The following is a 72,089-nucleotide window of genomic DNA, read 5'->3' on the forward strand; positions in this document are numbered from 1 at the left end:
CAATCCAAGCAGTAGGAAAGCAAAACTGAGGTTTCAGGTCTCAGGTCTGGAAGGATGCGGCATGTGCAGAGATAAACTGAGCCGAGAGAAATGATAGGGAGGAGACAGAAGTGAAATGTGCTCTGCCCATAGGAAATAAATGCCAAAACTGTTATTGCGGAAATGCAAATTTAGACACAGAGAAGGCGTCAAAACAGTTAAGTAAATCAGCCCAGAAGGCACTTGGAATGGAAAAACGATTACAGCACAGAGCCCTCCCAAAGAAAACAGGAAACACGCGCAGAGGGAAGGGGGGGGTGGGGCGGGGCACAAAACCTTCCTCAAACAGACCATCTTCCATGCAAGTAGAAACTTGAAATGAGACATGGAGCCACAAACTCTCACACAAACACTCAGTAACCACATAACAGCTGTCTGATGCAGAGCAGAGTCTGTGAATATGTCTTTGAAATTATCAGTGGCAACAGCTGAATAAGACAGAAGCTGTGAAGGCTTCTTCTCTGTTAAGCGAGGCTTTTAGAAAATATCTAGGAGACCACGGGCTTCATGATTTCAGCAGCAGGGAAAGCGTTTTGAAGCTCCAAGCCACAGCTTGAATGTAGGGATTGCTAAGAAAGTTATGTTTAATTACAAAGAAATCAGCACACATTTTCAGCAGGGAAACTCTCTTGCAAACCTGTGAGGTTAAGCTGCAAAGGAACATGTTAATGGCTGAAGCAGCCTATCCAAATAATTCAAACACCTTTCTGGAAAGCATTTGACACCATTCTTTGCAAAAACCCTAATCTGCCAAAATATATTCTGGCATTTACAAGGCAAGCTATTTTAACCACAATGAGAAAAAGAATCCTCCCCACCCCCCCCCTCACCAATTTTGAGATAGGCTATCGGGTTACAGTCAATATTCTGGCATGGCAGGAAGAACACAGGCTCATTTGAAATACGGTGTGCAGCTCTGATAAGGACATAAATATGGAGAAGGTGGAGCAGAGAGCAACCAAGTGATAAAGAGACTCAAAGGAGACATACTTTACATTAGCACGTATCTTGCAAAATCAGCAACTGCACAGCACTTGGTCAGCAAAGAAGGGGATTTATGAGAGAATTTCATTGAGATGTTGAGGGAAAATCTAAAGGGATTACAAATGATAATGCAACAGGGCTGCTTGATTTTGAATGTAAGACCAGGGTCTGCAAATTTAGGTGAATTTTAAAAATGTAAAAAAAAAAAATCCTGTTTGTTCATTGGTGAGGGCTTGGGTTTTCTGAGGTGGGGAGGGGCCTTGAGCAGTGTTGGGAAAGAGGGCACAATGGAGCTGCTGTCAGAACAGTGGGAAGGATAAACAAAGAAGGAAATGAATCTTATAGCATCTTGGACATGGCAGGGTAAACTCATCCCATCCGAGACCAGAGAAATAGATATTTTCCTTTTTGGGTCCATCTCATGGTTTTATGTATGGATATTTTTCTTCTTGGATCAGCCTCATGGTGGGTTTTGTGTAATCCTACTCCATGAGGCAGAAAGCAGGTTGTTTCACCGTCATAGAGATTCTAGACCACATACATCAGGCTTCTTAATGTTCTCTCTGGCTTTTCTCTTCTCTTATTTCAAGCCCAACACATCTTTCAAGATTCAACCCAAATTCTATCCCCTCTGTGAAGTCTTTGCTGGCTTCTTCGGTTGAAAGTGATTTCTTCCTATTCTGAACCCTTCTGGCATTCTCTTCTTTTCGTGACACCATTTATTGTGCGTTTACCTTGTACCTAGCATAAGTTATATCAAAGAAAAAAATGAAAGACTATGGCATTTTCAGTGGGGAAATAAAGTAGGAACAGATGAAAATTAGAGAACTGGGATCTAATTCTAGTTAAGATTTGAAATGGAAGAAATCAACTTTCTTAGAAAAGACAAAAAGGACTTTAAATGCTAATATAGGATTATGTTTATGCTACATTATTTCATTATGTTTTCATTATGTAAGCATAGTCTATGATATATGAGTGTGTACACACATGTACGTAAACAAAATTTTTTTTTAATTCTGGAGGGACAGATACCTGCTAATAACTGTGACTTCTTCTAGGGAATGGAGTAACTGATAGGCACTCAAAAAAGTCCTAATTTACTTGACCACATCCAATATGGAGTGTGAGAAGGGAGAAAGGATGATTAAGGACTTGCATTTGCCTCTATTAGTGGATTATTTTTATTTTTGTAAATGCATGTTTCCGTGTGTATCTGCCAAGGTCTCAGAAGAAATAAACCACCCTAATTATTTTAACAGTGAGAATTTAACATAAAGAATTTTTAACCAGGTGTAAAAGAATTAAAAAAGCATAAAGAGAACACTGAAGTATCACAGAGGTAATAACTGCACAAAGTACCCACCACCTCCATCTAGGGAATAAAGAGAGGCCAGGATTAGTAGTAGTAGTATTTTTTGGATTATTACATTTTAGACGTTTGGAAGGGAGCTTGGCTGGTGCTGGTGCCTGAGGATCTTAGAGAATGAATTCAGATCTCCGACAAGGGGTGTCAGAGAAGATTGGGAAAACTGCACAACTGAAATCATTGCCTCTGGGTGAGAGTCAGGGGGAAGGGCCATTGCTGGGTAACCCCCACGGGAACAGAAAGAACAGGAAGCAGCTAGTTCTTCCTCCTCCTTGCACCTTTGTCTCCTCTTTGGCGCCCCCTAATGGAGACAAATGGCAGAGCTTCCCTTTCAGTCCCAGGGAATTGTATATAGCTTGTCGATGAACCTTATTCACAGTTTATCGAGTAAGTTGTATTGCAAACTCTACGATCCTTGTGGGTGAAATAAACAATTCAGCTCTATCATAATTCTAGGAGTCAGAAATAGCCTCAAAGAGGTTAGAAACATAACTAGTTTCCTTGGGGAGGAACATTGGTTTCGTAGAGAGTATGCATAGGTAGGAGCCAACAAGTTTTATTCTTTTTCTGGCTCTGCCACTAAGTAGGCAGTCTCATACAAACCATGTAATCTCTTTTAAAATAGCAGTATTAAGAATTAATCCCTGTCTAGTGCTTATTATGTGTTGAGCACTAGGTGTTTTACATATAGTAACTAATTTAATCCTTACAACATTTCTATGAGGAATAAGGACTTGGGGTGCCTGGGTGGCTCTGTCGGTTAAGCATCTGACTTTGGCTCAGGTCATGATCTCACAGTCGGTGAGTTCGAGGTCCGTGACTTCAAGCACCACATTGGGCTCTGTGTTGACAACTCAGAGCCTGGAGCCTGCTTCAGATTCTGTGCCTCCTTCTCTTTTTGCCCCTTCCCTGCTCATGCTCTGTCTCACTCTCTCTCTCAAAAATAAATAAAGATTAAAAAAAATTTTTTTCTTTAAAAGAATAAGGACTTTAGTTAATTCACCCAAGGCCACAAAATAGTAAGGGGAAGACCAGCATATGAACCCAGCAGTCTGATGTAGAGATTTTTCTCTCCACTAACAAGCTTTGCTGCCTCTCAAACATTTATATGAGGCTTATCACATGCCAGGCACCTTTCTAGGCCCTAAAAATATAGGGCCTCATCTACAGATTAGGAAAATGAAGCCTGAAGAGACTGTGACTCTCTGGCCTCCGTTTCCCTGTCTGTCAAATGAGGAGGTTGGACCAGCTGACACTGAAGCCTTTTTCTACAAGACACTAGGATCCTATTACAAAAAAGCTCAAGGGTCCTGACTAAAACATAACTACAAAGAAAGCCTGTCTCACATATTTAGGGACCCCTGATCTCACAGGACTGATAACAGCACAATCTTGTACTTCAGTACAAAAACTGCCAACTTGACATAGGTTATTATTCTCCATCATCTATTCTCCTGCTAGGAGCTAGGTGGGAAACAAAAGGAAGGGGATCAATAGCTTTTTAGGAAAAAATCATTTAGGATAATCTGTTTCTTGCTTTGGGCATGTGGCACTGTGGTCATTTCACATCTGACTGTAGTCCTTAGTATTAAATTGGGGAGAGGATAGCACATGTTTTTTTTATTACTTTTTTTCTCCCATTTTTATATCCTGTTTGACTTTTAAATTTTCAGTCTACCACAGGCCTTTGAGATGGGTTAGTGTTTTCAAAATGGAAAAGCCCAGAGACCACGGATGCTTGAGAACTTGCCTGAGGACACCCACCTGGTAAGAACTGAGCTGGGATTTGAACTTGTGATGAGTTTTACCTATAGTGACAGTACTAGGACTGCCAAGACTAAAACTGATCTTGTCTTAGAAATCCTAGTTTTTAAATAAAAACTCTCCTGTCAGCGTGTAACCTTGTAACTCTTGACAGGCCAGGGATAGGGACATTAATAAATTGCCAGCCCCTCAGTCAAATGACCCGACACCGCTGAGTTCCTGGAAGCATCACCAAAGCAAGTCACAGGCCAGCTGTCCACCATGCTGATGGGGTACCCAGGTGTCCGACATCCCCAGGAACTTCACACCCCACTATAAGGCCTGATAGGTAAAATACGACAAAACCCCTAAGAGCCTCAGGAATTAAATGATTTTATAAGGACAGACACCCATTTTCTTAGAAATGTCCCTGTGAAAAAAAAAAATTGTGCACCTGAGCTAAATCAAGCCTTTTCCACCAACATATGCCACTTTGGGCTTATGAAAAAGTCCCTAATAGCCTTTAGGACCCTACTCTGCTGGGAAATAGAGGGCTCACTGTAATAACAAGAGTCCTGCCTTAGAGGAAGATCTTGATTCTTCATCTGAATATCCATAGAGCCCAGGAAAGAGCATGGATAAGGAAGCAAGTGAAGGGAGAGAACGAGCCTCCCCAAAGAATGGTCCTGGAGTGCATGTTCCACGGTGGCTCTCCAACAACAACTAAGCAGGAGACTGGCACGCGGTTCCTGTTTCTCCTCTCCCCTCCCAGGATGGACTGGAGGTCTTTTAGGAATTCCATACGCTCTTTGCAATGCAGCCACAGCTTGTGCCCAATGTCTCCCTGGAACCTGAAAGTGAATTACTTTAATCCACTATCAAAGTTAACAACTAATTGATCCAATATTGCTGAAGGGAAGTTGGAAGGCACTGGGGGTTTCTTAAATCAGGGCTCAAATTCCAGGTCCTCCACCGGCTGTGCAAATCTATGCAGGTAGGTAGCCTCTTGAGCCTGGTGCCTTCATTTGACAAAGGTGAGTAATAATGCCCCTCTCATTGGCTGGCATGTTAGTTTCCTATGGCTATTGTAACAAAGCACCACAAACTGGGTGGCTTAAAATAACAGGGACTTTTACTTTCATAGTTCTGGAGGCTGGAAGTCCAAAATCAAGGTGTTAGCAGGGAGGGGTATGTTTCTTCTGAAGGCTCTAGGGAAGAATCTTTCCTTGTCCCTTCTGGCTTCTTATGGCTCAGACATATCTTGGTTTATGGCAGCATAACTCCAATCTCTGCCTCATCTTCTCACTGCCTTCTCTCTGCATCTTTATGTCCTCTCCTTTTATTTGAAGGACATCAGTCATTAGATTTAGGCCAACCCTAATTCAGATGATCTCATCTTGATTCTTAACTAATTACATCTGCAAAGACCTTATTTCCAGATAGGGTCAAATTCTGAGGTTGCAAGTGGACATGAATTTGGGGACAGGGTACATGAAAAGTGCCTCACACAATACTTGCATGTTATAGGTCTTTCAGAAAGGAATGGTTCTTGGTTTTGATATTATTGCTGCCCTTGGAACCATATTCTTCCTAGAGAATTTTAAAAAAGGTTTGACCTGGGAATGAAAGGGCAGGCCTGAGGAGTGGTAGGGGAAGGGACAGCATAAAGGCCCGACAGAGAAAGTAGGAGGTTCAGAAAGAGGGAGGAGAAAGTGCTGAGGTGACAATTACTGTGTGGGCTTGCTGGGTTTCTGAGCGCCCCCAAGGCTGAGGCCCAGGACAAGCTATCAACGTTGGTCAGGAAAACTGGACCTCAGCCGAGCACAGCCTGGCCATCTCCCAGTGTGGCTGAACTTTTATGAGGGAAAAGGAACAGAAGAATCTGGGGAAAGAAACTCTCCACATCCCCACTTCTAGTGTACGTATTTCAGAACATTTCTTACAGGAGTGGAAGAAGAAGAGATTCTGGAAGCCACACTCCCATGGGCTGAGGCCTTCTCACTGAAAAGTAAGTGACTCTCTCTCAGAGCTGAGCATGGACAGAAACTCCTACAATTTCAGATGATTCCTCAGGTGATTTCAACCAAGTGTAGTGAAAATGTGAAATCAAAGGCACTGGAAAAGCTAGGTCCCTTCCTCCCCAAGGTCAGGATGACAGGCCCTAAAATTTACTCAACACAATTCTGAATACACTAAAATTTCATTCTGATATAAATTGTACACTGACAAGCACTGTAACTAATACTTTTGATATGTTTGACATATCTTTATGTCACCAGAGGAGATGGAAGAGCAAGAGGTGAGTCACAACTAAAAATTATTAAGTGTAAAGATTCCCTTGAAGACTAACTTCTTTTTCCCAGAGACCAGCCTAGTGGCTTCTCAGCCAAGTGTTCCTAACCTTCTCTCTATACCATGAATACTTTTGACAGTTTGGTAAAGTCCATGGGCCTCTACTCAGAATGTTTTAAACAAAACAAAGTAAAATAAAATGACATAAAATGACATAAAATAAAATAAAATAAAATAAAAACAAAGCAAAGTAAACTAATTTTCTCAATATTAAAATACCAACAACAAAAAACAACAAATTTGCGCTATGGTCCATACGTGCTTCTTTATTAATGTATTAAATAACAAGATCCAGCAGCAGGTCCTCTTGCTACTGGAATTTTGAAGTAATGAGGGATACAACCAATACTTCAAGATCTCTGCCACAACTATGTTGGGATCCACAGATACCTGTGATTTGTTACCTGCATTCATAATTAAAGAAAATGCTAAATTTCAGTTAGAGATTAGTGAAAACAAACATAGTTTTTCCCCCACCCAAGTTCACAGAATTCTATCCATAGAGATTGGTGGCCCCCAAATTTAGAACCCCTGTTCTAAGCAAGCTTTTCAGAGGTACCCAATTTCTGGTGGGTAGCCTGAGCTAGCCTGAGCACCAACTCAGTTATGTTGGCAAAGGAGGCCCCCTGCTGGCCGGAGGGCTCATGCTAGTCCTTGGAAAATTCATTTAATTGGCCGTGTTGGAAAACAATGGGTCAGGCAATTAATTCACTGACTCATATCAAGAAATGGAGCAGGAAAGCTACTTGTCAGCCAGGCTCTGGGGTATCTAATCAGTGCAGATTTAGAAGTTCCATTTGGCTTAATGGGGAAGTGCTGATGGTTTGTAGCTGTTGGTCATTAGTTGAAGAGGACGAGATGCCAGCCTGGCAGGCTGTTTGTAAGGGGGCTGCTTTGACCTGCTCCTGCTCAACAATAACAAAAACCCTGCAGATTGCTTAAAGGTTAGATTTCCCAATGGGCTTGTCTAATCAAGATCTTTAGGACCTGCTTTCAGTACTTGGAGCATGGAGACAAGTGGAAGGGAAGGAGAGCAGAAATGAATTTAGGACTTACTGTGCTGGAAACCAGGGTGTGTACAAATATGCTATCGCAATCAATTCCTAAAGCAACTCTGCACGGAATTTTTAGATTATTTTGTTTGTGTGTTTGATTTTATATACGGATGTGAATGAAGTTTGAAGAGGAAACTTGTCACTTGCCCATGGTCACTGAATGAACTGCCGTGTGGCTGGGGGGATGGGAGCCCATCTGATGCCCAGTCTCCACCACCAGAGGCAGGATAGTGAGATACCCACAGCACTACCCATTCATCGTGGCACAGAGTCCGGGACCCTGTTGTCTGGTTTGAATCCCAAGCTGTACCACCTACTAATGGTGTGAATTTAGACAAGTTAACGAATCATTCTGTGCCTCAGTTTCTTGATCTGTAAACTGAAGATAATAACAGTACCTGTAGTAAGGGATGTTGCATTGATTACATGTAAAACCCACAGAACAGTGCCCAATATCTGTAGCAATCACTAAATGAAAGGTACCATCACTCTCAGACAATACTGCCTCCTGAATACCAACACGGCAACACAGCAGCCAATAGCTTAAAACCGTGTTCCTCAACTGACGGCCGGTTTGTTCCCCTGGGGACACTTGGCAATTGCAAAGACGTGTTTGGTGGTCACAACTCGGGGCCAGAGATATTGTTAAATACCCTCCAGTGAACAAGACGGCTCCTCCCACAACAAAGAAGTGTGTAGCCCAAGTGTCAGTAGGTCTGAGGTTAAGAAACTCTGCCCTGAACCGAACACAAATTAGGTAAAGAGTATTTTGCCAGATATGAGGAGGCACTAAGTTGAAATCAGAAGCCCCCATCCTAGTGGAGGAAGGCCAGACAATACACAAATAAATAAACAAGAAACTACTGGATGACAGTAAATGCTGTGAGAAAAATAAAGCAGGAACAGAGCATGATCGGGTCGGGCTGCTTCAGACTGGACGAGCAGAAAGTCTTCCTAGAAGAGGTGACATTTAAACTGGAACCTTCAGTCATTGAAGATCTGAGCAAAGAGCACGGAGCTGGCAAAGGGACAGGTTTTGCAGAGATACCACGGTAGGGACAACCTGGATGTGCCTCAGGAGCAGAATAGGAAGCTAGTGCTGAGGAAGGAGGTAGAAAGGCAAGTGAAATTCCAATCAGGCCACACAGAATGGCTTCTTTTGGACAATGCTGCCTCGTGGTGTACTCCCTAGGAAAAAATGTTGCCTCAAAGCACCTGATGGTAACTAAAATACATGATTTGTTATGTGGCGTAAATTTTAAGTTGGTCTTTTTCCTCCTTTAGGGAGCAATAAGAGGGAGTCTCTTTCCTAGCAGTAAATTAGTTAACAATAAATTAGCCAATTATTGGAATTGCTGTTTCTGTTTGAGATCAACCGTATTTTGCTCCATCAGAGCTTTTGCCCTGAGTAGGATGCTGTATCGCAATGCACATTCTGAGGAGGGATAAAGCCAGGATAGGGGGCAGGGAGGGGGGCAGACAGGGTGCTCCGCTAAACCCATGCAGCTTTGCCCATATCTCCCCTGCACTCACAGTCAGAGGCTAAGGAAAGTCTCACCAAAGGATCTGATTAGGTACTTTTTCCACCGTTCCTGATGGATTTCTTCACATGAAGGCAAAAATATCACAGGATACTTTAACTACTACTCATACAAAATTGAACCAGAGTTGTAATTTATTAAGCAAGTGTATGAGGCAAATTCTGATAGAATGTCCAATAGACTGATTTGGTTTGTAAAATGGAGGGGAGGACAGTCAAGAGGAGGTTTCTATTTTTGAACATGGGATAAACTATATCCAGAGTCCTCCAGGCAGGAATGTGTGTGGTGTAAACAACAGGAAGTGAGCCCTCAAAGGTCTGGATATATTATCTGGAGCATCCTTAAGCCACTCTGGAATCAAAATTTTCTCTGGGTGCTCTATTACATCAAGGTTTTAAAAACTAGTTGGGCAATGTTTAGGACTACTACCAGACCCCAGCTAGAAAGCATGTGGGGTCTCTAAAAGCTCGTTCTCAGTCAGCAAATCTGGCAAGGCGAACCTGTCAGCCAACTACCAGAGTCCACACTCACGATTCAAGTAACCTAATTAGAGCAAATTGCTAGTTGCGTCTTCCTCTTCCTTTAGTCTTAGAACCCCTAGTTTTATTTAGGGCAATTAAATGTACCCAGCTAAAACACTGTATTTCCCAGACCTAACAAAATTGTGTATGATCGTATGACTAATTCCCAGCTAACGAAATTAAGTGGAAGGGTTTTGTATGATATCTGGGAAAGCATCTTAAAAGACAACTGATGTATATCTTTGCTTATTCTTTCCTTCCCCCCATTCCTTCCCCCCCATGGATTTAGTGGCTGGAGCTCCACTAGCCATTTTGTACTATGAGGACAAGGGTCATACTCTCAGGAAGGCAATGCTGACTGGAAGAAGCGTGGACGCCCAAAGAGCGTCTCTGTGGACACTCCCAACTCTGTGGAGACGCCCAACTCTATGGAGTTGGCATACCAGTCCAAAGAACCCTATATCTGGACTTTGTGTGTAAGAAAAATCAACTACTTCTATATTATTTAAGTCATGATCTTAAAAGTTTATTTCACGCAGTCAGAACTAATCCTAAATGATACATCGATATGTGCATAATCTACTCAAATTGAGATTGAATGACCAAGATTAAGTACTCTCATAAGGTCTTATTTTATCTAAGTTTCTTAAAATTATTATTTTGAAGCAATAAACAACTTATAGGGGTGCCCAGGTGGCTCAGTTGGTTAAGCATCCGACTCTTGATTTCAGCTCAGCTGGTGACCTCAGGATGCGTGAGATGGAGCCCCGCGTTGTATGGCTTTGCAGTCATAGCATGGAGCCTGCTTGGGATTCTCTCTCCACCCCTCCCCTGCTCAAGCTCTCTCTCTTTCAAAATAAATAAATAAACTTGGGGCTTCTGGGTGGCTTATTTGGTTAAGTGTCTGACTTTGGGTCAAGTCACGATTTCGCTGTTGGTGAGTTCGAGCGCTGTATGGGGTTCTGTGCTGACCACTCAGAGCCTGGGTCCTGCTTCCAATTCTGTGTCTTCCTCTCTCTCTGCCCCTTCCCCACTCATGCTGTCTCTCTCTCTCTCTCAAAAATAAATAAACATTAAAAACAAGATAAATAAACTTTAAAAAATAAACAATATATAATAAAGGTTGACACTATATAAAGTCTTAGCCAATCAATTTTGAGTTTGTTTGATGCCCCCATTTATCTAAAAGGTTTTGTTCTTTTTAATTCACTTATTTATTTTTGAGGGAGATTGAGAGCACAAGTGGTGGAGGAGCAAAGAGAGAGAGAGGCAGACACAGAATCCAGAGCAGGCTCCAGGCTCTGATCTGTCAGCACAGAGCCCGTCATGGGGCTTGAGCTCCCAAACCGTGAGTTCATGACCTGAGTCGAAGTCAGATGCTCAACCAACTGAGTCATCCAGATGCCCTGCATCAAAGGGGTGTTTTATTTTTTATTTTTATTTTTTTTCAATATATGAAATTTATTGTCAAATTGGTTTCCATACAACACCCAGTGCTCATCCCAAAAGGTGCCCTCCTCAATACCTATCACCCACCCTCTCCTCCCTCCCACCCCCCATCAACCCTCAGTTTGTTCTCAGTTTTTAAGAATCTCTTATGCTTTGGCTCTCTCTCACTCTAACCTCTTTTTTTTTTTTTTTTCCTTCCCCTCCCCCATGGGTTTCTGTTAAGTTTCTCAGGATCCACAGAAGAGTGAAACCATATGGTATCTGTCTTTCTCTGTATGGCTTATTTCACTTAGCATCACACTCTCCAGTTCCATCCACGTTGCTACAAAGGGCCATATTTCATTCTTTCTCATTGCCACGTAGTACTCCATTGTGTATATAAACCACAATTTCTTTATCCATTCATCAGTTGATGGACATTTAGGCTCTTTCCGTCATTTGGCTATTGTTGAGAGTGCTGCTATAAACATTGGGGTACAAATGCCCCTATGCATCAGTACTCCTGTATCCCTTGGGTAAATTCCTAGGAGTGCTATTTCTGGGTCATAGGGTAGGTCTATTTTTAATTTTCTGAGGAACCTCCACACTGTTTTCCAGAGTGGCTGCACCAATTTGCATTCCCACCAACAGTGCAAGAGGGTTCCCGTTTCTCCACATCCTCTCCAGCATCTATAGTCTCCTGATTTGTTCATTTTGGCCACCCTGACTGGCGTGAGGTGATATCTGAGTGTGGTTTTGATTTGTATTTCCCTGATGAGGAGCGACGTTGAGCATCTTTTCATGTGCCTGTTGGCCATCCGGATGTCTTCTTTAGAGAAGTGTCTATTCGTGTTTTCTGCCCATTTCTTCACTGGGTTATTTGTTTTTCGGGTGTGGAGTTTGGTGAGCTCTTTATAGATTTTGGATACTAGCCCTTAAAGGGGTGTTTTAATGAACTTGGTAGATCTCATCAAATGAAGAAAATGGAATTCAGGTGTTCTATGGCCTTTTTCATTTAACACTGGTTTAAGATCTGCAATCATTGGTATATAGAAATAGAGACCTTCACCTTCAGGCTCCTATAGCAGAGTAGTAAATAATTCTCAACTAATAATAAGTCACCAGAAGATCTGGGAAGTTCCTTTTTCTCCTGAGCTTCCTGATCTTTCTGATGTAATAGTATGAGTTAATTGGCTCTACAATAGCCATTCTTAGAATTAAAACAAGAGAGATAGTTACCTGCAACATGTGCTAACTATTGTTACTGCTTACCCAATGCTTCTCAATCTTCCAGCCACATGATAAAATTGTACTTGGGGGACCTCTGTAGTTGAGAAGGGTCATGTTCTGGCCAATAAACTGTATCACTTCCAGGTTTAGTATTTAATTGCTCATGTGAGATCATTCAGAGGTAGTGTCTCATTTACCATCATATCAGGTAGAGGCTGACCATCAGCTGAGTCCAGGAGGGCAGGTGATACCACTGCGGAGCACAGCCCCCAAGTATCTCTTACTGGACACGTAGTGTGAATAAAAAATATACCTTTTGTTTGTTTGTTTGTTTGAATCCACTGAGATTTAGAGATTGATTGTTACTGCATAATCTATATTATCCTAACTGATATACTACACCATCCAGAAAAAAACCTTCTGAGGATGGGGGTAATCACAGCAGAACTCAATGATAAAATCTGTGGTTCCAGCAATCAGAGAAGAGATGTAGGTAAGTTCCCTCTGATTTGACTGATGCACTTAACCCTTTTAACATCAACAAATTCTGTCTATTAAACTTTTTATTGAGCAGTTTCCTACAACATATCTATCTACGAAAAATCTGCCAGTAAGCAAAGCCATCTTCCCATTGCTCAGTGACTTCAGACCCTATCAAATTTACTGCCCATCCTGGCATTTAGATTCCATACACAATTAGCGCCACCGTGTGGTATTTAGAATAAATGACATTTATTATAGGACTGTAAAAGCAAGTTCACCTATCAAATTATACCATTTACCCATTGAGAAGGGGATTATACATAATAAAAGAAACTACATACACCTTGCTAGGGCATCAAATCAAAAGCAGGAGGGAAAATGTTCCTGTCATGTGAGCATGGAAACTCAGTAGTAGTGAGGCTTGCTCATTGATTTATTCATTCAACTAATATTTCCTGAGGTCTGCCATGTACCAGATATTGTTCTGGGCCCAGGAAATACAGCAATGAACAAGATCGACAAAGTCCTTGCCTTAGTTGGAAAGACAGACAATGGAATAAATCAACAAAGTAATATATACTACAATGGCAGATATGATAAGTCCTATAAACCAAAATAAATCTGGGCCAGGGCATAGAGAGTGAAAGGGAAGGAATTATTTTAAATGTTGACAGAAATAAAAGAAAACAGTCTACATTTAGCTGCCCCAAAGTTACTTTAGACAAATGATCCAAATTTGCAAATATATATAAATATGAGCATTCTCTTGCAGATATTCAATGTTTCAAGATACCCAAAGCTTGGTTTCTAAACATTATCCTGTCTTGGTCCATTCAGGTTGCCGTAATAAAAATACCATAGACTGGGTGGCTTAGACAACAAACATTTATTTCTCACACTTGGAGAGTGGGAGGTCCAAGATCAAAGTGACAGCAGATTCAGTGTCAGTGAGAATCCCCTTCCTGGACTGTAAATGGCCATCTTATCACTATGTCCTCACATGGCAAAGGAGCTAGGGAGCTTTCTGGGGTCTCTTTTTTGAGTGCATTAATCCACTCATGAGGTCTCTTCCCCCATTACTGAATCCCTCCCAAAGGCTTCATCTCCTAATGACATGATATTGAGGGTTGGGATTTTAACATATGAATTTGAGAGGGACACATTCAGTCTATAGCAATCATTCTGAAAAGAAATCATGATTCTTTGAGGTAACATTGATTTTTTTCAAGTCTGAGGCAGGAAATAGATATGAAGATCCTGGGACATTTTGTTATGCTAAAAAATGCAGAAGCATTCAAAAACTAAAAAACAGGGTGATGATAGTCTTTAACCTGTCACAGTAAACAAACTATAGGGGCTCCCATTAGCCAAAATGGGGACTAGTTAAGCATCAAAAGAACAGTAACTATAATTGATATTACATTGGATGATTAAAAATCATGAGTTTGCGGTGATTTATTTTTTTGAAGGGAAGGGGCTCTGTTTTATAGAGTGCCAATAGAAGGTATTATGGAATTAGAGAATCATTATTTTGCAAACTGTAATAGAAATTCATGCAAGGATCATCTTGTATATTAATTCCCTCTTGCCGACATAACAAATTACTACAATCTTAGTGGCTTAAAACAACACAGATTTATTATTTTATAGTTCTGGAGGTCAGAAGTCTAAAATGGGTCAGCATGGCTGTTTTCATTCTGCAGACTCTAGGGCAAATCTCTTTCTTGCCTTTTCTAGTTTCTAGATGCTGTCTACATTCCTTGGCTCTCATGGCCTCGCATCACTCCCACCTCTGCTTCCATTATTGCATCTCCTTCTCTCTGACTCTAACCTATCTACTTCCCTTTTATAAGGACCCCTGTGATAACATCAGGCTCACCCAGAGAATCCAGGATACTCTCCCCATCACAAGATCATTAATGGTGTCTGCAAACTATCATTTTGCCATGTAAGGTAACATATTCACAGATTCCAGGCATTAGGATATAAACATCTCTGGAGACTTATACAGCCTACCACACATATATATGTGTGTATATATGTGTGTAAATATATGTGTATGTGCATATATATGTGTATATACATATACATATATATATACACACAAACATATATATACATACATATATATATGATATGAAGTACACAGATCACTTGTAGGATATTCTTGCCAAAAATGTTTAACTTGAATCTAATCAAACATTTAGCCCTAAGTTCCAGCCAGCTTACAGAAATGACACCATAATAAAATAACAACACATATTCCATATATGGGACATGCTATGTGTTTACTACCCTAGACTCCTCAAAATTACAATGTCATAAAAATGAATGAAGGATATTCTAAAAGTGTTTTTAGTTTGAAAAAAAAATGTTTTTTTAATCTTTATTTATTTTTGAAAGAGAGACAGAGTGTGAGCAGGGGAGGAGCTGAGGGGAGGGAGACACAGAATCAGAAGTAGGCTCCAGGCCCTGAGCTGTCGGCACAGAACCCGACGCAGGGCTCGAACTCACAGACCGTGAGATTATGACCTGAGCCGAAGTCGGACGCTTAACTGACTGAGCCACCCAGGTGCTCCTCTCCTTTAAAAGTTTTAAAAGAACTTAAGAAACATGATAAATATATGCAATGTATAAACCTTGATTGGATCTTGGTTTAAAGTTATTTTAAAGACAATTGGTGGAACTTTAAACTTGGCTTAAATATTAGATGATATTGTGGAATTATTGCTAATGTTCTGATATTTATGTAGGCTAATGTCCTTTTTTTTTGGAAATGCATGTTGAAATATTTAGGAGTGAAATATACACTGCCTGAAACTTACTTTCAAATGATTTAGATAAAAACTGTATATGTAGAGAGGTGGGAGAAAGAGCAAACATTATGGCAAAATGTTAATGTTTTTTGACTCTAAGGAGAGAGTATGTAGTTGTATCTTGTACCTGTGACAGTTATTTTTATGAGTCAATTTTGCTGGGTCATTACACTCAGATATTTGGCCAAACATTATTCTAGACGTTTCTATAAAGGTATCTTTAGATGAGATTAACATTTAAATCAGGAGATTTGAGTAAAGCAGATTTTCTTGCATACTGTGGGTGGGCCTCATTTAATCAGTTGAAGGCTTTCACGGAAGAAGATGGATACCACTCCCCTGCAAGAATGAATTCTGTCAGCACACCACTTTTGACTTGAACTGCAGCATCAACTCTTCCCTAGGTCTTCTGTCTGCTTGCTTATCTTGCAGATTTTGAACTTGCCAGCCTCCACAATCACATGAGCCAATTCCTTAAAATCTCTCCCTCCATCTCTCCCTCTATCTCTAGCACATGTATACCAGGAAATATTTTATTATATATCATATATAGAGCATTATATAATATATATAGCACACACATAATAGGATATATATGTCCTAGTGTGTGTATATATATATATATACACACACAAACACTGTGTATATATATAGTATATATATATATATATACACTGTATATATATATATATATATATATACTGTATATATATTGCGTGTGTGTGTGTGTGTGTGTGTGTGTGTATACATATATATATGTATACATATATATATATGTATACACACAGTAAAACCTTGGTTTGTAAGCATAATTCGTTCCAGAAACATGCTTGAAATCACAAGCACTTATATATCAAAGTGAACTTCTCATAAGAAATGGAAACTCAGATGATTCATTCCAAAAACCCAAAATATTCACATACAGATTATTACAATACTGTAATATAATATAAAATAGTAAAGAAAATACAAAATATAAGAAAAACAAACAAATTAGCTGCACTTACCTTTGAAAACCTTTGTGGCTGGTGTGAGAGAGAAAAGAGAGAGGAGGGTTACTGTGCAGGACGACTTCCACTATTGCTAATGGAATCACTGCTATCTGTTGGCTCGATGGAATCTTTTTCTGCATGGGGCCATTATATTAGCTTGCACAGATGTTGACTACAGTACTTACTAATAAACTCTTGTAATATACTGTATTTAATGTAACTGGAAATAAGACAGCAGAGGAAAGGGTCTATATCTCTAGACAGCCTGACCTAGAATGAAGCAAAGCATTCCTAAGCTTACTCTTGCATGGAAAAAGAAAGGACGCTCCATACGTGCTTTGAAGTGACAAAAATTACACTGGTGCCAGTTGTGGGCACCTTCCAACGTTGTGAAAAATCATTAATTTCTGCCAAACACCATACCCTGAGACTGAGCATCCAAGCATAGGAGACGATCACCCACAATCCCGCAGAGAGAGAGAGAGAGAGAGAGAGAACCATTGGCCCAGTTGTGATCATGTGACATTGGACGTCACATACTGCTTGTAATTCAAGTCATTGCTCATTTATCAAGTTAAAATTTACTATAAATGCTTGTTCATCTTTTTTTTTTAATGTTTATTTATTTTTGAGAGACAGAGCATGAGTGGGGGAGGGGCAGAGAGCGAGGGAGACACAGGCTTGGAGAGGCTCGGAGCTGTCAGTACAGGTCCCGATGCAGGGCTCAAACTCAAGAATGGTGAGATCATGACCTGAGCCAAAGTCAGACGCTTCACCGACTGAGCCACCTAGGTGCCCCAGAAATGTGTGCTCCTCTTGCGGAACACTCGCAGAACAAGTTACTTGCAATCCAAGGTTTTACTATATATGTATCTTCCCTGGCTATCTAATTTATACAGTTAGCTTGCTTAATTTCTAGCCTCTCAAAAAGCAAAAAAATGATTAAAAGCAGCAGGTTGGGGGACAGCAGGAGGAGATTTAAATAACCCAACTGTGCATAAGAAAATGGCTTCGAAAGGGAAAAAAAAATATATATGAATTGCACTACGTAGGGACATGTCATTTTTCTGTTATGGATAATTGAAGGCAGATTCAAAATTGTAAAGGAAGTGATGATAAATTAATAACAGACTTTAAAAATAAACTTCAGGAAACTTTTAAACAGTTAGAGTAGACAGAGTACACCCACCACCTGAAAGAAAGGAACTTTGTTCTCTTAGCATGACTGGGCTCACACCTAAAATAGGGGATTTAATCAGAAAAAGTACAATGAAATGGAAATTTGCCAATTTGGAGAGTTCTAACATGTAGCTGAACATTTTCAAAGAGCTTTAAATGGTTAACTAGCTAGAAATCAAACCAAACTTATGTCCCTTTAGACAAAATAACTGGCTCCCAATTTAATACCTTGGCAAGTGTAAATAATGCTGCAATGAACATGTTTTAACTTTTCTAGAATTTCACAGAAATATAATTATACAGTAAGTCCTCTCTTGTATCTGGCTTCCTTCACTCGATTGTCTATCCGTCAATCTACTGAACATTTGGGGGTCTTTCCAGCTTGGAGTCATTAAGAAAAAAGCTGTTATGAACATTCAACACTTTGTGTAGATGTATGTTTTCACAGCTCTTGGATAAGTACCTAGGAATAAAATTGCTGGATCCTATGGTAAGCACATGTTTAACTTCATAAGAAACTGCCAAAATACCTTCCAAATGGCCGTACCATTTTGATTACTGACAATATTAGAGAGTTCCAGCTGCTTCAGATCTTCATCAATATTTGGTACTGGCAGTTTTTGTTATTGAATCCATTTGGTGGGTTTGTAGTGGTATCTCCATGTGGTTTTCTTTTCCTATGGACTAAGGATGTAGCGCATCCTTCTATGTGTTTATTGGCAATTTTAATGTCTTTCATGGAACATCCATTGACATTTTTTTGTTTTATTATTTTTTTTTTAATTTCCTTAAAGCCTTTATTAGGTGAGATCTCTCTTGCAGTTTACATAACTGGAGAGAGCCTTCCTGGTGATTCCCCATGGTCATACAGCATGTTTGCTTTTAGTGGGTTTCTATCAGAGGCCAGGACAGATTTTAACTGGAGGTTGTTCGAAGAAGGCCTCTTTCTTGCTCCATGAGGATGTTCTGACCCCAGGAATAACCTGGCACATCAGCCCTGAAGGTGGGCCCTTTGCCTTTTGTGCAGCCTTGAAGCCAGCAGGGAGTTCCAGTGGACACCTGGAAGCCTCAGGGGCTTGGAATTAGGCTGGAGCTTTTCCCTGCTCAATATTTAGCTCATTATTGACCTATAAGCATTATGTATATATTCCAAGTATAGGTCTTTTGTCGAATATATTTATCCCAAATATAGCATAAGTTTTAATGTTAATATATTCCAATTATTTTTTTCTTCATAATTCATGCTTTGTGTGTCTTAAGAAATCTTTGTCTATCAAAAGAAAGCGATTTCAAAATTCAATTTCTGTCTAGAATTTCTAGAGTTTTAGCTTTTATTTAAGTCTATGACCCATTTCACAATCTCAATTTTGTACTAAAATTACGTATGGTGTGAGGCAAAAGTTGAGCTTTATTTCCCATTTGAATATGTAATTTTTCCATTTGTTAAAAAGACTACCTTTCAGAGTGCCTGGGTGGCTTAGTCAATTAAGCGTCCCACTCTTGATTTCATCTCAGGTCATGATTTTATGGTTTATGGGATCAAGCCCCACATCAGGGTTCTCGTCCCCTCTTTGGCTCTTCCCCACTCGTATGCACACACATGCACGCTCTTTCCCTCTCAAAAATAAATAAACTTAAAAAAAAAAAAAAGACTGCCTTTTCCTTACTAAATCACTTTCGCACTTTTGTCAAAAACGAAATGTCCAATAGGCATGGATCTATTTCTGAACTCCATTCTGTGCATTGGTCCTTAACATTTCTTATAAACCAGGTGTGCTGGTCTACTGGCAACAAATTTACTCATCTTTTCCCTGTCTGAAAAAGTCTTTTCTCACCTTTTCTGAAGGATATTTTGGCTGAATATATAATTTAGGTTGCCAAGCTTTTTCTTTAAGCACTTTAAAGATGTTATACCAAGGTCTCTAATTTCCACTTTGAGAAAAGACATATACAGTCATTCTCTGTATGGAATGTATCCTTTTTTTTTTTTTTTCTCCAGCCGCTTTACAATTTTCTCTGGTTTGATCATGATATACCTTAGAGAGGTTTTCTTTATGTGTCACCCTTCCTGTTGAATTTCTTGGATCTGTGAGTTTATAGTTTTCATCAATTAGGGAAATTTTCAGACATTATTTCTTACATTGTTTTTGTCTCCCCTACCCCAGCTTCTAGGATTTGAAATACAAGAATGTTAGAAGACCTGATATTATCCCAGAGGTGGCTGAGGCACTGTTGTAATATTTTTCTCTTGGTGCTTGTAGTAAGCTTCAACTTCATTGATCTTTAGTTCTGCAGTGACCGATATAGAATTCCATCTAGTCCTTCTTAACTAGCTAGTGAACAGAGGTAATCAAATAGCAGCAGTGATTTTTAAAAATAAATCTTAGACATACTTGAATTATTGGTATAGATGTATTAACCACAAAATATTTAAGGACTATTAATTTAGAAATGTGTAGTTTTTTCAATACCTTCTTTACTGTCTATAAAATTAGTTTATGTATATACATAATATAGGTAACATTAGAAATGATACTGAAGGGGAACAGCATGGAAGTTTTTTTGTGTGTCTCCCATCCATGAAATACAGCCAGACCAACACTAAACCATCCTGCACACCTAGAAAACTGGAGGATTAACACAACAATCTGCACAACCTGAACCACAGAATTCAGCAGGCACCCGGTGCGGAGAAGTGAACTTCGGGAGCGAGAAGGCACAGGAAGAGAGGTGCTTTTGCAAGCGGAGAGAGGACGGAGACTGGGTGGGGGGGAGAGAATACAAGAAAAGCACCCCTCCCCAAAAGCAGCTGGAGAGAAAGTGGAAAATTGGAAACAGCCACAGGGACCAAACTAAAAAGGGAGAAAAGAGAAAGGAGAGGGTTTAAATTCCATTAAGACTGTAAACAAGGGGATCGCAAAGGCTGCAGTTCCGCAGCTCGATACCTGGTGGTGCTCTGGTGGGAAGGGCGAATCCCCAGGAACAGAGTGGGGTCCGAGAGGTTCTCGGGCCACACAGGAAAAAGCAGTTCCACTGCCGGAAGGACATTTGGTAGAGACTGTTGAAGCCACCTCGTCCAAGCAGACCCCAGAAAACGACCACATTCACTGGTGCTGGAACAAGGTGGTTAAGGGTAAAGCCTGGTGCCAGACATGTGATGTGATTTCCCATAATCCCTGAAAAGCTGCTGCTACACTAACTCGTGAACTTTTTCTGGGGCGGGCTGGCACCTGGCTGCAGTCTCGGGGCACCAGCAGCAGCAGGGTCCAGCAAGCGTTCCTGGGTGCCGCCATTTGGCCATTGCTCATTCGGTCATTGCTCGGTGAGACCCTCCCATAGAGGGGCGGGACGGGTCAAAGCCGCAGTCCTTCAGAAGTAAGGGGTCAGGGAAAACAGCTGCATCTGAGACAAAACTCGGGAGAGAGGTACTGCCTGGGGTCTGGTCACGGAGAGTGAAAAAGTGGGGAGTGGACGAAAGCTGGAGACAGAGGACAGGTGCATGATTGCTGACCCTGGAGAACAGAGTTCCCAAACTAGAGACTGGGTAGCTGGGTGGCACCATTTTCACCGCTCCCGTGCATGTGCATACGCACCTACAAGCGCCACAACACTCCACCCAGTAGGCTAGCAGTGCCATCTAGTGGAGAGCTGAGCTGTTACACTGAGCCCCGCCCAACTGGGCCAACTTCACTCGTCAAGAACACAAATCACAACGGCTGCTTAGTTTATGGACTATAAAGCACTACATAGTCTGACTTCTAGTGGAAAACAAAGTAATTTCAGTCCTACTTCAATCTGTTACCAGCTCCATCTATTCAATTTTCTTTTTTTTTCTCTTCTATGCTTATTTTCTTTTTCTTGAATACAGAAAGAGAAAAAATTCATTTCTATTTTCAATTTTTATTAACTCTTTAATTTTTATTACTATATTTTTTACTTTTGTGTAAATTTTTTCAAATTCTATTTTACTTCCATTTTATTTTAGTCTACTTCAGTGTATTCACCTTTCCAAATTTTCAAATGATTTCCTTTTTTTTCTTTTTTTCTCTTTTTCATTTCTTTTTTTTCTTGAATGCTGAAAGAGAAAAACTTCATTTTTACTTTCAATTTCTATTAAAAATATTTTTCTTTAATTTTGTTAACTATATATTTTGCTTTTATGTAAATTTTTTCAAATTCTATTTTACTTCCATCATTTTATTTTAGTCTACTACAGGGTATTCACTTTTTCAAATTTTCAAACTATTTCTTTTTTAAATCTTTTTTCCCTTTTTCATTTTTTCTTGAATACAGAAAAATAATTCATTTTTATTTTTAATTTTTATTAAAAATATTTTTCTTTAATTTTTTCCTACTATATTCTTTACTTTTGTGTATATTTTTTCAAATTCTATTTTACTCCCATCATTTCATTTTAGTCTACTTCAGTGTACTCAATTTTTCAAATTCTCAATTTCCTTTTTTTTTTCTTTTCTCCTCTCCACCCCCAACCCTTTCAACCACTTTCAACACCCAGACCAAAACACACCTAGGATCTAGCATCATTTATCGATTTGTGTGTGTGTGTTTAATTTTTTAATTTTAATATTTTTTTAATTTTAATTTTTCTACATCATTAATTCCTTTATTCCCTTCAAAATGACAAAAGAAAGGCATTCACCCCAAAAAGAAGAGCATGAAGAGAGGGCAGCCAGGGATTTAACCAACACAGATACAAGCAAGATGTCTGAACCAGAATTTAGAATCACGATAATAAGAATACTAGTTGGAGTAGAAAATAGATTAGAATCCCTTTCTTCAGAATTAAAAGACGTAAAAAATAGAATGAAATTAAAAATGCTATAACTGAGCTCTAATCACAGATGGATGCAGCAGCGGCAAGGATGGATGAGGCAGAACAGAAAATCAGCGATATAGAGGACAAACTTATAGAGAATAATGAAGCAGAAAAAAAGAGGGAGATTAAGGCAAAAAAGCACGATTTAAGAATTAGAGAAATCAGTGACTTATTACAAAGGAACATCAGAATCATAGGGGTCCTAGAAGAGGAAGAGAGAGAAATAGGGTAGAAGGTTATGTGAGCAAATCATAGCAGAAAACTTTCCTAACCTGGGGAAAGACACAGATGTCAAAATCCAGGAAGCACAGAGGACTCCCATTAGATTCAACAAAAACTGAGCATAAACAAGGTATATCATAGTCAAATTCACAAAATACTCAGGCAAGGAGAGAATCATCAAAGCAGCAAGGGCAAAAAAGTCCTCAACCTACAAGGGAAGACAGACCAGGTTTGCAGCAGACCTATCCACAGAAACCTGGCAGGCCAGAAAGGAGTAGCAGGATATATTCAGTGTGCTGAATCAGAAAAATATGCAGCCAAGAATTCTTTATCCAGCAAGGCTGTCATTCAAAATAGAAGGGGAGATAAAAAGTTTCCCAGACAAACAAAAATTAAAGGAGTTTGTGACCACTAAACCAGCCCTGCAAAAATTTTAAGGGGGACTCTCTAAGGGGATAAAAGATGAAAAAAAAATATATATATATACATATATATATATATACACACACACACACACACATACATACCAAAAGCAACAAAGATTAGAAAGGACCAGAGAACACCACCAGAAACTCCAACTCTACAAGCATCATAATAGCAATAAATTCATATCTTCCAGTACTCACTCTAAACGTCAATGGACTCAATGCTCCAATCAAAAGATATAGGGTAACAGAATGGATAAGAAAACAAGATTCATCTATATGCTGTTTACAACTTTAGACCTAAAGACACCTTCAGATTGAAAATAAGGGTATGGAGAACCATCTTTCATGCTAATGGTCAACAAAAGAAAACCGGAGTAGTCATACTTATATCAGACAATCTAGACTTTAAAATAAAGACTGTATCAAGAGATGCAGAAGGGCATTATATCATAATCAAGGGGTCTGTCCACCAAGAAGACCTAACAATTGTAAACATTTATGCGCCAAATGTGGCAGCACCCAAATATATAAATCAATTAATCACAAATATAAAGAAACTCATCGATAGTAATACCATAATAGTAGGGGACTTCAACACCCCACTCACAGCAATGGACAGATCATCTAATCAAAAAATCAACAAGGAAACAATGGCTTTGAATGACACACTGGACCAGATGGACTTAACAGATATATTCAGAACATTTCATCCTAAAGCAGCAGAATATACAGTCTTCTCCAGTGCACATGGAACCTTCTCCAGAATAGACCATATACTGGGACACAAATCAGCCCTAAGTAAGTACAAAAAGATTGAGATCATACCGTGCATATTTTCAGACCACAATGCTATGAAACTCAAAATCAACCAAAGGAAAAAATTTGGAAAGGTAACAAGTACTTGGAGACTGAAGAACATCCTACTAAAGAATGAATGGGCTAACCAAGCAGTTAAAGAGAAAATTAAAAAGTATATGGAAGTCAATGAAAATGATAACACCACAATTCAAAACCTCTGGTACGCAGCAAAGGCAGTCATAAGAGGAAAGTATATAGTAATCCAGGCCTTCCTAAAGAAGGAAGAAAGATCTCAGATACACAACCTAACCTTATACCTTAAGGAGCTGGAAAAAGAACAGCAAATAAAACCCAAAGCCAGCAGAAAACAGGAAATAATAAAGATTAGAGCAGAAATTAATGCTATCAAAACCAAAACAAAAAACAAAAAACAGTAGAACAGATCAACGAAACCAGAAGCTGGTTCTTTGAAAGAATTAACAAAATTGAGAAACCACTAGCCAGTTTGATCAAGAAGAAAAAGGAAAGGACCCAAATAAATAAAATCAAGAATGAAAGAGGAGAGATCACAACCAACACAGCAGAAATAAAAACCATAATAAGAGAATATTATGAGCAATTATATACCAATAAAATGGGCAATCTGGAAGAAATGGACAAATTCCTAGAAACATATATACTACCAAAACTGAAACGGGAAGAAACAGAAAATTTGAACAGACCTATAACCAGTAAGGAAATCGAATTAGTAATAAAAAATCTGCCAAAAAACAAGAGTCCAGGGCCAGATGGCTTACCAGGGGAATTCTACCAAACATTTAAGGAAGAGTTAACACCTATTCTCTTGAAGCTGTTCCAAAAAATAGAAATGGAAGGAAAACTTCCAAACTCTTTCTATGAAGCCAGTATTACCTTAATTCCAAAACCAGACAGAGACACCACTAAAAAGGAGAACTATAGACCAATTTCCCTGATGAACATGGATGCAAAAATCCTCAACAAGATATTAGCCAACTGGCCCCAACAATACATTAAAAAAATTATTCACCACGACCAAGTGGGATTTATACCTGGGATGCAAGTCTGGTTCAATATCCACAAAACAATTAACATGATCCATCACATCAATAAAAGAAAGGACAAGAACCATCTGATCCTCTCAATAGATGTAGAGAAAGCATTTGACAAAATACAGCATCCTTTCTTGATAAAAACCCTCAAGAAAGTAGGGATAGAATGAGCATACCTCAAGATCATAAAAGCCATATACAAGTGACCCAATGCTAATATCATCCTCAATGGGGAAAAACTGACAGCTTTCCCCCTAAGGTCAGGAACAAGATAGGGATGTCCACTCTCACCACTGTTATTCAACACAGTATTGGAAGTCTTAGACTCTGCAATCAGACAACACAAAGAAATAAAAGGCATCTACATCGGCCAGGAGGAGGTCAAACTTTCACTCTTCACAGATGACATGATACTCTATATGGAAAACCCAAAAGACTCCACCAAAAGCTGCTAGAACTGATTCACAAATTCAGCAAAGTTGCAGGATATAAAATCAATGCACAGAAATCGGTTGCATTCCTATTCACCAACAATGTAGCAACAGAAAGAGAAATCAAGGAATAGATCCCATTTACAGTTGCACCAAAACACATAAAATACCTAGGAATAAATCTAACCAAAGAGGTGAAACATCTATACACTGAAAACTATAGAAAGCTTATGAAAGAAATTGAAGAAGACACAAAAAAATGGAAAAAGATTCCATGCTCCTGGATAGGAAGAATAAATACTGTAAAATGTCAATACTACCCAAAGCAATCTTCATATTCAATGCAATCCTTACCAAAATAACATCAGCATTCTTCACAGAGCTAGAACAAATAATCCTAAAATTTGTATGGAACAAGAAAAGACCCCGACTAGCCAAAGCAATCTTGAAAAAGAAAACCAAAGCAGGAGGCATCACAACCCCGGACTTCAAGCTATACTCTACAAAGCTATAATCATCAAGACAGTATGGTACTGGCACAAGAACAGGCACTCAGATCAATGGAACAGAATAGAGAACCCAGAAATGGACCCACAAACATATGACCAACTAATCTTTGACAAAGCAGGAAAGAATATCCAATGGAATAAAACATTCCCTTCAGCAAGTGGTGTTGGGAAAACTGGACAGCGACATGCAGAAGAATGAACCTGGATCACTTTCTTACACCATACACCAAAATAAACTCAAAGTGGATGAAAGACCTCAACGTAAGACAGGAAGCCATCAAAATCCTCGAGAAGAAAGCAGGCAAAAACCTCTTTGATCTTGCCCACAGCAACTTCTTACTCAACACGTCTCTGGAAGCAAGAGAAACAAAAGCAAAAATGTGAACTACAGCGACCTCATCAAAATAAAAAGCTTCTGCACAGCAAAGGAAACAATCAGCAAAACTAAAAGGCAACCGACAGAATGGGAGAAGATATTTGCAAACAACATATCATATGAAGGGTTAGTATCCAAAATCTACAAAGACCTTATCAAACTCAACACCCCAAAAGCAAATAATCCCGTGAATAAATGGGTAAAAGACATGAATAGACACTTCTCCAAAGAAGACATCCAGATGGCCGACACATGAAAAAATGCTCAACATCACTTCTCATCAGGGAAATACAAATCAAAACCACAATGAGATTCCACCTCATACCTGTCAGAATGGCTAACATGAATATCTCAGGCAACAACAGATGTTGGCGAGGATGCAGAGAAAGAGGATCTCTTGTACTGCTGGTGGGAATTCAAGCTGGTGCACCCACTCTGGAAAACAGTATGGAGGTTCCTCAAAGAACTAAAAATAGAACTACCCTACGACCCAGCAATTGCGCTACTAGGCATTTATTCAAGGGATACAGGTGTGCTGTTTCGAAGGGACAGATACACCCCCATGTTTATAAAAGCACTATCAACAATAGCCATAGTATGGAAAGAGCCCAAATGTCCATCGATGGATAAATGGATAAAGAAGATGTGTTATAGATATACAATGGAGTATTACTTGTCAATCAAAAAGAATGAAATCTTGTCATTTGCAACTATGTGGAAGGAACTGGAGGGTATTATCCTTAAGTGAAATTCAGAGAAAGACAAAAATCATATGACCTCACTCATATGAAGACTTTAATAGACAAAACAGATGAACATAAAGGAAGGGAAACAAAAATAACATAAAAACATGGAGGGGGACAAAACAGAAGAGACTCATAAATATGGAGAACAAACTGAGGGTTGCTGGAAGGGTTGTAGCAGGGCAGGATGAGCTAAATGGGTAAGGGGCTCTAAGGAATCTACTCCTGAAATCATTGTTGCACTATATGCTAATTTGGATGTAAATTAAAAAAAAAAGTAAATATAAAATAAAAATAAAAGACACACAAATATAACAAAGAAAAGAAAAGAAAAGAAAAGAAAAGAAAAGAAAAGAAAAGAAAAGAAAAGAAAAGAAGAGAAAAGAAAAGGAAAGAATAGAAAAGATACTAAAGGGGTGCCTGGGTGGCTCAGTCGGTTGGGCATCTGACTTCGGCTCAACTCATGATCTCGCGGCGTGTGAATTCGAGCCCCAGGTCGGGCTTTGTGCTGACGGCTCCGAGCATGGAGCCTACTTCAGATTCTCTGTCTCCCTCCATCAATCACACTCTGTCTCCCTCTGTCTCTCAAAAATGAATAAACATAAAAAAATTTTTTTTTTAATTTAAAACAAAAAAAGAAATGATACTGAATATGACACCAACAATGAGCTGTTGTAGTTTTTTTACTTTGATCTCTTTTATAGAAGGTGATAATAATCTGTGGAAAAGGCTTTACTGTACCATGCCAATATACTACAAGGAATATTTCAAAATAATACAAAAGTGATCCACAGACTTGACTATGTGAAGATCAACTGATCCAAAATGGTTTTTTCCTTAATTTTTCATAGTAATTGCCAAAAGTCCAACAAGCTGATTTTTCAAGAAAGATCATTCTAATAACTTTGAGTGTTCAATCCGTGCGATGGTCCAGTCAGGCTTTACTCCTTGTGTAAACTCCCTCTGAAATCTAGGGGAAAAATTACAAATAATATGAATCTTACATTAGTCCAAATACTTCTTGGATAACTATATCATTTCCAAATGTACATTAGAGGCAATTTTTAGTAACAAGCTAATGGTTAATCATAAATAAAAATCAAAACAAAAAAGTTTAATTTACCAATTCAATCAGGAAAAGTATCGTCACAAAATTAGAACATTTTCCACTAAAATGAGAGCATGCACAGAGGAGGGGCAGAGGGAGAAGGAGAGAGTATCTCAAGCAGGCTGCACGCCCAGTAGAGCCCAATGTGGGGCTCAGACTCATGATGGTGAGATCATAACCCGAGCTGAAATCAAGAGTCAGACGTTTAACCACCCGATCTATCTAGGTGCCCCTAAAATGAGTATTTTTAATGAACTGATATATACTCCAACATCTACCAGTCCTTGAGAGAAACTTGGGTATCATTCTGTTGTTAAATACTAGCTAGAACATATGCCTAATATGAGGAAAAATAAATTGGGCAATGGTGATGAAAAGGGTATTTTAGTGGAATTTGGTTTATATACATTAGATCAATCTTGAAAATAACAGTGTTTATGAGCTGCCCATGGCCTTAGTAGGGAATATCAGAGGAATCAAAGATGAGTATTGATTATATTGTTCTTTAATTACAAGTGATATCTTTAAAAGGAGATGATTCTGTAGATTGAAGTATTTAAATATATATTTTATATAATTACAAATAAAGCAAAATTTAAAAAAGAAAAAAAGCACATTTCTTTCAAATAAAGTGAAAAAATAAGGATACAATTCCCTTTTACCTTACTGAAACAGAATAGATTTTCTTAGGTCATTTTTGGGATTTGTTATTTTAAATTAGGTTTATATACTTTCGGCAACATAATAGTATTCTCTTTTAAATATTAAATTATGTCTCCAGTAACCTGCTTGACTGGTTCACTGTTCCAAATTTTATTAGCAAAAAATACACGATAGTGTCTCTTTTAAATACATTGCTAACTTACTAGATAGTACCTCTTTACAGGCAGGAACTCTTCATTTTTGTATCTGAAACCCTAACAGGCAGGGTACTTGATAAATAAGGAATGATCAGTAAATGTCTAGTGAGTGAATCACCCATGTGCCACCTGTGGCATATTTTATTTCCCGAGTAAGGTTATAACCATACACCCCATCCCACATGCTCTTCTGCAATGGGACCCTGCTATTGCCCGATAAAAGGTGGAATCTCTCCATGTCCTTTCAACTGTGTAGGTCCTATGACTGCTTTGACAGGTAGACTAAGGTGGAAACGATGTTCCAATCCTGGGATAGCCCTTTACCAGCCTAGCTGACCACCTGGTAAAACATGTGAACAGCTGAAGACTGCCACAGGCCCAAGCCATGAAGAGAGGCCCTGGGGAATGAGACATTATGTGCGGAAGCCAAGGAGCACCAAGTGGGGCACGTGTGAGTGAAGAAGCCATCGTGGAAATGATTTCTCCAGCCCTTGCCACCCTGGTTGATGGCAGGTGAAGCAACGAAAACCTCATGGCTGTGCCTTTCCAAAATTCCTGAGCAGTAAAGCAGCAGACAAAATAAATGGCTGCTTAAAGTTACTGAGTTCGGGAGTGGTTTATGACACATCGATAGACAGCTGAAACACCTTTTAATTACATTCAGCAGCATTACCTCTTTCTAATTTCTCAACACTTCTGTTTCATATCCAGTATGCCTTTATGACTTTCTCTCTTCTTAAATAACTTGTCAAATTTCAATGCTTTTCTTCCTAAAGCTCCCTTTAGCTTTCATACCTTCATACTTCCTTCATACTACCTTCCATTTTCTAGAGAAAGGAAACAATGAGATGGGATTAGACTTACTCATAGCTTGCACTAAGAAGTTGTTTAGTTTCCACGTTCTGATCCCCCAATTTAACCTGGAATACACTGGCTCCACTTAAAGTTTCACTGGGGATGTTGGCACTGGTTAGATACCAAAAGCACATCAGGATGTTAACAAACTTCCTTCCTTAGAGAAAAAACACACACACACACATACAAATACAAATCACAATAATCTATCATCCATATATTCAAAATGAAATTAGAAAGTGGCAGTAGCTACACGAGTTTGTATAGATCCTATTTTGTACGTATTCTAGTCTAACTAGAATAACAAAGTAAGATACTTACATTGATTTCTTCTTATTTTTAGAAAATTCTCATAGGGTTTATGACATATTTACCTTCTCTGTATCTCAGAAATAATAGTTATGATTTATTGAACATGTACTGTTTACCTTCATTCACTCTGCTATGTGCCTAGTGATTCTAACAAGGTCCTGGGTTAAAATCAAGTAGTGACCATGGTGCTGGGATTTAATTTGAAATGTTAGGGAGAAGAAAATATTTGTCACTAAAAGTACCTATAGAAATGTTTCAAGTTAACATGCGTATGAAAAATGTTTAACTATTAAAGAGTCCTATATCAGAACTGCCTTGGAAAGTATGTAAGCAAAGGCTAGATTTCCTGTGTGCCTGGCACATAATACATTTGCAAATATTTGTAAAAGGAACAAATGAGTCAATAAATTTTGGGGAATATTATAGGGAAAAATGTTTGCATTGGACAAGGAGAAAAATGAGATAACCAGTAAAGTTCCTTTTAATCTTTTTCATTATCTCCAAATAAATCCAATTTGGGAGTTCCACAGTTAATCTTACTTTCAAAACAGTCTTTAACTGATATTTTTTACTTTTTACTCCTCACTCTTATTTAATCTACAGCTAGACATTAAAATGTTCAATTGTTTCCTTCAAATTAGGAAATTTGAAACATATAGTTTCTATTTGAGACATGATAGCAGCCTTAGACAATCGTCATCAACTTAAGTGACAATATCTTCTCTTGCGAATGAAATAATAGTAGAGGAAGGTGCTTAGATAGAAGGTCTTAAATAACTATTACCATATCTTAACTCTTTCGTAGGTAGGTCCTTAAAGAATGAACGTATTATTTTTCTTGAATTTCTAAACATATCCACTGTACCAACAAAACCCCACTATTTCATGATTATCCACTAGTTTAGCCTATCTGGGCAATTATTTATCATTTAAAGTTGACTATGTTCCAGCAGTACCTTTCTCATCATAGTAAATAGAGATGTCTCCTGTTGATGTGTATACAATTTCATCTATGTCAGCAGCAAGGGCATTTTTATGGTTATCAGGTAATGAAGTAACCTTTTCCTTCAATACATGTAGCACCTAAGAATGGAAAAAAGCAAACCATAGTTCACCTACTGAATTTTCAAAAGCCTTTCAGTAAGCAGATGAATTCTTTATGGAATGAATTTTTCTAAACCTACTTTTTTTAATGTTTATTTATTTTAGAGAGAGAGCATGAGGAGGAGAGGAGCAAAGAGAGAGGGAGACACAGAATCCAAAGCAGGCTCCAGGCTCTGAGCTGTCAGCACAGAGCCCGACGTGAGGCTCAAACCCACGAACCGCAAGATCATGACCTGAGCTGATGTCGGATGCTTAACTGAGCCACCCCAGCACCCCTAAACCTATTTTTAAATTTACTACATTTACTCATATTCAAAAGCAATCCTGAAAGGCATCTAATTGTTCAACAGGTAATTCCTACAGAACATTCAGTACAAAAACAAGTGTAAGACATCGTATTTACTTAGCTATACCTTAAGTAGCAAGCATTCTATGCTTTTATATGACCCAAAGTACCCAAAAGTAAAGATACAAGGACTCTACTTTGGCTGATGGCACACATACTACTTTTAAGCATAAATAAGGGTAATGCATATCATTCTATTGCAAGAGAGTAATACACTTATTTTTAAAGGAAAATTAAAAGTATACTTTACCTCTTTGGCCACAAGTTCTTCCAATAGATCAAATTTACATTGTGACAGCAACTTGGACACATGAGCAAAAGCCTTTTAAAAAAAAAAAAGGTGAGGAGTGGTAATCATTATTTCAAAACATCATGCAAAATACCATACAACATACAATGCTCATACTTAATTAGCTTGATATCACAAAGACTATTTTATGATAAAGGATAAGCAATGTCAAATACTATGATATGCTTCAATGTTGCTTGGCTTGTCTCTTCTCATATGGCCTTCCCACATATACAGTAGTGAGCTGATTGCCAATTAGGTAACCACTCTTAGGACCTGGGGAAAGATGGTATATGTATAAGCATAACTCTTCACATAAGAATCCTCCTACAGAATTCCTTTTAAAATAATAATGAAGTAATCACTGTTATCATTGAAATGACTATTATATGACCCCTCCCCCTTCCTCAAGAACCCAAAGAATTTTGTAAGTAGCACATTCTAGATTGTAATGGGAGTCTGGAGATCTGGGCTGCAATCTGAACCTCATTAAGATAGGGAAGGCAGGTTTGGGAAAGTGGGAGAAAATATAATGAGTTTACACAGTCTAATACAGTGAGATGTATGAGATCCCATTTAAAAAAATATTTTATTTATTTTTGAGAGAGAGAGAGAGAGAGAGAGAGATTATGAGCAGAGAAGGGGCAGAGAGAGACGCAGAGAATCCCAAGGAGGCTCCACTCTATCAGTGCAGAGACCAATGCAGGGCTTGAACTCATGAACTGCGAGATCATGACCTGAGCCAAAACCAAGAGTTGGATGTTTAACCAAATGAACTACCCAGGTGCCCCGATATCCCATTTTAAAGTAGGGAGGAACCGACTACAATCCTCCATATTTTTAGCCGTGAGAAATGAAACTGTGTATAAGACCTACCTGTTTTCAAGTAGCTTTCAGTCTACTTGAGAAGGGAGGCAAGTAAACGGACAAGTTCAAGAATTATGACATGGGCAAGAACAGGATGACTTGAGCAGAAGCACCACTTAAGTCAATCTGGGAGGACCAGAGAGGGCCTCTTAAAGGAAGGAACATCTCAGATGAAATGCAAGGAACTGGCAAGACAAAGCAGATGCAAAGGCATGTCAGACAGACAATAATAGTTTGGGATGGAATGTTATGGGATGAACTGTTTCCCCCGAATTCATATGTTGAAACCCTAACTCCCAGCACCTCAGGACTGAATTTGGAGACAGGGTCTTTAAAGAAGTGATTAAGTAAGATGAGGGGGGGCCTTAGCCCAACCTGACTAGTGTCCTTATAAGAGGAAATACTGACACACAAAGCACCAGGGGCACATGCACACAGAGGTGGGGGGGGGGGGGGGGGACAAGAGTGAGGACACAGAAGACAGCCATCTGCAAGCAAAGGAGAGAGACTTCAGAAGAAACCAAACCTATCAATACCTGGATCTTGGACTTCTATCCTCTAGAACTGTGAGGAAATAAAGTTCTGTGCCCCAGACTGTGGTATTTTGCTATGGCAGCCCTGGCAAACAGACATAATAAGAGTTGTTGAATTTTCAGAAAATGCATATATCCAAATGGATTCCAGGACCCCTTGCAAACATGTGAGAGGCCCTCAGGGTTCAAAGACACTATCTGTATTAATAAGCCTTCATGTGAGGAAGACGGGTGGTATTTAGGTAAGAAGAAAAAAGACCATAACAATCATGGTGAAACCAACCACTACATTCTAGTTTGTATGGCCAAGGTGTGATGTTTGTGTGGCCTAAGAAGATCACACCTGAGCAAATTATCTGATCAGATAATATCGATCAGGAGGCTGCTCTGAGAAGGCTCAGATGATACAGGAGTGTCTAACCTAAAGAGGCTAGGAAATAGCCTATACAACATGCAAGAAGATGCAGGAAGATACAGGAAAATAAACACTATATGATTAATGTGGTTTGATGGCAGTAATAGGGAAGATGGATCATATGCACATATCAATAGTGTGACATTGTGATATAAGAAGAAAATATACACTTGTTCTCTGTTCCACCTCCCGGCACAGAGTTCCTAAAACAAGCCCCTTTCAACCATACCGGAGTTCAGGCTAACGAGGTGACTCTTGTCAGAAGAACCAACCACGTGATCGGAGGGTTGAAACTTTCAGCTCCACCCCTAGACTCAGGAAGGGAAGAGGGGCTGGGGATTGAATTAATCACCAATTGCCAATGATTTAATCATTCGTGGCTAAATAATGGAACCTCCATTAAAAACCCTAACGAAGGAATTAGAAGAGCTTCCAGGTTGGTGAACATGTGGAGATGCTGGGAAAGTGGTGCACCCAGAAAGCACGGGAGCTCCATACCCTTCCCACATGCCTTGCCCTATGCATCTCTTCCATCTGGCTGCTCCTGAATTGTATTCTTTCTAAAAAACTGAAAATAGCAAGTAAAGTGCACTCCTTAGTTCTATGAGCTGTTTTGGCAAATCATGGAACTTGAGGAAGGAGAATGTGGGAACCCTCTATTTATAACTGGCCAGTTAAATGGAGGCCTAGACTTGTAATTAGCATCCGAAGTGGAGTCAGTCATGTGGGACTGAGCCCTTAACCTGTAGGATCTGTATTAACTCCAGGGAGTTAGTGTCAGAACTGTCATAAGCTGCCCTGATGAGGCATTGATGACAAGGAGTATCTAACCTAGAGAGGCTTCTAAGAAATAGTCCTCTTTTTCATAGAAAAGGACAAAACTTAAGATATATAAGAAAACATACAGTATATGATTACTGCTGTTTGATGGCAGTAAGAGGGAAGATTCCATATTATATGTACATATTAATGGAAAGCAGGGTCTGTGGAGCTAATAAAGCTATAGCACTGGACCACATATTTCTCTGGCTCATGTGATGAATAAAAGCTTATTCAGACCATAATTAACCTTCTCAATTTCTAGTGACTGGAGACCAAGACTGCTTATAGACAGGGTCACAAGACATTGCTTACAATGCATCCTTGAGCCAACTGTTTTATCATCTGTAAAGGAGAATTAGACTAGAATGGTCCTGATGATGCCTTTTTGTTTTCATGTTCTCTGATATAAAAAAAAAAAAATCTGAATGAACGTGCTCTAATGATAACTTGATATTCACAACCCAAGATAACATTTTATTGCTGAGAGGTTAGATTAAGGAGAAAGGGCAAGAGAGAGTAGATGAACTAGCTAAGGCTTTTGCACCAGATTATTCCTAAGCCCTAGACTTTTAAACCCATGCAAAGAAGACACAGTTGCATTATTGCATAAAGAGATCTAGTAGGGTGGAGGTTTTTTGGCCATGTCCTCTTAAATCTTAGGTGTGAAATAACTGATTTGCTTGATACAAAAGGTATGTTATAAGTAAGCATTGGTTTAAAGGAATTGATAAATATTTGCCATGGATGACCCAACATTCCTTTTGGAAATCACAATGGTTAAATGCACAAAAACCGACTTAGATGAGGCAAAACGTGTATACAGACTGGCTGATGAAAGGATGGAGATACTACTTAATAGCAAGGATGAGGGCAAAAATAGCTAATAGCTGGAGACCAGAGAGTGGTCTGGATCAGAGAGTGGCTAAAAAGTGTCCCATACTCCTCTGTGTTCAGAGGAAATGGGGTGTAAAACCTGATTCCTGCCCAAGAAGGGGAGAGGGTTTCCATTCCTCACTGACACATAAATGAGCTGGTCCAGTCATTTAATATGTTATGAGGCACACAAGTTCATGTGTCCTCAGTGGGCATTGTGGAGGATAGTAGAATCACACCAATTTACCTCTACATGACAAAAGATTTTGAGAACTGATATGAGCAGAGGTTTACCACTTATAACGCTATTAATTAAAAGCTTTTGCTTTTTAACTTTTTTATAAACACATAAATCAGTCAAGAGTTGACTCAGGGAAGCAGGAGGCAGGAGTTAATATTGACACTGATTATATGAAGTTGGAAACATTTATTTATACAATCAGTACTGCGAAATAATTACAGTTATAGCATAAGTTTAAGGTATATGGCAGTATGAACTGGGAAACAAACTATGACTTCTATTTATCAACAGTTCTGAAATGTTTGGGAATGACAAACTCTCCGAGGGATTCAAAAGACATTTATAGATGGACTTTCATCCCAGAAAAATGCATGTACACAAAAAAATCTGTAAATAATCTCAGGACCCAAAGTGACTGTTATGGGACAAGGGTAAGGCAAGGTATTATCAGCCACTCAGAAAGAAAGAGAAAGAAAAGGGAAGGGGTCAGGGTTATGAATCACCAAAGGCTATTTCTCAGTGTGTAGGATGTTATGCACTTATTAGCGACCAGGTTGCTCAGCAAATTCTTTGAAAGGGTAAAACTCCTTATCTCTAAGTTAGTCTTTAAAGAGTATGATGGAGAATTCGGGGTTAGGGAGATGGGCTGGGGAGTTCTGCCAAATGGCTAGCAGGAAGTTTTGTTTTTCTACCTAAAATTACATTATTGCATTTGAAAATGCTACCTTATTTACTCTTCAAAACGATCGCATCTACTCATTCATTTATTCAACTAACATTTGTGGAGGGCCTGCTATGTGCCAGGCATGGTCTTCTTAATTTTGCAGAAAGTGATGTTCAGAAAGATAAAACCATGTAGCTTTTAGGTGGCAGAAATGGGCTTTGAATCGAATTCATTTCTATCGGATTCAAAACCTGTAGAGCAGAAAAAGGAATTGGAGGACTTCAGCTGGTGGAACTGGTGTCTCAATCGAACCCCTCTTCCTCCTCGGCGACCGTGCAAACGTTAAGAAGCAGCTGAATTTTAGTCAAGAAGTAGCGGAGGGCTGTGTCTGGGTCACTACCCACTTTGGATACCTTGGGACCCAGTGAGGAAACCTCATCGCTAAACACTTTTTGCATGGAACCGCTGAATGCAGGAGAGGCGAACAGGTCACCCCCAAACAAATGAACAAACCTGCTTCGCTCCCTCAGAGAATTCTGCGATGCTGAACTCTTGGTCGAAATAGGCCCAGATCAGGAAGGCGTAAATTCGAGTCCGAACCCAGTTGATGGGGTTGGAGAATCCCAGAATGATCATCTTGGTTTTCTGGCGCGGCTGGGGCTGCTCCTCGGCGCTGTAGCTGCGCCGGGGGTAGGCAGGGAAAGCGGAGAGGGCTGCGGGTAGTCCCGGAGGGCTGAGCAGGGGACGCTGCGGGCCCCGAGCGGGCAGCGCCGAGGCCCAAGTGACTCGAGGAAGCGGGACCGGTCCGGAGCCGAGGCGGCGGCGGCAGAAGCGGCAGAGTTCAGCCAACGGCGGTCTCACCTCGGCTCCACGGGGAGTCCGGGGTCGGCCGGCCCCGCCGGGCAGCGGCGGAGCGAGCAGCAAGCGGGGCAAAAGACGAACAGCCAGCGCCATCTTTATGGCTTTTCACCCCAGTCCCTGTCTGTGCCGTGTCGAATGAAAGTCGGTGGGAAACCAGCTTGGCCGCATCCGGAGGAGACTAGAGAGTGAATCTGGCCTGTTGCTGCCACCTCTGGTGAGTCGGCCTCACTCCGGCTCTCCGGCACGCAGCTCACACGGAGGCCCTGCGGCCCCGGGCCCGGATCTCCGACCAGCCGCTGTAGCGAGTCGAGCGGCCCCGCGGACCTTTTCTCTCCGGGTCGCGTTTCCGGGCGGATGGCGCGCTGACGGACGTGTCGGGCCGGGGTGCCTGGGACTTGAGCGGGACGGGCGTGAGCGACCATGGCCTGGCAGAGCATCCCGGTAGCCCGGCTGGAGGGCGTTTCGCAGGAACAGTTCACGCAGCAGCTCTACCCGCAGGTGAGGCCCTCGGGTAGGCCGAACCGCAGGGAGCCAGGGAATACCTGTCCCTGCCACTCGGGCGGCTCCGAACTGGTTTCTGGAGACCCAGGGTATGGGGAGGAGGCGGCAGGCGGCTGAAGATGGCTTGTTGGCTCTGTGGCCAGGGGAGAGAGCACATGGGGGATGTCGAATGGATCATCTGTCAAGTTTTCCAGGGAGAACAGCGCCACGTTTTCGGGGAGCAGGGTGATAGCGGAGCCAGGAGTGCGAGAAATAGCTTGCCTAATAAGCGCTGCTCGCTGCGAAGGGTGGCTCTGGACGGACTCTATTATTTTGTCTTCCTCCGTTACCATGGCAACGAAGGGAGTTGCGTTGGGTTTCTTAAAGTTTAGAGGTTTCGTCGCCCCACTGGTTGCGTGAAAGGCGCGTGTTAGTCTACTCCACTGACTGGGTTCAGAAGAGCAATTTTTCACTGCATCGAGCCAAAAGGGAAAGCAATGGGAATCCCTCGGGAAACTGACTTCCCCTGGTCTTCGGTTCTAACTAACCTGAATTCCAGTTCAGACGTTGGAACCTCTTATATGTGTAATTCGAACCTCAGTTCCTTAAAAGAATACTCAAGAGGATAATATTAAAGGGAAGTATTTTGACTCGCGGTGCTTTGTAAGGGAATCCAGGCTTCAGAACAGACTAAAGAGTCCAAAAGGTACTTAAAAGAAAAATATAATCCACAAGCTTACAGTTGGTATGCTTATGGTAGAACTCTCCCTCAGCAATTTTACTTGATATTTAGAAGGGTGGTCACAGAGCTACAGTTCTCAGTATGAAAAAAGTCAGGAACGAAGTGTTTTGATTGTTTGTTTGTTTGTTTGTTTTTAGGAGTTAGCAATCTAGAGCGAAGATCTAAGCCTTCATTTATTTGTGGGTCTAGTGCTGGATGGGTTGTTGTTGCCCTCGCTACTCCCACCTCGGGGTGTGATCGTATAAGATGCTTGCAGGGCACGATTGTGGAGAAACAATGCATGTGAAAATGCTTCCCAAGATGCATGGCAAAGAGTATTTTGTAACGTAATCTTTACAGACAAGATACATATAATATGTCACAAAGTGGACATACTTAAGTTTCCTAAAGTGGAGTATTGCAAACAACACTCTGGCCAGGATGTAATAAAGTAGAAACTAATAAAACTGTGAAACAAGATCTTTCTACTTGTAAACACTAAAGAAAATCGATGAGAGGGCATAGTCCTCAGATTTTTAACATGTTTTAATAATTAACAGTGTGATATAGGTGCATGAATAGATAGACCAGAGAAACAGAATAGAAAGTCTGGAGGTGTACGTCTAGAAATAAATTTCCATTCATATGGGCATTTAGTATGTGATGACCATGATGTGTTAAAACTCACTGGGGCAGGGGCGCCTGGGTGGCTCAGTCGGTTAAGTGGCCGACTTCGGCTCAGGTCATGATCTCGCGGTCCGTGAGTTCGAGCCCCGTGTGGCTCTGTGCTGACAGCTCAGAGCCTGGAGCCTGTTTCAGATTCTGTGTCTCCCTCTCTCTGACCCTCCCCTGTTCATGCTCTGTCTCTCCCTGTCTCAAAATTAAATAAAACGTTAAAAAAAATATTTAAAAAAAATCACTGGGGCAAAGGAACTTTTAAATAAATGATGCGGGGGCAACTAGGTAGTCATTTTAAAAAATGATAAAATTAGATTTATATCTGACATCATACACAAGAATAATCAAATCTCTAAATGGATCAGAGACATAAATGTAGAAAAATTAAACTACATGGGTGTTAGAAGAAAACATGGATAAATTCCTCCATAATCTAGGTCAGTGGACAGTCTAACTGTGACTGAAAATTCAGGTGTGGTAACAGATTAAAATTTGAATACATAAAATACAAGCTGGGGAAGAAAGTATTTGCAACATGTTTCATAAAAGGGCAGAAAAGGCCATGTATATGAAGAACTTCTAAAAATTAAAGGGGTGGGGTGTGAAAGGCCAAAAATCTGATAAAATGTGAGCAGTTGACCAAAAAAAAAAAAAAAAAAAGATAAAAAATAGCCTCTACACATGAAAAGATGTTCAACTTTACTTATAAGAGAACTTAAAACTACACTGATATACCATTTCTTATCTATGGCTTTAATAATACTCTTGGTGAGGCTGTGAAGAAACTGGAACTCTCACACTTTATGCCAAGTGGTACAACCCTTGTGGAGAGGAATTTGGCATATCTAACAAAACTATGTGTGTTTACTTTATAACCCAGCAATCCCTCTTTGAGGAGTTTACTTTGGGGATTATTGCAAATAATCTAAAAATACTATGCACAGGAGAGTGATTGGTTAAATTGTTCATTTACATTATGGTGTACAAAGCAGTAAAAAAGAATGAGGGAGATAATCTGAACTGATAGCAGTGATTTCCAGGATATATTTTTAAATTAAAAAAAAAATCAAATTACCAAAAAAAACCCCACAAAATATGCCACTTTTTTTTTTTTTTGTAAAAAAGAAGGGGAAATAAGGAAGTATATGTGTTTCTGTTCTCTGCCAAACAAACAAACAAAACCAGGAACGATAAGCCAAAAATGAGACTGGTTATCTATAAGGGATGAGTGAGCAGGAAGTGGAAGAATATGGATGGGATGACCTCTTCGCATAGTTTTGACTCTGGGGATCACATTAATGTTTTACATTCTAAAGTAATACTGATAATAAAATTAATGATGAGTAGTGATTAAAAAAACCAAAACTCTAATGTAGAATTTAAAAAAATAACAAGTGAACTTAAGTAAGGGGGAGGGAGATAAGTAACCCAAATCACTTTTGAACACAGTACTTGGTATGTCTTCAGTCTAAAGACAAAAAGAACTGTAAACAAATACTGAACTCTAGTTAATAGACTTGCTTTTTACAGTGATATGACTTAGCAATCGTGAAAGTATTTATTGTGAATTCTGGGATTATGCAATTGATTAAACATTGAAGATGATAGCAACAAGGTTTCTCACTGTTAACAGAAGAGAGTTACAAATATATAAACAATGAAATTTAAAATGAACCTTGTGGTGTAAGATCGGTATTGGGATTTCAGTGTTGGTGGTATTTTGGTTCGTTCATACATACATCTATTAAGTGCATATGTGTATATAGTGTATATGTATGCTTGGAGAGAGAGAGAAATAGATATAGGTATATACATATGTGGGCTATGTGTGATTATGTGTGTGTCTTTGGGAAAAGGAGAAATGAATATACACAGACTTTCACACATTTCTTAGCTTTGTCCACTGAGAAGGCCTAGAAGTAATGACAGCCCAATAGCAATGAACACACCTAATACCAAGATCATGGTTTCTAAATATGAAATGACTGTAGGGCTGGGACAGAAAAAGTATAAAAGGATTCTGGATTGTGGTTTTTTGCTATAAAGAAAGGAAGTGTTCAGGTAAAAATTCACAAGAGCCAGCTTGATTGGATCCTACTGGCCAAATGTGAGATATTTTGAGCATCAAATTAAATCAGTAGATTAAACCAAGTGAGTAAAATAAATAAATGGAGATGTTAGAGCTCATTTTGACATTAGAATCCTACCTAATGTAGAAGATGATGAAATTTTTTTAAAATCATGATTTTTGCATTCATCATAGTAATACTTGATTCAGGCAGGAATTACCAGTTGCTCAAAATTAACATCACAAATAATAGAGCAAAATATGTGCTACCTGATGTGTTGCACTGAGGAGGACACAGCATTGCTTCTGTGGTACATTTCTTCCAAAAATATATGACCTGAATCTAATCACAGAGAAACATGAGATAAACTGAAATAGAAGGGCATCCTACAAAATAATTGGCTTGTACTTTTCAAAAATGTCAAGGTAATGGAAGAAAAAGGCTGAGGAACTGTTCCAGATTAAAAGAGACATGGCAACTAAATGCAATGTGGGATTTCAGAAATAGACAAAAAAAAAAAAAAAAAAAAAAAAAAGCTATAAGAGATAATTGGACAATTAGCAAATTGGATATGGATTGTAAAGTAGTAGTATTTTTATCAGTGTTAAATCTAATTTTGATAATTATTCTGTGGCTATGTAAGAAAACATCTTTGTTCTCAGAAACTATACTCAAGTTTTTGGAGATAAAGAAGTGTGATGTCAGCAACTTACCTTGAAGTTAATTTATTTTTAATAATATGTTCCTCTCTATACACATAGTGAACATGAGAGCAAATGGTGAAATAAATGGGGCAAAATGTTATATTAACAGTTGGTGAATCAGAGTAAAAGTATATGGGAGTTCTTTGTAATGTTCTTGCAACTTTTTCACAAGTTGGAATAGTATCAAAATAAAAAGTTACAAACAATATTGACTGTAAAGTACACATTTTAATTATTTATATTTTTGTTATAAATAGCACTTGTGAAAATGCTGTAAGTAATGTTCAGATTTGTTGTTCCTAGCTAGTGATGGCACTGCTGTTTTGTTTGGTTTGTTTTCCTAATGTTAAATTTTGTTCTAAGTATATTACATTGTTGCTCTTCCTGTTTCAGTTACAGCATGAATTGTCAAAAGGTCTGAGTCTGAGCATCTTAGGATCAAGAATCATTTCTTACTGTTTTTGTCCCTGTATTGCCAAATATAACTCCTCATATATTATTCATTTTCCCTAATTTTTTGTTGTATGTTTTTGCCACTTACAGAGAAAACCTCTAGTGTTGGAAGGAATCGATTTGGGGGCATGTACAAGCAAATGGACAGTGGATTACCTGAGCCAAGTTGGAGGGAAAAAAGAAGTAAAGATTCATGTTGCTGCAGTTGCCCAGATGGACTTCATTAGTAAGAACTTTGTATATAGGTATTTTCTTCTGAGGCTTACTCTGGGATTACAAATAGCTTTTAAACCTTTATAAAATAGTTTTGTATTATTATATAAAGACCATACTGCATTTCATCTTTTGGCTAGTTTGATACAGTCATGGAATAGCTTACTAATTTTTAAATTCTAAATTTGCATAATTATATAAAGACATTTTCAAAGACCATTTTTTAAATAGGGTATATGCCTGCTACCTTCTGGAACTCTGGAAGGAACCAGATTTCTATAACTTGAGTTAGATTAACCCCCAAATTGGGTCTGCTGTAGTCATTCAGTGCTTCATTAATTAATTGATCCTACCTCATTAGTAATTGTTATCTAGAGTAATGAATTCTAAAGTTTCCCTTCATAACCTAGCTTGATTTTTAATGCCCTTATTTTTAAAAGATTTTCTAATTCTTCATTGTTAGAAAAGCATAAGCCCATGTTTTCTTTTTTCTGCTCCCTCCAGAAATATAGGTCAGGTAGTTGCTATGTTTGCTATAGGTTTTCATCAACTTGGATAACTTAAAAAATCATAATTTTCTTTTTTGACACAATAACCTTAGATACTTTTAATTTCCCTTGTGTTTATCATTTTATGCTTGAGATGTCTTAAAAGTAAGTAAGATAGTTAAAAGCTGCTGAACGTCCAAACTTCAATGTTTTAAATGCTATAATCTTACATATTTAATATGCTATTTATTCCTATAAGTTTCATTAAAAATGTTTAAAAAAAACAAATTTTTATATTCTGTGCACATGCAGTTTCCAGCAAATTCAGTTGAAAAACCATGTAGTTCACAAAAGACTGATTTTTAAAGAAAGGTGGTTCTCACTGTTCCTTCCAGAGTTTAGAGATGAGTTAAACAGAGCTTCTAATGTCCAGAGCCATTCCTTTCTCATTAGAAATATCCAAGCTCATATAGCAGCTTGCCAAAGTATTTCTTAGTTTTTGAGCCTTTGAATATTCACCATTATAGTTTTGGTGTTTAGTAGGCCATGAATTGAATTTAATTGCCATAAGTTTTAATAAGTGCAAGAACTTTTCATTTTTTATTAAACCAGAAAAGTGGAAGAAAGTGCTGGAATGATGAACATTTTTAAGCCAGCAATTAATGATGTTTATTTTCCAGAGCGTCCAAAACCATAACAAATGGGCATTGAAACTTCATCTTGAATTGCTTTGATGTTTTGTCATGTTCCATAAACTTTTCAAAACTTGTTTTGAAGCACATACATTATGTAATAGTTCTTATCCCAGCTTTCTCCAAGCCTTTCACTAGAGCTACTAAAGAGTTGCAAGATTATTTTCTTAGTGCAAGAAAAAAATAGATGCAGTCATTTTTGGCAGTTACCAACCAGGGAGTAGGAAAGAAGGGAGGCATCTAGGTCAAAAGGAGTCTAGAAATCCTACACACATGTATCATTGTTACCACTTCAGTTTAGGGTTGCATTTCTGCTTACTAAATATTTGAAAAGCAATACATTCCCAAGTCTTAGCTTTTACTTCTTCCTTCTTGGTGCCTCTCATTGTTCCTCTAGAATCAGGGTAGTATGAGGAGAGTCTTGTGTGGTGAAAGAATATTGTTGGTATTTTTCTGGGCGTTTAAAAAAATAAATAAGTCTGACTCTTACATAAGCTTTATTTAACTGCTTCTGTCTATCACGTCATCTAATTCCTGTCATCATCCTGCTCTTACTTATACTTTTATTAATCCTGATCTTGATTTTGCAAAGCAGCCTTTGCAAATGGGGACCAGGACAGTGAAGATTTCTTTTTCTTTTTTAAAATGTTGGTAACTACTTTCATGCTGCTAATGGGTACATTATCATCGTTGTTCACCCTACCATCTGTCCTTTCCTGAGCACTTACTATATATCAGGTGCTGTGCCAAGCATCCTAGATTATGTTAGTCATTTAATTTGGAAACTATCTGTGAGGTAGTTTTTGTTGTTTGTTATTGTTGTTTATGATTATACAGTTGAGAAAACAGGCTTAAAAACATTAAGTAACTTACCCAAGATCATATACCTTGAAATAATGAACCAAATCTATACCCAAATTTGCCTGACTCCACAGAGCCCATGAGACTAACCCCTCTTTGATACTATCTCCCTTACTGGTCTGTCTACCAGTCCAGACAAATGGAATTTAAATAGCAGGTGTCCTTTTTTTTGAAACATGCATAGGATACTTAAAACCTCTAGACCAAGGAACTTCCTAATTCATACCTCATTTCCACCTCTCTCAGCTTTGCTTACATAGAAGCTCTGACAGGCACCACTACATGAGGGAAAAGATTGCTAATAGCACCCAAGTTCTGCTTTTCTTCATTGCCTTGTTCTCGTGCAGGTCTTAAAACCCTTCTGAGTTTTCCTAGTAAAAAGATAAGCCTGGGCTACTGTGCCAATTACAGGGGTAGCTCTGGACCAGAGAAGCTTCTACATTTTCCCCAAACTCTTCAAAGATGCTTTAGTAGGAATAAGGGTATGTGATGAGGTCAGAGAGGAAAACATTGCATAGGGGGATTCCAAGTAAATTTGTTGATATAATTAGCCAGAAACTGTAGTAGGAGATTGGTCTGAGCAAATGGCAGACTCCTTTCTTCTCTCTTGGCAGTGCTCACTCTTGTACATAATTATCAGCAATGTCCTCAAGTTCAGACTGACATTCATAGCCACAGGACTCACTAGTTCGTAATCTGGCATCAGATTCACTTAGCTTTACAAAAGGATACAAGGCGGGAAACCACATTCTAGCAGTATAGGATCAGTGGAAGTCTTTATTCCAATACAGTAGCCATTTTTTGGCTCACCAAGTGACAGCTTAGTTGTAAGGGAACAAGACTATATAGGTGGGTACAGAAACACCTTAGTTTAGTCAAGCCACAGAATCCACAGAAACCAGTGACATGAAATGGCCCCGTGAATTTAGCTTCTAGGTTCCACCAAGGGACAAACTCAGTTACAAGTGTTACACTGAACACAGGGAAGCCAAATCTTTTGCTTCTTAACAAATATTTACAGTCCACTCATCAGCCTTTTAGTTCAGACATAGTTTATCAATCAAGGGTCATTTTTACAATAAACAATGTTACCTGATATCACAGCTAACATTCCACATTTATCTTAAATCAATAAGTTTTTATGAAAACATTGCTAGGAGAAGGTAGACCCAAGGTCATCTTATTATAGAGAAGGAGAAAGGGTTTTTGCTAACCCTTTCTCCCCACCTCCTCAGTACACATTTAAGTGGGAAGATATTAGGTAGGAAGAATGAAAAGATTACAACTCTTAATTGGACTTTTGGAGGTTGGAGTGCAGTGGAGGGGTGGAGGAGAGGCTTTTGACCCAGATGCTTTTGAAGACTTCATTGTCTTGATGTTACTGTTGTCATCTTCATGTGGGGGTCAGTACTTTTGATTCTAGAATGTTGAATAGATAGGATGGGACCCAGAGAAATGGTAGCCTTCCAGGCTCAAGAGTAAGACAAAAGGAAACAAACTGCTTCTGTGATGTTCATCTCTGTTTATAAGGGTGGAAGGAGATAGCCATTTAAACAGAAATATTGAAGAAGAATAAAATTTGGTCACTTCACTGAATTCTTCTTGAGGTATTCCTCAGGATCTTAAAAAATTTTTTTTAATGTTTATTTATTTTTGAGAGAGACAGACACAGAATGCATATGGGTTGGGGCAGAGAGAGAGGGAGGCACAGAATCTGAATCAGGCTGCAGGCTCTGAGCTGTCAGCACAGAGCCCGACATGGGGCTCGAACTCACAAGCTGTGAAATCATGACCTAAGCTGAAGTCAGATGCTCAACTGACTGAGCCACCCAGGCGCCCCACCTCAGGATCTTTAAAATGACAGAGTGGTGGTGGGGCGCCTGGGTGGCTCAGTCAGTTGAGCATCTGACTTTGGCTTAGGTCGTGATCTCATGGATCATGGGTTCAAGCCCCGTGTTGGGCTCTGTACTGATAGCTCAGAGCCTGGAGCCTGCTTCAGATTCTGTCTCTCTCTCTCTCTCTCTGCCCCTCCACCATTCATGCTCTGTCTCTCTCTCCCTTTCAAAAATAGATAAACACTAAAAAAAATGTTTTTTTTTAAATGACATAGTAGTGAAGGAGACTGAGAGCAGTGTTATGGATGGGCCTCTGTTTTCTGTGGTAGTGCCTAAAGGCAGGAAGATCAGTGAGAGAGGGAAGGACTTGATCTTCACTGGACCATTCGCTTACTATCTCTTCCAAAGTAGCACTAGTAGATTGTTCCATTTGTCAGTCACAAGACTTGTTTTGCCATGACACTTGAAAATAAGTAGCAAGTTTGAAAGTTTGTGTATATGGAGAGATAACCAGATACCACAGAAACATTTTTCTAACAGTAACTTGGAATAGGAGGATACTGACATTAGAATGATTCATTTGCACCATAGATTTAAAAACCTTTAATGTTTGAAATCAAAATTTTAGACAATCTAGGTCAAATAAGCACACTGTTAAATGAATTTTGAAAAATTGCACATAATAGATATAATAAAAATTATGGATACTGTAAAACAGAAGATCATACAACTCCAACAAACCTATATATATACCTATAGAATATTACTGGTTGATTTATTATTAAGTCTAAGGCTACTTTTTGGTTTATTTCAGAACTTTACCTTTTGATTTATTAAGTCTAAGTCTTCTTTTGTGTTTATTTCAGAACTTTACCTTTTGATAAGTTGGTTCAAAGGGCAGCTGAAGAAAAGCATGAAGAATTCTTTATTTCAGAGGTAACTGCTTTGAACATTATTTTCTTTAGAAAGCATTAATATCTGTATACTAGGTGGATTTTCTTGTACAAGAACATTAGATATACCAGAGTTGTAGCCTTCTCTGATAGCTGTTTTTAAGGTTTGGTTATATATGCCATAGATCTAGTTTTGCTATTTATTAGATCTCAAACCTTGGCCATGTTATTTTTCTGTGCCTTGATATACTCATCTATAAAACAGGAACAATAATAGTACCTATTTGATAAAGTTTTTGATACAGTTAACTAAATAAAATCAATGCCTGACATGTAGAAACTACTCACTAAATGTTAGGTATTAATAATACTTTCTTAGAAAATGCTTTGGTATGTGGGCACCTAGGTGGCTCAGTCAGTTAAGTGTCTAACTTCAGCTCAGGTTATGATCTCACGGTTTGTGAGTTCAAGCCCCACATCAGGCTCCATGCTGACAGTGTGGAGCCTGCTTGGAATCTCTCTCCCCGTCTCTGCCCCTCACCCACTCATGCTCTCTCTCTCAAAATAAACGAACTAAAAAAAAAAAAAAAAAAAATGCTTTAAGAAAATGCTTTGGTCTGATATGCAAAGTTCAAATGCTAAAAGAGAACTTTATTTTCGTATCTTATTGACTGTTAGACTGTTTCTGTATTTTATTATTGTTAGTTATTATCAATGTGACTGCTGTTGCATTTGCTGTAACATTTGTTCAGGATTAAATGCAGAAGAATTCTACTTATTTACATTATAATCCAGTTTTAAATAATTCAATTTAAATATCTTGAGATAAGACATTGCGGCTTATATAGAAATACATTTTTAACAAATTCACTGTTATCTCAAAAGCACATTTTAAAAATAAACTGCTTGTTAAGTTTTGAATAAAGCTGTTGTCTGCTTTTGAGCCAGCTGGGCTGGTGGCCAGTTTGGTTGTGATGGGTGCTGCCTGTTCACAGTTGTTTCAGCAGGTAGTGGTTACACTAGATTATCACCAGGATCCCTCCACACTCTGCAGGGCTGTGATTCTATGATATGATTAGATTGTCTACTAAAACTGAATCCATTAGCTTTACCTGAACTAACAGTATATATTCATCTTATTTACAACTTTCCATAATTTTTAGACATAAATCCATAATTTTTAGGTGTAAGATGAATATAGACTATCAACTCAGTCCTCCAGGAAGCAGGTGCACAGATGGGCTTAGGAGTGCAAAAAGATTTATTGGGGAGTAATACCTCTGAAAAGAAAGGGGAGGGTTAGGTGGGGGAAGACAGCATCTCTGCCAGCTCAAGGTGGAACTCCTCAGCAAAGACTGCCTGTTAGAGGAGTCCTGTGTGGGTGGGTGACAGTGTCTAGTCCTTTTCCATCTTGCTCAGTCAGTGGTTGGGGCTACCCCAACAAGAGCGTGACCTTGAAAGGCTGAATTTATTTTTTTCAATCCTGAAATATTAGAACGGACAGAAAACTTAGAATTCCGAAAACCATACTTTGAAACCTATTTACCCAGTAAGAAATTTATAGAAATTATATGAGGCTAGTTAAAAACATAAAAACACTGGATCTGAGGGGCGCATGAGTGGCTCAGTCGGTTGGGCGGCCGACTTTGGCTCAAGTTATGATCTCACGGTCCGCGAGTTTGGGCCCCGCGGCGGGCTCCGTACTGACAGCTTGAAGCCTGGAGCCTGCTTTGGATTCTGTGTCTCCCTCTCTCTCTGCTCCTCCCCCATTCGTACCCTGTCTCTCTCTATCTTTCAAAAATTAATAAATGTTAAAAAAAAAAAATTGAAAACACTGGATCTGAGAGCTGAGTTAAATTTTTGGTCCTAGATTTATATGTTGTTAAGATAAATAATGTAGATTTTGAATTTTGTGTTATGATGGTAAGGTGTAGGTATAAAAGAGGCAGAATTCCTGAGTTGGATTGCCCCTGTACTTGACCCAGTATCTCAGTTCTTTAATTTTTAGAGGAAATGCAAGCAACAGTAGTGTTTTATAATTCAAACACTTCTCTACTCTAGCTACTCAGTGAAGGGTAGTTGACAGTTTTTTAAAGTATCAACATAAATTTACTACTCTGATGTGACATATTTCTAATTCATACATGAGCTGACTCTAAAGGATTTGGCTTGAGAATTTATATGATCAGTTATAAGGCTTACCTGGATAAAATGCAGTGTTCCAGATTTTTAAAATATTTATTACTGAAAATATAAATTGTTATATTTATCTCCTATTCTACATTTGCATTACATGAAAAAGTTTGTTGTTAGCTTCCACATTACCTTGAGATCATGTGTGTTATACAAATGAGAATTCTTTTCAGTCTTGTAAACTGTTAAGAGTCTAAGTAATTTAGAGCATAAAATCTAAACTAAGCATTGTAGGGACGCCTGGGTCGCTCAGTCAGTTAAACTTCCAGTTTCGGCTCAGGTCATGATCTTGTGGTCTGTGAGTTTGAGCCCTGTGTGGGTCTCTGCGCTGAGCACTCAGAGCCTGGAGCCTGCTTTGGATTCTGTGTCTCCCTCTCTCTCTGCCCCTTTCCTGCTCGTGCTCTCTCTCTCAAAAATAAATAAACATTAAAAAATAAATTAAGCATTGTGTTTTAGACATAGTAGGTATGTGTTGCCTTTCAAATTTATTTCATATAACATTTTGTGGATCTAGTCCTTCTAATAAGCGGCCTATAAAGCTATTTCTTCATATGGCCACCAGAGAGCATTAGTAGAAAGGGTAAGAGAACAGAACTGTTTCGAAAACAACTTAACTGGGTTAGATTTTAAGACTCATTTCCTTCTGTCTTTACTTTCTAATATTTTTAAGTGAATATTTATGTTATTTTTCTTTGCAATATTTAAGGATGAGAAGTACTACTTACGGTCACTTGGGGAAGACCCTAGAAAGGTAAGAATTCTGAATGTAAAACAAATGCTTAAAACCTAAATGGATATATATATTTTAATTGGCACTGTAGTTTTATACTTAGTGCCTGACACATGACTTGTTTCATCTTTTTCCATTATTTTCTCAATGATTTGTGCCCTTGAATAAGATAAAATTATTAAAAGTTGGTTACTTAGTTCTTAAGCAGGACCATAGTATCTTAGTGTTTAAAGTCATCTACTCTAATCTCTATATAATTAAGAAATCCTTTCAACAATATATTTTACAGATGGCCATTCAACTAATAAAATATAATCTAAAATAATTATAAACATTCTGAATAATTCATTATATAAGTTTTGACATGTATTCAGAGTCAAATTAATATGGCTGCCTAAAATGATCAAGTAAGGGGCGCTTGGGTGGCTCAATCGGTTAAGCATCCAACTTAAGCTCAAGTCATGATCTCATAGTTCATGGGTTGGAGCCCCACATCGGGCTCTGTGCTGACAGCTCAGAAGCCTGGAGCCTGCTTCAGATCCTGTGTCTTCCTCTCTCTCTGTCCTTCCCCTGCTTATGCTCACTCTCGCTCACTCTCTCTCAAAAATAAACATTAAAAAAGTTAAAAAATAAAACAATCAAATAAGATTCTGGTTTTTCCTTTTATTTCCCATTTCATTCTTTACTTTCTTTTAGTTTCCTCCCTTAGTAAAACCCACAGGTCTTACATAGTTGATAATGTTCAAATTGTTGACTCATAGATTTTAAATACTTAATATTGGAGTAGATGGCAATTGTATGATTGTTGTTTAAATAGGAAGAACCTCTCTATTAATTAAGCATATAAAGCTTAACAGTACTGATATTGTTGAATCTGCAGTCTTGTTACATAGTCTGTTATTACTTCATTTGAAAGAGCATGTGTTGGCTGTGGTCACCTACTAGTATTTTAAAGCAATGAACAGACTTTTGCCCCATTCCTTCTTGATATCTTGGGCTCTGATGGCAGACTGAAGTAAAACAAGCATTACACCAATATTGCATTTATCATTAAAATTTTTACCATGTTTCTCTCAATGCAGGATGTTGCAGATATCAGAAAGCAGTTTCCTTTACTGGAAGGAGATATTAAGTTTCCAAAATTTTTCAAAGAGGAGCAGTTCTTTTCCAGTGTTTTTCGAATTAGCTCACCAGGATTACAACTTTGGACCCACTATGATGTATGCTACGTAAATGAGAAATCTGAAGCTATAGTCAATCTTTCACATTTATAGATATAACATTTACAGTTTTAACGTTCTGTAGACTGCCCTAAAGATCTTGGAGATATAATTTGCTGAAACATGAGCTTTGAAAACAGGTGCTCTGCAAGTTGGTGCCTAGTTTCTCATATTTGCATTTCTCTGTGGTCTTGTTATATTGTGTGTATGTAAGTTTTGTGCAGTTTTTGTGTGTGTGTGTGTGCAAAATGGCCACCAGATGAGGGGGGAAAGTTGCACAAATGGCAAAAGTCATAAGGTTATGATATGAGGATGTGAAGATGACACATGTGACTAGGTGGAACTGTTTTTCGAGAGAAAGGCAGAAGTTTGTGGAGAGCCATCTCCAGTTGTAAGAATTTGGGGATATCTGAAGATCTTAGATTATATATCCCTTGAGAATGTGAAATGTCAACTGTATTGGTTGAGCAGCAAGATGTATAGAATATTGTCCCTGATCATATCATGGTATTATAATTTTACTTGCTTAAATATATGCATATAAATATTTTAAACACATTAATCCTACACATTAAAAGTGTAGGATTGTGTATGGTTTGTTGTTGTGTGGAGAAATTTAGGAAGCTAAAGCAATACCTAATAAGTTTCTAAACATAAAATAATTTTGGGGGTGCCTGGGTGGCTCAGTTGGTTAAGTGTCCAACTCTTGGTTTTGGCTCAGGTCATGATCTCATGGTTCGTGGGCTCTGGCCCCATGTCGGGCTCTGCGCTGGCACTGCGGAGCCTACTTGGAATTCTCTCTCCTCTCTCTCTGTCCCTCCCTCTGCTCTCACTCATGTGTCCACTTTCTCTCTCTCTCTCAGAATAAATAAACTTTAAAAATAAATAAGGATAAAATAATTTTTTTTTAAGTTCTAAATCAAGCTATATTGTTTTATAAATGTATTATAATTCAGCTGAGGATCTCTTGGGAGGATTGTAACATAATAACTCTAATTAAATGAGGTAGACAAATTCTTAGCTTAGTTTTTAAATGTTTTACATAAATGATATGGTGAGAAAATGATATGGTAACTGAAATATATATATATATATATATATTTTAATTTTTTTTTTAACGTTTATTTATTTTTGAGACAGAGAGAGACAGAGCATGAACGGGGGAGGGTCAGAGAGAGGGAGACACAGAATCTGAAACAGGCTCCAGGCTCTGAGCTGTCAGCACAGAGCCCAACACGGGGCTTGAACTCACGGACCGAGAGATCATGACCTGAGCCGAAGTCGGCCACTTTTACCGACTGAGCCACCCAGGCGCCCCTGAAATATATTTTTAATTGTATTATGTGACTATTTTAAATTTTAACTAGTATCACTTTTATCTGGATTTATAATGAAATTTGATAAATCTTTTCTAAATTAAAAATAAGTCAAAGGAGTGCTTGTTATATAGTTAAGGTTTACATAAGAAAAGGGTTAGTGAAAGGAGAAATGCTTAGGTAGAAGCAAAATGTAAATAATTATGAATATATCTTGCTTAGTATATATTTTAATTCCTTGGCTAAGAATTATGTATCTCCACCTTTTAACATTTTCCACAATGTGTACCAACAAAGTATATCCTTGCATATGCAGAAATCAAGATTACTCCATTAGTAAGTACATAAAGAACATTTGCCAAGTTATAGTCCGGTAGAAATAATTTGGAAATCAGGATGCCTGTAACTAAATTATGGTTAGCTATATAAGAGTTTAGTAGTGGTTGATTACAGCAACACTTTGTGTTTTTCCAGCACCTAATTTTTCTAAGTGCTTTCAATCTGTTGTCCAATGTTCATTGCATAGCATCCCTTGACAGATAAGTAAAATAAGTACTAACCAAGGGGAGCCTCAAATAGATGTAACTACCTTCTCTGTCAGAATACTGGGGCAAGGGCAAATAGTCCTCAGATTTCCTAATGGCTTGCCAGTCCTTACCATTTTAAGGCAATGCTGCTGGAATACCTCTAATAAAGGCACAGTTGTATTTAGAATACAAATGTTTTCTTTGTTAGATTAGAATATTACTTTAAGAGTTTTAGATAATGTGAGGCAAGTCTTACTAAAGGATAGGGTTTACATTTAACTGTTTGGAATACCACTGGTTCTATTTATTTGAATTTTAGATATTGCTTATCCATAAGTTCTTATTGGCCTTCAGGTAATGGATAACTTCTTGATACAAGTGACAGGAAAAAAACGTGTTGTACTATTCAGTCCTCGAGATGCCCAGTATCTATATTTATCAGGTACTTTTTTTTAAGTTTATATTTCTAAGGTCTGGTCTATTCAGTTTCTCTTTTTAAGAATTCTATTTTCATAGAAAAATATCTTAGGGCTTCTTCCTAATTATGATGTATTTGTGTTCACTGTGCATGTGTATATAGGTAATAGGCTGTGTGAACAATGAAATTTTCAAATTTTCTTAATTATATTACATGGATGTCCATGGTCATAAAGGGTGGGTCACTGAAAACTGGCTTAGGTTTCAGAATAGTAATTATTCTCACAGTGTGGATAAAATAAATAATCGTACAGAAAAGAATACACTTTCAAGTTTATACTTGCGATTACCTTTTAAGAAATGCTAACTTTGCTAACTTTATTATCCTTTTTTGCAACTTTTCAGGTACTAAATCAGAAGTACTGAATATAGATAATCCAGACTTAGCTAAATATCCACTGTTTTGCAAGGCTAGAAGGTATGAATGTTCCCTTAAAGCTGGAGATGTATTATTCATTCCTGGTAAGATTTCTAGACCTCATTAATTTGCTGTTTATAAACTCTGTACTCTGTCACTCATCCATTATATGATATTTTTTTTAGTACAAAAGTATATTTATTATATGTTCTGTCCTATACAAGTTGATTTTTATATACAACTGTGTATGTGTGTTTAAAGTATGCTTAAGCAAATTCTTATAAAATTAAGAATCTTGTTTTTCAAAGGCAACCTATAAATATATTATTAATTAATATAATACTCTTAATTATTTAATGACATCAAGCAATAGATTTATATCTGGGAAAAGATTAGTTTGTTCTTTTTAATCACTTCATTTCTAAAATATTTATATATTTTAGAATTATGTCACTTAAGCATTTACAAAGAAATGGTAAATATATTTCAAAGCCAAAGGAGATTAGAAATTTTATTAAGTATCAAATTATTATAATCTTAACACCTATGATGTCTTTTTTGTGCATTATATTCTAAGGTCTGAATTAGTGTCGCTTAATTTCTTTGTACAATAAATAGGCATTAGTTGTTGTAGTTAGTGATGTAATTAATATCTGTAATTATTCAAAAGTGAATACCTGAAGATAAAAAAATCATAATTAAGATTAAAGGAGTCCATTAACAAATTCTGTTTATATAGTCCTATTTCCCATATTTAATATATTTTTAATCATTAATACCTCTTTTTCAGGGACAGAATTAAGTAAAAAAGTATTAGTAAAAATATGATGAGGGGTGTCTGGGTGGCTCAGTCGGTTAAGCGTCCAACTTCAGCTCAGGCCATGATCTCACAGTTCCTGAGTTTGAGCCCCGCATCCAGCTCTGTGCTGACAGTTCAGAGCCTGGAGCCTGCTTCAGATTCTGTCTCCCTCTCTCTGCCCACCCCCCACTCATATTCTGTCCTTCTCTCTCTCTCTCTCTCTCTCTCTCTCTCTCTCTCTCTCTCTCGCTCTCAAAAATAAACATTAAAAAAAATTTTTTTTAATATGATGATTTCATTTGGGGCTACATTATACACTGCTTGAGGATAAGTAACCATGTTTTGGTAATTTTTGTATTCTCTAAGGGGCCTGTTACCATGTCCTTAACATAATACTGATTTGATACATTGACTTATTTATCCTTATGTTCTCTGTAAACAACCAGCATACTAGTCTTTAAATCTATTGCCATTATTTAAATCTTGGGGTTTTATATCTTTAGACAATGGTTAGGAGCTATGCAGTTTTCCCTTATTCTATATACAAGTTAAAAAAAAAAAAAGCCAGAAATACTGAACATTTGCATATATTTTGAAATAAAAGCAAAACCCCCATCTTTGCATTCAAATTTAACAGAATGGTTAGCTTTTTTTCCTGTTATACTGAATAAGGCAAAAAGATTCTTAAAGAAAGAATAATTAAGATTAAATCCATGTTTGAAACTAGTTTTGCAAATCAAAATATTTTAAGCTTTGTTTTTCCTAGAGCACTCTTAGAATGAGTTTGTTTGTAAAATTTAGCATCTTGTAAATCTTACTTTCTCCCATTCACAAGATTAAACATTTTTTGATGTGACTAGTATTTCATCTTTATTATATTGTGATGTTGCTTTCATATTCCTATAGCACCTGTAAGTTTGAAAATGTTTAGACTCAATGGAAAACAAAGAAATGTTCTAGAGGAAGTGAAAAATTAATTAGCTATATCATTTGACAAAGTTTCCTCATCATCTCCACCACCAGATATGTGCTTTAGTTTTATATATTGTAAAGGAGCTGAAAGAAATATAAGAAAATTATAATTAATTTAATTAGAAATATGAAACTAAGGAGGCTACAATGAATGCAAATTTAAGCAAGTTAGAAAACCAAATATGCAGCTTGAATAGGAAGTCTTTGAGAACAAAAGTACTGTGCTGAGGCAGAAAAGGTCAAAGATACTCCTCAAATAATTGAAATGTTCTGTGTACAAAAAATAAACACTTTTGATGTGGTTGTAGGACTCAGGAAGTGTAAACAAGTAACACAAAACATAGCCCCAAATTACAGAACTACAAAACAAATACAACTTTATTATGTCTTTCAAGTTAAAAGGGAAAATTGCTATTTCCAAAGGTTTTAAACGTAGGGTTGTGTTATTGACACTTTAAATTGGTTGGCAGTTCATAAAAGTTAAAATGATTCTGTTAAAAGCTGGGAGTGTGCTAACGAAGGCATCTAGTTACAAGAATTTCTTACATTGGCTATATGCAATTTGTGATATTTCACTGACATTTTGGTGTGTTTTTTTTTTTTTTTTTTTTACTCTAGGTTTTATTTTTAACTTGGTTGTTTTTTTTTTTTTTTTTTTTTTTTTTTTTAACTTTCTCTAGCTTTATGGTTCCATAACGTAATCTCTGAAGAGTTTGGAGTGGGAGTGAATGTTTTTTGGAAGCACCTTCCGTCTGAATGCTATGATAAAACGGATACCTATGGAAACAAAGACCCTACGGCAGCATCAAGAGCTGCACAAATTCTGGACAGAGCTTTAAAAACACTGTCTGAATTACCAGAGGAATACAGGGACTTCTATGCACGGCGAATGGTCTTACACATTCAAGATAAAGCCTATAGTAAAAACTTTGAGTAAATAATGAAGTGAATGCAATGAATATTAACTTTGCAATACAGTTCAACTCAAATATTAGAAAAGTATAACATATAAAATATTTTTTAAAGATTGATTCTTTGTTAAAATAGGAAAGATAAATCAATCTCAGACTTATAGATTAAATATGAATTTGTATTTATATGGTTTCTACTTAATACAGTAGGTTGAAAGAATGTTGTACTGGGTGGGACCACTCTAGCTTTCAGATACAAATAATTAAAAATCCAAAAATGACTTAATAAAATAGATTGGTTGGCTCAATCGGTTAAGTGGCTCAGGTCATGATCTGTTTGTGGGATTGAGCCCCATATCGGGCTCCATGCTGACGGTGGTGAGCCTGCTTGGAATGCTCTGTCCCTCTCTGTTCTTCTCCCCCGCTTGTGCTCTCTCTGTTCTTCTCCCCTGTTTGTGTGCTCTCTGTCTCCCTCTCAAACTTAAAAAAAAATAAAATGACTTAATAAAATATACTGAATCATTATACATGAAGTCAACTGATAAACGGGCTTCAGTATTTCTGATCCAGTGATTCAGTAGTGTCACCAAGAACCTAGGTTTGTTTCCCCCATTTTCAGATGCAGCATTGGCATCATCCTAAGGCTGGCTACCCTCGTGGTCACGGGATGATTGCCAATAGCAGTTGGAGCCATGTGCTTCTTCATTTACATGCAGAGGAGAAGTCAGGCTGGATTCCAAGGGCCTTCTCTTAATATGCAAAAGCTTTCCCAGGGTCTCATTGATCTAAAGTGGCTTAGACCTGTCTACCGCTGAGCCAGTCACTGGGAAACGGTATGGAATAACCCTTAGAACAACTGGGTCTCCTGGAGCTTATAAGTAGAATCCTCTTCCTCTGAGGTACATGAGGTATACATGCGGACAGCATGGATAATTTTTAAAATTAGGATTCAGGTTAGGAAAAGAAGATGAGCAACCAACGATGTCTACTACATTTTTCCTTTGAGCTTTTTAAAACATAGTTGTCTAGGCACCAACTTTGTAGACTTTATTCGGTATGTTTAGGGTTTGGTATAGTATCTGTATCTGGTAGACCTCATAGGTTGTTTTGATGTATAATCAGGATTGAGAACAACTGGATTAAATGATAGTAATTTGGATTATTGGTTTTGTGATTTGTCCAAAAAGTTTAATCTGATCCTGGGGTTTTTTGGCACTCAATGTAAGTCAGATCTGCCCCTTTTTTCAGTTATTCAACGTCAGAAAATGTTCAAATCTGTTTTAATTTATACTTACAGCTAAATCTCAGCCCAATTAGTTTTCCCCACTAAATGCTTTTCCACCTTTTTTTAAAGAGAAAAATTCTTTTTTTAAGAATACAGGAGAGATCCCAATAATGTTGTCATCATTGAAGACAATGAGCCATTGTATGTGGATCTGTGCCATTCTTTGTAATTATATTGCAATTTCATTGAAGAAAGACCAGATATATTTACAGAACACAAATGTGTTCATCTAAAGCAATCTGAGTGCATCAAGTTGGTGTGTTTTAATTATGGACAAAATTTTCTGTTAAAGTAATTCGTCTGTTCATATCCTGTGTTTGGAGTTTGATTAATTTCAGGTATAAAAAACATTATGATAAATAACGGAAAAGTATATAAAAAATCATTCTGAACTCCCTAGGTGCCTTTGGGAAGAGATATTGAAGTTACTCAGGTCAACAAAAGTAAAAAGACGGTCTGTTAGAAAAGCAATTGTCACATTAGCCTGATTTAATTACTAGTTGTTTTTTTTTTTAATTATCTTTAGTTCTTAGATTAAGCAAAGAAATTCTTTAATGATTCCTTTTCCTTTGGGAAGAAAAAAAAAAAACCTCTGTTAGTTTGAACAGTATTTATGCTCAGCTCTTTAATAAACCTCCTGGGTTTTGCCTCTTTAAAAAAAACAACAACACAAAGAGAATCAGTGCAAAGTATATATCCAGAATCATGTAGAAAACTTGGAAGTAAAACAGATTATAATCTTCCCAATGAATATTCATTTTAATTCAGTTTATTTGGGAAGCACACTGCGTGACCTTAGGCAAGTTAAATAATTTAATCTTTCTGAAGCTTCTTTTCCTTAAACTTGTACTTTATAGGGTTGCTACAAAATTACAGAGATAATTCCAGGGCAGGGACAGTGATGGCTGGTGCTAGCTTTGAGATTTGGGGTGGCTCTTGTGGCAGTATTAAATTATAATGCCTACAAAACTAGAAGTGAACCCTTAGGGAAACTTTAAAATGATTTCCTTGGTCATATTTTTTAATGTTAGAGTCTTAATTTTGCATTTATCTTTTTTGCTGACCTGATTGAGACCAAATGAGATATTTTTAACATATAACATATTAAACAGTATGTGTTAGCTGCAACGTCTCAGGAATTCCAAATCTTAGAACTTTATTGCTGAAAGGGATCTTAGAAATCATTTTATCAATCCACATCGCCTAAGTGATTGTCCAGTCTTGTGACAGAAACTGGAATTACAGCTGTGGTGACCAGGTCAGTAATTCTCCACGCTTTCTCCCTTAGGTGCAGCACATCTCTTGTTATTCTTTGACTACAGTTTGGGGGCTTGACCTGATACACAAAGGAATTTTTCTTCTCTGTCAGCAAAACTTGTCACTGTACCACTCACTGTACCACATAGACATAGATATAGACACATATCTATCTACCACATAGATACAAAGTAAGACTAACAAGTAAACAACAGAGTGTAAGAGAAAATGGAATACTATGCAGTCAAACAATGAGACAGAGGTATTGTAGTATTGGCAAGAAAGTTTTCAAGGTAATTAAATGAGTAATTCAATGAGAAAAAGGTTGGAAACTATGGATATAGTATACTGCCGTTTGTGTAAAACAAAGGTTTGCTGTAAGTAAACATTTATATTTGTATATGTATAGAATTATCTCTGCTAGAATATACAAGAAACCAGTGATAGTGATTGTCTTTGGGAAGAAGTTAGACAATTTAGGTGGGCAGACTGGAATCTGCAGTTGTATATCTTGACTTTTTTTTTTTTTTTTTGGCCCCTCTATCATTCTTTCAAAACAACTTTTTAAAATACATGTGTTAGACTGTATTAGTTTTTCATGAACACTAACAGTATTTGCCTTGGCACATAATTACATTGGAATTCTACTTATTCAGTAATTGATTTAAAACTTGTCACTTACAGTTTTAAAAAGGGAAATAAATTCAACAAGGCTTATTTTGTATCTTTCCACCCTTTTGAAGAGCGGCTATGGGAACATTTGGAAAGAATCTTGGTAAGGAGGCTTTTCTCTCACCTATCTGAAGTTGCCAACAGACATCTAAGCTGAACCTGAGAAGTTGAAGGAAAGCAAAATGCAGGAAGCTGGAGTGCAGGTATGCGTGGGGTCAGAGCTGTGCTGCTGGGACTCCTTCCTCCAGGGCTGAGACCAGACGTGGTGAGGAGCCAGTCGACCGGCAGTCACTCACACATCCCTGCTGTTACCTCAGTCTTGTTGCAAGCACACATGCTGAGTGTTTGGTGTTTTAAGTACGCCTAAGTTGTATTCTATTTTTAAAGCTCCATTAAATGGGATCCTAAAATGACCACCCTAAGCAACTGCCTGTCTCTACCACTAAGAGCTACTAGACCAACCTGAACTTACAGATGAGGTCTACCTATGTGTCGATCGTATCCTCTGAGGCCCTTAAATGAAGTATAACAGAATAGCTCTTTTAAAAATACTACCTTTTGTTTCATATTTTCACTTTGAAGCCTTAGTCTATTACACATTTCCATACTCAAATGCTTGAGACTGGTTTGTCCGAGCCTAGATCTTTCTTGCCTGGGTGGGTGCTTATATATGTCATTACATGGGTGAAATGAAAAGCAGATCACACCATATTTTAACTAAGACTCTTAAGGAGAGCACAAGAAATACATATACCTGAAATTATTAGCACATGAAAGGAAAAACCTACTTACTTGAGTTTTTCTTCCACAAGAAATTCAGCAAAAATGGAAATAAAGCAAACTTTTGTGGGGCAACTTAAAGGAGAGAAGAAATGTATTTTTACAGGAAAGACTCAAAGTTGCTCATATGAAAAGACATGGAAGGTTAATGAAGACATATACAAACCTAAACTAGCAAAGTGGATAGAAATAGCTTCCTTCCAAGTAACAATCTAAATTTTAACCAATCTCTTAACATAAAGCACATCCAAACAGACTTCTCTGGATTAAATTTAATACAATTGTACATTCATGCTGTGGCGGTAACAACTTTCACATTATCTATATGACTTCTCAGTTGATTCTCATGACACAAACACAAAGGCACAATCCAAAAGGATACACTAACATTTACAATAGTTTTAAACAAATGTAGAGAAAGAACAAATTGGAAGTCATAAATATTTGAATATGGATCAGCTGGAATATATTTTCATTCAAGAAAATATTTCTACTTTCAACACTCTCATCCTGTTGCAATGGCAGTTCCAGGTGTCCAGTGAGTTATTCTTAACATCCATTGAACACATAACAATTATAATTAAGCAGTCATATGACTAGATAGCTAAAGAACCCAGATTTTTAAATATCTCAGATTTTTAAAATAAATCCTTCTACAAAAGTCTTTTTTCCATTTTACCTAATCCTGTGAAATAAGTGCTTTTCCTTCCCCCTCAGTAGTGCATTCAGTAACTTAGCTACTTAACATTAGATACACATGAATTTAACCAAGGATTATTAAACATTGAAAGAAGCCATCCGATCAATCATGATACTTTAAGATTAGGTAATAAAATGCTAGAATCAGGTTGCTGGTTTCCTTACTGGGAATTTTTGGTCTTAAAAGCCGGTAAAGAAATTGAACCAACATAAACTAACCTGTCCTTAAAAAAAATTGAGATACTATTCTGTACTTTATACAATTAAGGGATGTCATTTCTAAGCATTTGGTGAGCAAGAATTCTTATAAGTTTGAATATTTGGAATGTATTATAGAGTCATTAAAATATAAGTCTGGGAAGAAACCAAGAGATTAACATTTTAATTCTGTATTTTATAAATTTAGGTCCTCTGGGTTATTAAGATATTAAGCTTCAGTATCTTTTTTTATCAATTTGAAAGCGGCAATGCCTGCTTAATTATTTCATGACCTGCAAAAGCTAATTATTAATAAGCAATAAAAAAGTGACTGCTCACCTTTTATTGTGATCATACAGCTGTCAGTGTTAGTTGACACTCATTAGATCTTGGTTTCTCAAAATGTATTTATCTAGGTCAAGAAAAACAGGCAGAAGGAAACCTCACCCAAATTATGTAGCAGTGTTAAGCAAATTCAGTTTTTGAGCCAAAACTAAATCATTTGTGTCTTCAAACTTTCCCTTGTAACTTTTCTTATAGCAATATAATTTTGCATTTTGGCCAAAGAGAGCTGCTTTCTTTTGGCAGACAAAATCAAGCTTCTGGAGAAACACTGACTTAGATGTATAGAATCTGCCTCCTTTTCAATAGAGCAGTAACAAATCGAGTGTTATATATTTATTTCACCTAAGTTGATCTCTTTCAAAAGACTGATATGATGAAAAGATTTTAAATTTGTAGTCTATTTTTACGCAGTATACCTAATTATGTTCTAATTAAAACAATTTTGCCAAAGAGCTGGATTTTGGCCAAGAGTCAAGTCCAAAATGTCTTATCTAAAAGCCACAGTGCTTAAGTGTAATGTTTTTAAAAACCAACTGTACATTACTACATGTTTTTGGAAATGTGGAAACAAATACATTTTGACTTTCAAGAAAAAAAACACTTGGTGGCACATTAAAGGATGACTATGAGTTTATAAAACAGGAGAGGCAGGATATAGTTATTCCAGAATTATGGAAAACATCAGTGTGCCTTTGCTTTATTTGAAGAAAAATGGAGTTTTGAGTGCCAAAATAGCTAATTACCGTTAGTGTCACCAAAATTAGTTCCAAACATTAGTACTCAGAAAATAAACTATTTCCAACAATAACAATTTTCATTACCTTTTAGAAGGACTATATCATAACTTTCATTCCTAAGGGTCTTGTATCTCCTTGTAAGGTTATCACAAATCACCTTTTACTTTTCAAATGAACTAATTCTAACCCAATCCAAATTAAAAACTGTTCACATTCACGAGCAAGGAATACTATTGCACATTACACTCTTTAGGAATGTGTGCTTCCTCCCCCCGCCCCCCCGCCCCCGAAAAACTGACAGTGCATCTATGAATTAGATCTCACTACCTGAATTTATAACACTCAAAGTGCTTCTGCTCTTCCACTGAACAAGGACATTAATGTTCTTGTAGTCTCAAAATACTTCATGAACCCTGAAGTGATTCTCTATGGAAGGAGCTTCCTTTGCAAAATGAATTTGGCTAGTCACCTGCATACCAAAATCTCCAAGTATTTGAACAAATTTCTTGTGCTCCTTTCCAATCCAAGATCTCATTGGATCACATACTTGGTAAGGTGTTACATGGGTATGAACAATAATTCCTGTTTGTGCAAATTCTTTCAAGACTTCTGGATAAGTAACCCAAGTATTGCTTCCTCCGGAATGACCACCATCCAGCCAGTACATTGTTCTTATGCTTTTGATAAAAGCATCTATGTTCTTGTCTTTCTTGGCTTCTTTTAATTCAAAAAGCAATTGATTCAAAACAACACAACCTTTACTGAATCCGATCAAAGTAAAAGAAGCACCATTTAGTGATGGTGGATAAAAACTCATGGCGGACTCATCAAACTTTTCACAGGTCCTCTCTTTTTCTCCCTGGCAACCATTAGTAGTGTGAGAAGAACTGGATCTACAATTAGATGCTTTGGAGTCCTGATTCAAATCTTTCACATTCTTCTTTGATAACAAACTGTTCTGACTTAAGTTAAAAGCATTAACTAATAACATATAAAGGTGCTTAAAAGCTCCAAAGTCAGTATTGTGTTCTGGAGCACCAAACATATTACTTTTCACAAAATTATCATAGCAGCTGAATTTGTGCAAATGCATTCGAGAACACTTTATCACCCAAATGTAACTATTGGGGAACCGGTGGGCTAAAATGTTGGCCACATTTTCTAGACTCCAGTTTTCCCACTGATAATTCTCAGGATGACGAGTCATAATTTCATGGTAATTCTGAAAGGTAAGAAAGATGAAACAAGCATTAAATACACATTTACATAAAATTATTTCCACAAAATAGTTTCCCATTTTTATTGTGGAGAAAATTGGGATGTTATATGACCGACCCATGGTTAACATACCAGAAATGAAAACTATAAATATGTCATTACTTTCTGATAGAATTTTAAACAAATCATTTAATCAGTTTAAACCCCAAAACCATCAAAAGACAGGGTTATGAGATACAGCTAAATAGCACAGTAGAAATTTAAAAATAAAACTTACCTTAAAAGCATTATAAATAATTTTAAATGTTATTTAGTATACATACAATCTCCTACTCCTAACATATTAACTGAAAATAAAAACTGGTTTATTAAACAGACTTTTTGACCAAGACAGAACTTTAAAAATATTTTCCCTTTAAAGCTGTTACCCTGAACCCCACCCCTCTTTGGACTACTGGAATGAACTGAATGCTAAATTTGATTTCATTTTTGTATTACATACAGTTGACCCTTCAACAACATGCATTCAATCTGTGAAGGTCCACTTATAAGCAAGTTTTTTCCTATACATATACTGTAAATGTATTTTCTCTTATGATTTTTTAAATAACATTTTCTTTTTTAAAAAAAGATTTTATTTTTAAGTAATGTCTACACCCAAGGTGGGGCTCGAACCACAACCCCAAGATCAAGAGTTGCATGTTCCACCTACTGAGTAGCCAGATGCCACCTTAATAACATTTCCTTAAGAAAAATGTCACTTTATTGTAAGAATACAGCATATAATACATATACAAAATATTCATTAATTGACTATTTACATTATCAGTAAGGCTTCTGATTCTAATCAGTAGGCTATTAGTAGTTAAATTTGGGGGGAATCAAAAGTTATATGTAGATTTTCAACTATGTGGGGGTCAGTGCCCCTAACCCCTGCATTGTTCAAGGTTTCATCTGTACAAAGCTGCAATGGATGTTAATAGAAACATCTTTTTATATATCTGTGATTATCTCTTTAAAAATAAATTCCTGGATATGGAAAAACAGGGTAAAAAAATATCCATAATTTAAGATTAGTTATACAGACTACAATACTGTCTTCCAGAGAGATATGTATAATTTTTCTTCTATCTTTGTGCAATTTCTTAGGCAAAGGATAGCTTATTCCAATTTGGATTTGTTGAAAATTTGAATGAAGTTGAAACTTTGTTTATATATTTATTAACGACCTGGATTTCTACTTGTGTTTGTTCATAACTGTGGCCCTTTTTTATTTGGATCTTATTTATTTATAAGCATTCTATATATAGTAGTAACTTTTTGCTCAGGTTCTAGGATATGCACATAAATTTTGTTTTCCTTTTAATTTGTATTCATAGTAGCTTTTTTAAAAAAAGAGGAAATTCAGATTTATTCATTTATTTTATGAAATTTATTGGATACCTACTGATTGGGTATGGATCAGAACAGACTAAACCCCTGCCCACATGGAGCTCACATTCTAGTACAGAGATACACAATAAACTACTGTGTAAGTAAACAGAGTAACACTGTCCAACAGAAATATAACATGAGCCACACATTTCTAGTAGCTACATTTTAAAAAGTAAAAAGTTAACAAGTGAAACTATCTTTAATAATGTATTTTGAGCCCAAGATGTGTAAAATATTATAATTTCAACATGTAACCATTATAAAAAACTACTGAGAGATTACTACATTTCTTTTTCTTACAAAGTCTATGAAATCCAGTGTGTATTTTACACTTATAGCACATCTCAATTTGGATGCTGAATTTTCATTGGAAATACTAGATCTGAATTTAGATTTCGTAAAATTTACAGTCAAAAAAGTAGACTCATTTATCCAAGTTGTTCAAATATACTTAAAAGTTTTCTAGGAACTGAACTGAGTATCAGTTCTTAGATTTCAATTTAAAGTTAAATATAATTAAAAATTTCATTCCTTGATTAGACTAACATTTCAAGTGGTCAATAGCCATAAGCGGCTAGTAGTCGGCACAAAACATTAGATGGTAGTTAAGTGCAATGGAATAAAATTTTTAAAAAGCAGGGCAAAAAGAATACAAGGCTTTGGAGAGGGTGGAAGATTCTTATTTAAAACACAGGGTGGTCTCCAATAAGGCGGCTACTTGAGAAGCAACAGAAGGAACCAAGGGAGTGAATCATGACAATTCAGGCATAAGGAACTGCAACCACAAAAGGCCCTGAAGTGGAAGCATGTTTGGTAGAGCCAAGATACAGTAATGAGGCTAGCGTAGCTCCGTATCAGAAACAAATAGAAAAGTCAAAGTCAGAGAGATTGTTGGGGAGGAGGGGAGGTATGAGGGCTCTGGCTTTTGCTTGGTAGGGTTTGGAACAGAGGGCTGAAATAATTTATGTCTTGAAATGATTACTCTGGCTCCTATGTTGAAGGGTCGGGAGTTGAAGCAGGGAGACCAGTAGGGGGCTACTGAAGGATAATCCTGAGAAAAGAAGGTAGTTTGAATAAAAGTGGTAGTAGAAATGAAGGCAGTAAAAAGTGGTCAGACTCTGAACGTATTTCGAAAGTAGAGTCAATAGCATTTGCTGACTGACTGGATACACGATGTGAGAAAAAGAGAAACAGAGTTGTGATTTGCCTTTGTTTTCTAACAGCCATAAACCATAGATGTTGAACAATTTTAGAACTAAAAACATTTTTTTTAACATTTATTCATTTTTGGAGACAGAGCATGCGTGGGGGAGGGGCAGAGAGGGAGACAGAATCCAAAGCAGGCTCCAGGCTCTGAGCTGGCAGCACAGAACCCCATGAGGGGCTCGAATTCACGAGCCATGAGCTCATGACCCGAGCCAAAGTTGGATGCTTAACTGACTGAGCCACCCAGGCACCCCTATGTGAAACAATTTTAAATGAACTTCTCTTTTGACCTAGTAACTCCACTTTTAGGAATTTATCTCAGTGGCATACTTGCATATATGCATGAATAATTAAGTATGTATAAGGTTATTTGTTTCAAAAGAATAGACATGTGTGAGTACTAACACGGGTTGTAAAATAAGAGCTAAAAATCCACTGTATGCTATGCTACCATTTGTGCTTTTTTTAAAAAGTTTGCATCAGCATAAAATGTCTCTGGAAGGACATATAAATCAGTAACAATGGTAGCCTTGGTGAAGAGAAATGGGAGATTGGAGAGACTGGGATGAAAAGGAGATTTACTTACCAATGTATAACCTTAAAGAAACTGAATTTTTAACAATATGCATATATTTTCTATTAAAAAACTAAAACTAATAAAATACTCACTATAAAAATTGTCTATATGCAAAGGCATAAGGAAGATAGAAAAATCCTCCATAAAATTATCAATTAGAAGTAATCATTATTAAACCTTTGGAGTCTAGCATTCCAGTTTTCTTTAGTATACATACACATATACAAATACATATATAAGAGAGCATTCTTGGGGCACCTAGGTACTTAGTTAAGCGTCCAACTCTTGATTTTGGCTCAAGTCATGATCGCAGTTGTTGAGACTGAGTGGAGAGTCAGGCTCTACACTGACAGCACGGAGCCTGCTTGGGATTCTCTCTCCCTCTCTCTCTGCCCCTCCCTCCCTTGCACGCTTGCACACATGCACACTCTCTCTCTCTCTCAAAATAAACATTTAAAAAAAAGAGCATTCTTTATTTCTCCCTCAACAAGCTTATGCATATAGTTTTCACTTAAAAATATATTACAGGCATGGTTCCATATCATAAATATAGATTTGCATCATAATTATTAGACTTTCCATAAAAAGATTAATATCAATTTACATTCCACTGGAAGTATATAAGAACTTACCCACATCCTTACCCACAGTGGCTATTAGCATCAATTTTTAAAAAATTTCTACTATGATAAAATATCTTACTTTTATCTTTTATTATATATATATATATATATTTTTTTTTTTTTTTTTTAACGTTTGTTTATTTTTGAGAGAGAGAGAGCATGAGCAGGAAAGGGGCAGAGAGAGAGGGAGACAGAATCTGAAGTGGGCTCCAGGCTCTGCGCTGTCAGCACAGAGCCTGACATGGGCTCGAACTCACAAACTGTGAGATCATGACCTGAGCCAAAGTCAGATGCTTAACCAACTGAGCTACCCAAGCACCCCAAAATAGCTTACTTTTAACTTGCATGTTTTGATTCCTAATCAGGTTGAATTTTTTTCTATGTTTATTGGCAATTTTCTTTCTCTTCTTCTGTTCTCGGTTTCATGTCCTTTGATAATTTTCCCAGATGCTCAAGTCCTTCTTAACAGTTTGTAATCTCATTAATGTTGACAATTTTGTCATACATGTAAAAACTTTTAATTCCCAGAAGGCTATCATTTAATTTTTTATGGATTCTACTACTGTACTCTGCATATTGATTTGTGACATATAATTAAAATAGGAGCTTAGATCTGAAAGGGCTTATCTAAATCCTTTATATAGCTAAGGAAATGGAGATCCTAGAAACTACAGCTATTATATTATATAGTTATTTAGTTAATGAGCCAAAATGAACTCAAGATTTTACAGTTCTCACAATTTACCACATAGGAGGTGGTAAATCTAAAAACTTGGTATTTTCTTTGATTAGTCCCAGGTTACATGATCAGAGGGGGAAAATGCTTTTAATGCATAAAACTAAAACATAAAACATAAAAACAGGATGGTTACTGTTGTGTCAAAACCTTCGCAGCTCTCAAAACAATGGATAAGTACTCCCATATTCTAAAAAGAGACATCCCAATAGGACTTGCTAAAGGTAGCCAGAGCTGGTTCTGCAACTCAGGCTATTAAAACAAGGCCAATCTACAGAAAAGGCTAAAGACTGGAGGGAGAGAGCATTTTCTTTTGAGAATTTTCATCCCAGTTGGGAAGGCAATGCACTTATTTACCTTTTAAGGGGGAATGCTTCTAGTGGGGCATACTTCTCTTCATCACCAGTGAGACAAGTGGCAAAAGAATGTCTTGGAGCAATTAAGAGGTGGTTATTTCACAGGTAGATTGACCTGCAAAAACTTACAGGCCCACCCCATACTGCTATTGAAGTAAAAGTACAAAAGATTTTTAGGAAAGCTTGACATGCATGTGTCTCCAATAGTTTGGAGACATTCAAGATAAAGTTTTAAGCTAGGCGAACTATTCTTACACCAGAGCAAGGATAACTATATGGGATACGAGCTGTACTTCCATCAAAAATGGGGGAAGGGGACATCTTTATTGAGCATAAAGTGGACATCCCAAGTAAGCAAGCTAGAAGGACCATAATAGCCTAAGAAGGCTGCCCAACAAGAAGCACAGGAAACCCCAGAGTATATGATCAAGTGCAAAATAATAGAATACACACACACACACACACACACACACACACACACCTGTCCCTGGCTCCTTGCACAGAGCTCCTAAAACCCTTGGAATTTCCTGGGTGACAGGAACATCTTTGCTCTAATGAGATGACTCTTGGTGGACTCCTGGATAGGAAGTGGTCAACCAGAAAGACCAAGGCATGATTAGAAGTTTGAAACTTTCAGTCCCACTCTCCATTCTCAATTGAGAGACTGGAAAATGGAGTTAATGATTGATTATGACCATGCAATGAAGCCTCCATTTAAAAAAAAAAAAAAAAAAAAAAAAAAAAAAAAAAAAAAATTCCCAAATATGGGGCTCCTGGGTAGCTCAGTTGGTTAAGCATCCGACTTCGGCTCAGGTCAGGATCTTGCGGTCTGTGAGTTCAAACCCCACATTGGGCTCTGTGCTGACAGCTCAGAGCCTGAAGCCTGCTTCAGATTCTGTTCTCCTCTCTCTGCCCCTCCCCTGCTCACGCTTTGTCTATCTGTCTCTCAGAAATAAACGTTAAAAAAAATTTTTTTTTAAATCCCCAAATATGGGTTTGGGTAGCTTCTAGGCTGGTGAACACATGGAGGTCCTAGGGTAATGGTGCACTGAGAGAGGGAATGGAAGCTCCATACCCCTTTCCACATACCTTATCTTATGCATCTCTTCCATCTAGATATTCATCTGTATCCTTTATCACATCCTTTCATAATAAGTGGGTAAACAGTAAGTAAGCTGTTTCCATAAATTCTGTGAGCTGCTCCTGCAGATTAACTGAACCCATGGAGGGGGTCATGGGAAGCCCAATTTATAGCCAGTCGGTCAGCAGTACAGGTGACAACCTGGGACTTGGATGGGCATCTGAAGTGGAGGGAGCAGTCTTGTGGGACTCAGTCCTTAACTTATGAAATGTGACAATAACTCCAGGTAGATACTGTCAGAATTGAACTGTAGGATATCCAGCTAGTGTCAGAGAGGATCACCTGGTATGGGGAAAAACCCCACATATCAGGTTTCAAAAGTACTATGAGTGTGGTAGTAGTGTAAATAGTAAAGGAGTGAGTCTTCTACTCACCAGGACATACGTAGGGCATACTATGTATCCTAGCCTTTAGGAAAACAAAATTTCTTTAACAGTTGGAAATGACCAAATGTTCACCAAGTGCTGAATGAGTAAACAAACTGTATATCTATACACAGAAAACGACTTGGTAATAAAAAGGAACATACTAATGATACAGGCAACAATAATAATGAATTTCAAAAGCATTATATATTAACTGAAAGAAGCCAGATACAAGACTACATACTATGCTTCCAAATTATTGAAAATCTAGAAAAGGCAAAACTATAGTAAAAGAAAGCAGATCACTAGTTGCCTGGGGCTGAGAAAAGAGACTGACAGAAGTAGGACACAAGGGTACTTTTTAGGGTGATGGAATGTTGTATAACATGATTGTGATGTTGGTTACATAATTGTAACATTTGTCAAAATTCATCAAATTGTAAGCTTATACTTAAAAGAGACAGATAAGTATAATTTTACACCCTGAGGCTTCACAAAGCAAGAGAACTCAAGAAAATTGGAAAGTGTCTACTAAAAAAAAAAATAGATTCCCCCTCCAAAATCAGAGTACCTAAAGAAATATGAATTACTATGTTCTCATCTCATCTGTTAATTCATATGAGAAAATAAAACGTATAGAATAAAAAAGGACAAAATGATTGCAAAAGGAACATCAACAAAGTAATGATAATTAAAATTTTAAATTACATGGACCATCAGATCCAAATGATACCAAATCTGTGTTAACATAAGGTAAGCTCTTAATGGTACCCTACAAAGTTCTGTTGGCCCTATTCTGTTCAGTACTTATCCAAATTAAGAATAAAGATACAGAAAGAATGCTTATTTAATCTATGTATGATACAAAGCAAAATAATGGTTCTATAAAAGGATCAATAAAAAGAGCTGAGCTGTATTTAACAGCGTAAATTTCATAGAGATAAACATTAGGCTCAGAAGAATCAAGTACAAAGATACAGATGAGAAAATCTAGCCCAAAAGCATTTCATATAATAATAGCCAAGATTTATCAAGCACTTCATCATGCATTGCTCAAAGCAACTTACATATATTCATTCATTTATTTCATTCAAAAAATTATCTACTGAATATTTACAACATGCCAGTCAGTAAGCATCATAAAACATATTAGTGAAGAAAACAGACATGAAGCTTACATTGTAGTGTTTGAAGACAGGTAAAAAACAAAATGACTAACTAATACAGTAAATGAAAGGGATAAAAATAAAAGAGAAAAACTGACAGGAATCCTGTGCATATATATGATTACTAAATAGGTTGGTCAGAAAACACCTCATTGTGAAGGCAACTTTTGAGCAGCCTTGAGACAGATGACGTAATGAATCCTACAGGTATCTGGAAGAATACTGTTGCAGGCAGTATGTGCAAAGCTTTTGGGGTGAAGTATGGCTACCATGAATGACATTTAGAATGCTGGTGTGGCTATGGCAGAGTAAAACAGAAAAAGGAGACAGGAAAGCAACAGAATGGGAAAACGTAAAGATAGTGAAGAGCCATACAAACCATCAAGAGTTCTCTGGCTTTTACTCTGA

General features: G+C 37.6%; 3 protein-coding genes across 8 annotated transcripts in view; 1 reads left to right on the plus strand and 2 right to left on the minus strand.

Moving 5' to 3' along the window:
- Positions 1 to 12,975: 12,975 nt before the first annotated feature.
- On the minus strand, positions 12,976 to 37,603 carry MAIP1 (matrix AAA peptidase interacting protein 1). Of its 6 annotated transcripts, XM_053906527.1 has the most exons (6): positions 36,949 to 37,603; positions 31,982 to 32,053; positions 31,238 to 31,364; positions 29,979 to 30,126; positions 16,569 to 20,845; positions 12,976 to 15,900 (listed from the first exon to the last, which is right to left on the minus strand). In XM_053906527.1, exons 1-5 carry the CDS (start codon positions 37,387 to 37,389, stop codon positions 20,626 to 20,628), a joined length of 1,008 nt encoding a protein of 335 aa, XP_053762502.1. In that variant the 5' UTR covers positions 37,390 to 37,603; the 3' UTR covers positions 12,976 to 15,900; positions 16,569 to 20,625. The 6 variants fall into 6 exon arrangements, with proteins under 6 accessions (XP_053762502.1, XP_053762519.1, XP_053762513.1 ...); XM_053906544.1 differs by lacking the exon at positions 12,976 to 15,900 and having other exon boundaries at positions 20,733 to 20,845; positions 29,979 to 30,080; positions 36,949 to 37,600; XM_053906538.1 differs by lacking the exons at positions 12,976 to 15,900; positions 16,569 to 20,845 and adding an exon at positions 27,812 to 28,116 and having other exon boundaries at positions 29,979 to 30,080; positions 36,949 to 37,598.
- A 16-nt stretch (positions 37,604 to 37,619) lies between these two features.
- On the plus strand, positions 37,620 to 58,045 carry TYW5 (tRNA-yW synthesizing protein 5). Its single transcript, XM_019428369.2, has 8 exons — positions 37,620 to 37,794; positions 42,492 to 42,646; positions 47,357 to 47,426; positions 50,283 to 50,327; positions 51,389 to 51,526; positions 53,724 to 53,811; positions 54,192 to 54,308; positions 56,656 to 58,045. Exons 1-8 carry the CDS (start codon positions 37,717 to 37,719, stop codon positions 56,910 to 56,912), a joined length of 948 nt encoding a protein of 315 aa, XP_019283914.1. The 5' UTR covers positions 37,620 to 37,716; the 3' UTR covers positions 56,913 to 58,045.
- Positions 58,046 to 63,149: 5,104 nt separating this feature from the next.
- The window catches only part of CUNH2orf69 (chromosome unknown C2orf69 homolog), an 11,606-nt gene continuing 2,666 nt past the window's right edge, over positions 63,150 to 72,089 (minus strand). The window contains exon 2 of the mRNA XM_019428368.2: positions 63,150 to 64,081. Within this exon, the coding sequence (XP_019283913.1) occupies positions 63,254 to 64,081 (828 nt within the window). The 3' untranslated portion in view covers positions 63,150 to 63,253. The remainder of the gene's footprint in view (positions 64,082 to 72,089) is intronic.

The sequence above is a fragment of the Panthera pardus genome, unplaced genomic scaffold, assembly GCF_024362965.1.
Source record: "Panthera pardus isolate Hobbes unplaced genomic scaffold, ASM2436296v1 HiC_scaffold_10, whole genome shotgun sequence".
In the NCBI taxonomy this organism is placed as follows: domain Eukaryota; kingdom Metazoa; phylum Chordata; class Mammalia; order Carnivora; family Felidae; genus Panthera; species Panthera pardus.

Bases quoted from the DNA above. Each gene is read 5' to 3' on its own strand.
- MAIP1 (XM_053906527.1), bottom strand. From the start codon at position 37,389: ATGGCGCTGGCTGTTCGTCTTTTGCCCCGCTTGCTGCTCGCTCCGCCG. The intron at 31,365-31,981 runs GTAAAGTATACT...TTCCATTCTTAG, and splicing joins AAGAACTTGTGGCCAAAGAG to GTGCTACATGTATTGAAGGA. The intron at 30,127-31,237 runs GTACTGCTGGAA...TTTTTCTCTAAG, and splicing joins TATTTACTATGATGAGAAAG to GAAGGAAGTTTGTTAACATC.
- TYW5 (XM_019428369.2), top strand. From the start codon at position 37,717: ATGGCCTGGCAGAGCATCCCGGTAGCCCGGCTGGAGGGCGTTTCGCAG. The intron at 47,427-50,282 runs GTAACTGCTTTG...GCAATATTTAAG, and splicing joins AAGAATTCTTTATTTCAGAG to GATGAGAAGTACTACTTACG. The intron at 50,328-51,388 runs GTAAGAATTCTG...CTCTCAATGCAG, and splicing joins TTGGGGAAGACCCTAGAAAG to GATGTTGCAGATATCAGAAA.